This window comes from Ranitomeya variabilis, chromosome 4, assembly GCF_051348905.1.
Source record: "Ranitomeya variabilis isolate aRanVar5 chromosome 4, aRanVar5.hap1, whole genome shotgun sequence".
NCBI lineage: Eukaryota > Metazoa > Chordata > Amphibia > Anura > Dendrobatidae > Ranitomeya > Ranitomeya variabilis.
Genome location: NC_135235.1, coordinates 764553039 through 764625127, shown reverse-complemented (window position 1 = coordinate 764625127; position 72089 = coordinate 764553039). Strand labels below are relative to the sequence as shown.

At 45.9% G+C, this 72089-nt stretch overlaps 1 protein-coding gene across 1 annotated transcript; it reads right to left on the bottom strand.

Moving 5' to 3' along the window:
* Positions 1-20440: 20440 nt before the first annotated feature.
* Positions 20441-67297, bottom strand: LOC143768287 (uncharacterized). Its single transcript, XM_077256981.1, has 5 exons — positions 67079-67297; positions 66873-66996; positions 66692-66789; positions 66403-66493; positions 20441-22024 (listed from the first exon to the last, which is right to left on the bottom strand). The coding sequence occupies exons 1-5, from the start codon at positions 67295-67297 to the stop codon at positions 21087-21089; spliced, it is 1470 nt and encodes a 489-aa protein (XP_077113096.1). The 3' UTR covers positions 20441-21086.
* Between the last annotated feature and the right edge of the window lie 4792 nt (positions 67298-72089).

The following is a 72089-nucleotide window of genomic DNA, read 5'->3' as shown; positions in this document are numbered from 1 at the left end:
TGTGGATTCAGACAGTAAAATGTATTCCATTCTATCGAAACTTCTGTCCATAGATGTAATAAGTGAGGTCACGAGCTCTGTTGCCTGTGATGTGGCTACAGTTCCATCTGTCTGATGTTGGGCAGTGACTCTCTGAAGACCCCTGCACAAAATGATCATTTTAAAGGAGGTCACGTACCTTAGGCCAGTCTCACACGTCCAGATAATTCCGGTACCGGAAAAATCGGTACCGGAATTATCTGTGTCCGTGTGCCCATGCGTTTCTGTGGCACATCAGTGTGGCACACGTGCGGCACGCGTGTGCCGCCCGTGTGCCGACTGGGTACCACACACCGTGCAGGAGAAAGCGCTAGAGATAAGCGCTGTCCCCCCCACATGGCGCTGAAGCCGCCATTCATATCTTCTCTGCAGCAGCGTTTGCTGTAGAGAAGATATGAATAATCCTTTTTTTTTTGTTTCTCGTCTTTAACATAAAGATCCCTGTCCCCACCCCCTGTGCGCCCGCCCGCTGTTATTAAAATACTCACCCGGCTCCCTCGCTGGCGCTGCTTCCTGTCCTGGCCTTCTACTGTATGAGCGGTCACGTGGGGCCGCCGATTACAGTCATGAATATGCGGCTCCACCTCCAATAGGGGTGGAGCCGCATATTCATTTCTGTAATAGGCGGCCCCACGTGACTGCATACAGTAGAAGCTGCGGCCAGGACAGGACACTGCGAGGGAGGCGGGTGAGTATTTTAATAACAGCGGGCGGGCGCACAGGGGGTGGGAGGGGGGTGGGGACATGGATCTTTATGTTAAAGATGAGAAACAAGGAAAAAAAAAAGGATTATTCATATCTTCTCTACAGCAAACGCTGATGCAGAGAAGATATGAATGGCGGCTTCAGCACCATGTGGGGGGGACAGCGCTTACTGTAGCGCTGTCTCCTGCACAGCACACGGACAACATCCGTGTGCGGTACGTGTTTTACACGGACCCATTGACTTTAATGGGTCCGTGTAATCCGTGCGCTCCCACGAACACTGACATGTCTCTGTGTTTGGCACACGGAGACACGGTCCGCAAAAAATCAATGACATCTGCACAGATGCATTGATTTCAATGTGTCTACGTGTGTCAGTGGCTCCGGTACGTGAGGAAACTGTTACCTCACGTACCGGAGCCACTGACGTGTGAAACCGGCCTTAGAAAGAGAAAACAGTAATTTTTTAATACAACAAACAGGAGAATAACCAAAAAAGCCAAACCAACGTCACCATACTAATCAGGTAAGGACTGGGGCTGAAATTCTGCCCTGGCATTTGAAATCACACAGGCCCATGCTGTCCCCGTCCCCATGAACCAGATGGGATGTATTACTAATATTACCCTGGATGGAGGAAAGGAAGATTTTCTACAAGACCAATATTTCTAATGATACCCATGGCCTGCTGGGGTCAGTGACGGAGTCAACGACTTTGTGCTTCGTCACAACTCTTAACAGTATGGGTAGCAGACAAGGCAGCCCATGACCAGACAGGCCCTTCTGGCATTTGCAATAACATCAGAAATGTGCCCTAAGCCTGGGCAAGCCCTTTAACCTTTAGCTTTAATAAGTTAGTAAATGTCTATTGTACCTTTCTGCACTGATCTCCACAGTGACCTGTTCAAATGGCTCCAACACAGTGCATGCCTCTCTCACTACTTCCCATTCTTCTTGGTTTAGTCAGGGGCGGAACTACCGCGGTTGCAGGGGTCGCAGCTGCGACTGGGCCCGGAGTGCTTAGGGCACGCCCAGTCCAGCAAAGACTGGGCGGGCCCCTAAGCACTGAGCTACAAAATGGTCCGCCGACCCTTTAAATCAGTGGATGGCTTTAAATGCGGCCGGGAAGTCCGCAATTCTCCGGGGGCAGCCTGCCATATTGTTCCGGCTGCCGACCCTTTAATCCCCGAGTGCAGAGTAAGCAGCGTTCATTACAGAACGCTGCCTCTCCTGCACAGTAGCACAGGAATGAAGTCATCGGGGTGGGCGGGGCTACCGGGTGGACGGAGCTGCCGCCCAATGCTCTCCTGTCCTGTCCCGACTCCGGAAATAGGAGCTGCTGCCTGACAGAGTCCGGACTCCAGAGCCATCTCTGTGCTGCCAGCTCTGTGCCTCTCTGCAGGTGATCTGTGCCCCTCAGCTCTGTGCCACCCCCCACTGTTTGCCCCCATATGATCTGTGCCCCCCACTGTGTGCCCCAATATGATCTGTGTCCCCCCGCTGTGTGCCCCAATATGATCTCTGTGCCCCCCGCTGTGTGCCTTAATATGATCTCTGTGCCCCCCGCTGTGTGCACCAATATGATCACTGTGCCTCCCGCTGTGTGCACCAATATCTCTGTGCCCCCCGCTGTGTGCACCAATATGATCTCTGTGCCCCGCTGTATGCACCAATATGATCTGTGCCCCCCACTGTATGCACCAATATGATCTGTGTCCTCCAATATGATCTCTGTGCCCCCCGCTGTATGCACCAATATGATCTGTGCCCCCGCTGTATGCACCAATATGATCTGTGACCCTCGCTGTGTGCACCAATATGATCTCTGTGCCCCCCGCTGTATGCACCAATATGATCTCTGTGCCCCCCGCTGTATGCACCAATATGATCTCTGTGCCCCCCGCTGTATGCACCAATATGATCTCTGTGCCCCCCGCTGTATGCACCAATATGATCTCTGTGCCCCGCTGTATGCACCAATATGATCCCTGTGCCCCCCGTTGTATGCACCAATATGATCTGTGCCCCCCCGTATGCACCAATATGATCTCTGTGCCCCGCTGTATGCACCAATAGCCAACAACTCCCTGTTGCCGATATCGTAGTTACGTTCAGCGGACGACAGTTTTTTTGAGAAATAGGCGCACGGACGCAAACCACTCAAGGATGAGCCTTGAGATAGTACCGCCCCCACACCAACCTCAGACGCATCGACTTCCACGACAAAGGGTTTAGATACGTCTGGCTGCACAAGAATGGGGGCTGAAACAAAACTGTTCTTGAGAAATTCAAATGCGCGAACAGCAGCCTCGGGCCAAACGGAGAAATTGGTACCCTTTTTAGTCATGTCCGTTAGCGGTTTAGCAATGATAGAAAAATTCTTGATAAATTTCCTATAGTAGTTAGAAAACCCAAGGAACCGCTGAAGTGCTTTCAGGTTATCAGGACGTTCCCAATGCAGCACCGCTTGCACCTTAGCGGCGTCCATTTTAAAACCAGAAGCAGACACAATATAACCCAAGAACGGCAACTCTTGAACAAAAAACACACATTTCTCAAGTTTAGCATACAGCTTATTCTCTCTGAGAAGCTGTAACACCTGCCTGACATGATCTAAATGAGCATCACGGTCGCAAGAATATATGAGAATGTCATCTAGGTACACGATAACGAATTTCCCCAAAACATGCGAGAACACATCATTGATGAAATGTTGGAACACCGCAGGTGCGTTAGTCAACCCAAATGGCATCACCAAATGTTCAAAATGACCCTCAGGGGTATTAAAAGCCGTCTTCCACTCATCACCTTGACGGACTCTTATGAGGTTGTACGCCCCCCTGAGGTCAAGCTTGGTAAACCACTTAGCACCTGCCACCTGGTTGAACAAGTCAGGTATCAGTGGCATAGGGTATGGATCACGAACCGTAATCTGGTTCAACTCCCTGAAATCCAAACACGGGCGTAATCCGCCATCTTTCTTCTTCACGAAGAAGAACCCTGCTGCCACCGGCGAGGATGACGGCCTGATGTGCCCTTTGCTCAAACTTTCAGAAATGTAATCCTTGAGCGCATGTCTCTCCGGACCGGAGATGTTGAACATCCTTGCTTTAGGCAACTTGGCCCCTGGTTTAAACCTGATAGAACAGTCATAGGAGCGGTGTGGCGGCAACTCTGAACAACCCTTCTCAGAGAACACATCCGCATAATCCTGAAGTGACTCAGGAACGCTTGAAGTCACAGCGGACACACATGTGGTCAGGCAATTCTCCTGACAGAAATCACTCCACTGGATTATGTCCTGAGTTTTCCAGTCAATCACAGGGTTGTGTGTAGACAACCATGGAAAACCCAGAACCAATTGTGCCGGAACACTCTTGAGCACCTTACATGTGACCTGCTCGAAATGAACCCCAATGTGGAGTTTAACCTCAGCCACGAACTCAGTAATCTCCCCCTGTGGAAGAGGAGCAGAATTGATGGTGACCACACGGACAGGATGAGGCAGTTTTTCAATCTTAAAACCAGCAGTGCGCGCAAACTCCTCATCAATGAGATTTGTGGCGGAACCACTATCCACAAAAATAGTGATTGGTATCTCTCTGCCAGCGACAACAACTTTGGCAGGGAGCATGCACTGAGAAATCATTATGGAGGATATACATAAGCTCAGATTGGACTCCTCCACACCCTCTGAGCTCAGAAGTTTTCCGCCGTTGCGTTTTTCTTTAACAGCAGAGGACAGATATTAATAAAATTACCAGTTTTACCGCAGAAAAAACAGGCTCCCTGCTTCCTGAGTACAGGGGTACGATTTTTAACATGTGACACCCCTGCGATTTGCATAAATTCCGTGGGCTCACCTGCAGCAACCTCACGTGAACCTAAACCTTCACCCACAGGCGGCGTCTCATGATTCCCCTGACGCAAACGGTGATCAATGCGGACAACAAGACTCATAGCGGAATCTAGTGAAGCAGGAGTCTCGTACATCAGGAGGGCTTTTTTAACCCTATTAGAAACTCCATGAATAAAGTGACTCCGCAATGCTGGCTCATTCCACTGAGTGTCAACTGCCCAGCGGCGAAATTCAGAACAGTAATCCTCTGCAACACGCTCCCCATGGCAAATAGTGCGTAACTTAGATTCTGCTAGAGCCATTCTGTCTGGATCGTCGTAAATGTGTCCTAGAGCAGAAAAGAAACTCACCACCGAGTTAAATGCAGCAGAATCAGATGGCAACGAAAATGCCCATGCTTGGGGATCCCCGCTTAATAATGACAACACCAGGCCCACACGTTGAGCCTCATTACCAGAGGAGATCGGGCGCATACGGAAATACAGTTTGCAAGCCTCACGAAAAGAAACAAATTTACTGCGTTCCCCAGCAAATTTTTCAGGCAAAGGAAACTTGGGCTCATTAACTCCTCCTGTCGCTCCAGCTTGTATAATAGATACTGCTAGTCCCTGTTGCTGCACTGCTCCCCTCAACTCAGTGACCTATAGGGACAGCGCCTCCAACTGGCGGGTTATGGAAGTCATGGGATCTGTTGTGAATTGACTTTTTGGCTCCCTCTTGTGGTCACTAGTGGTATGACTCTGGGATTGTCTTTCTTCAGTTTGGAACTCACCTGGGTCGTTAGTCCAGGGGTGTCGCTGTATTAACTTCCTGGATCCTTAAGGTACCTTCACACGAAACGACATCGCTAGCGATCCATGACGTTGCAGCGTCCTCGCTAGCGATATCGTTTCGTTTGACACGCAGCAGCGATCAGGATCCTGTTGTGATGTCGCTGGTCGCTGAATAAAGTCCAGAACTTTATTTGGTCGTCCGATCGCTGTGTATCGTTGTGTTTGAAAGCAAAAGCAACGATACCAGCGATGTTTTACACTGGTAACCAGGGTAAACATCGGGTTACCAAGCGCAGGGCCGCGCTTAGTAACCCGATGTTTACCCTGGTTACCAGCGAAAAAGTAAAAAAAAACAAACAGTACATGTTCACCTGCGCGTCCCCCAGCGTCTGCTTCCTGACACTTACTGAGCGCCGGCCCTAAAGTGAAAGTGAAAGCACAGCGGTGACGTCACCGCTGTGCTGTTAGGGCCGGAGCTCAGTCAGTGTCAGGAAGCGGACGCTGGGGGACGCGCAGGTGAGCATGTACTGTTTGTTTTTTTTACTTTTACGCTGGTAACCAGGGTAAACATCGGGTTACTAAGCGCGGCCCTGCGCTTAGCAACCCGATGTTTACCCTGGTTACCCGGGGGCCTCGGCATCGTTGGTCGCTGGAGAGCTGACTGTGTGACAGCTCCCCAGCGATCAAACAGCGACGCTGCAGCGATCGGCATCGTTGTCGCTATCGCTGCAGCGTCGCTTCGTGTGAAGGTACCTTTAGTCCAGTGCCTGGCATCGTTGTAATCAGATCCTTCTGTTGCTCCTGTCTGCTGGTCCTGGCTCTTGCAAATTTAAGCTAAGTCCTGCTTCTTTGTTTTTTGAGTTATTTGCTTTGCTCCTATTTTTGTCCAGCTTGTACTAAATGTGATTTCTGACCTTGCTGGAAGCTCTAGGGGGCTGGTGTTCTCCCCCCGGCCGTTAGTCGGTTCGGGGGTTCTTGAATATCCAGCGTGGATATTTTAATAGGGTTTTTGCTTACCATATAAGTCATCTTATTATATTCTGCTATTAGCTAGTGGGCCTCTCTTTGCTAAATACCTAGCTCATGCTTATGTTTGTCTTTTCCTCTTACCTCACCGTTATTATTTGTTGGGGGCTTGTATCCAACTTTTGGGGTCTTTTCTCTGGAGGCAAGAAAGGTCTTTCTTTCCCCTTCTAGGGTTAGTTAGTTCTCCGGCTGGCGCGAGACGTCTAGAACCAACGTAGGCACGTTCCCCGGCTGCTTCTATTTGTGGTGCTAGGATTAGATATATGGTGAGCCCAGTTACCACTGCCCTATGAGCTGGTTTTTTGTGTTTGCAGACTTGGTATTATTTCCTGAGACCCTCTGCCATTGGGGTCATAACAGTATGCCAGGCCAAGATTGAATGTTTAATGCATTGCAGAAGTGGGATTATAAGAAAGGAAATTCTGAGTTTTTTTTTTTTTTCCCTCTCTTCCTCCCCTTTACCTCTGAGTGGCTTGAGCTTGCTGCAGACATGAATATCCAGACCTTGATTACAAGTGTGGACCAGCTTGCTGCTCGTGTGCAAGGCATACAAGATTTTGTTACCAGTAGTCCTATGTCTGAACCTAAAATACCTATTCCTGAACTGTTTTCTGGAGACCGATTTAAGTTTAGGAATTTCAGGGATAATTGTAAATTGTTTCTATCTCTGAGACCCCGTTCATCTGGAGACTCAGCTCAGCAAGTTAAAATTGTTATCTCTTTTTTACGGGGCGACCCTCAGGACTGGGCTTTCTCGCTAGCACCAGGAGATCCGGCATTGGCAAATATTGATGCGTTTTTTCTGGCGCTCGGATTGCTTTACGAGGAACCCAATCTTGAGGTTCAGGCAGAAAAAGCCTTGCTGGCTATTTCTCAGGACCAGGATGAAGCTGAAGTGTATTGCCAAAAATTTCGGAAATGGTCCGTGCTTACTCAGTGGAATGAGTGTGCTCTGGCCGCAAACTTCAGAAATGGCCTTTCTGAAGCCATTAAGAATGTGATGGTGGGTTTCTCCATTCCTACAAGTCTGAATGATTCCATGGCGCTGGCTATTCAAATTGACCGGCGTTTGCGGGAGCGCAAAACAGCTAATCCTCTGGTGGTGTTGTCTAAACAAACACCTGATTTGATGCAATGTGATAGAATTCAGACCAGAAATGAGCGGAAAAATCATAGACGTCAGAATGGGTTGTGTTTTTACTGTGGTGATTCTACACGTTATATCAGCATGCTCTAAACGCCTAACAAGGGTTGTTAGTCCTGTCGCCATTGGTAATTTGCAACCTAAATTTATTTTGTCTGTAACTTTAATTTGCTCATTGTCCTCTTACCCTGTTATGGCGTTTGTGGATTCAGGTGCTGCCCTGAGTCTTATGGATCTGTCATTTGCCAAGCGCTGTGGTTTTGTTCTCGAGCCGTTGGTTAATCCTATCCCTCTGAGGGGTATTGATGCTACGCCATTGGCGGAAAATAAACCGCAGTTTTGGACACAGGTAACCATGTGCATGACTCCTGAACATCGGGAGGTGATTCGTTTTCTTGTTCTGCATAAAATGCATGATTTGGTCGTTTTGGGTTTGCCATGGTTACAGACTCATAATCCAGTCTTGGATTGGAAGGCAATGTCTATGTCAAGTTGGGGCTGTCAGGGTATTCATGGTGATTCCCCGCCGGTGTCTATTGCTTCCTCTACTCCTTCGGAAGTTCCTGAGTATTTGTCTGATTATCAGGATGTGTTCAGCGAGTCCAGGTCCAGTGTTCTGCCTCCTCATAGGGACTGTGACTGTGCCATAGATTTGATCCCAGGTAGCAAATTTCCTAAGGGAAGACTATTTAATCTGTCTGTACCTGAGCATACCGCAATGCGTTCGTATATCAAGGAATCTCTGGAGAAGGGGCATATCCGTCCTTCCTCTTCCCCTCTTGATGCGGGATTCTTTTTTGTGGCCAAGAAGGACGGATCTTTGAGACCTTGTATTGACTATCGGCTTTTGAATAAAATCACTGTTAAATTTCAGTATCCTTTGCCTCTGTTGTCAGACTTGTTTGCCCGATTTAAAGGTGCCAAGTGGTTCACCAAGATAGATCTTCGTGGTGCGTACAACCTTGTGCGCATTAAGCGAGGAGATGAATGGAAAACCGCGTTTAATACGCCCGAAGGTCATTTTGAGTACTTGGTGATGCCTTTTGGGCTCTCTAATGCTCCTTCAGTGTTTCAGTCCTTTATGCATGATATTTTCCGGAAGTATCTGGATAAATTTATGATCGTTTATCTGGATGATATTCTGGTTTTTTTCTGATGACTGGGACTCGCATGTAGAGCAGGTCAGGATGGTGTTTCAGGTTTTGCGTGAGAATGCTTTATTTGTTAAGGGCTCAAAGTGTCTCTTTGGAGTACAGAAGGTTCCCTTTTTGGGGTTTATTTTTTCCCCTTCTGCGGTGGAGATGGACCCAGTCAAGGTCCGTGCTATTCATGATTGGACTCAACCCACTTCAGTTAAGAGTCTTCAGAAGTTCTTGGGTTTTGCTAACTTCTACCGTCGTTTTATTGCTAATTTTTCTAGCATTGCTAAACCTTTGACGGATATGACCAAGAAAGGTTCTGATGTTGCTAACTGGGCTCCTGCAGCCGTGGAGGCTTTCCAGGAGTTGAAGCGCCGGTTTACTTCGGCGCCTGTTTTGTGCCAGCCTGATGTCTCACTTCCCTTTCAGGTTGAAGTGGATGCTTCTGAGATTGGGGCAGGGGCCGTTTTGTCGCAGAGAGGCCCTGGTTGCTCTGTGATGAGACCTTGTGCCTTTTTCTCGAGGAAGTTTTCGCCTGCTGAGCGGAATTATGATGTGGGCAATCGGGAGTTGTTGGCCATGAAGTGGGCATTTGAGGAGTGGCGTCATTGGCTCGAGGGTGCTAAGCATCATGTGGTGGTCTTGACTGATCACAAAAATTTGATGTATCTCGAGTCTGCTAAACGCCTGAATCTTAGACAGGTCCGCTGGTCATTGTTTTTCTCCCGTTTTGACTTTGTGGTCTCGTATTTACCAGGTTCAAAGAATGTGAAGGCTGATGCTCTTTCAAGGAGCTTTGTGCCTGACTCTCCGGGAGTCGCAGAACCAGTTGGTATTCTTAAAGAGGGAGTTATCTTGTCAGCCATTTCTCCAGATTTGCGACTTGTGTTGCAGAGATTTCAGGCTGGTAGACCTGACTCTTGTCCACCTGACAGACTGTTTGTTCCTGATAAGTGGACCAGCAGAGTCATTTCCGAGGTTCATTCCTCGGTGTTGGCAAGGCATCCGGGAATTTTTGGCACCAGAGATCTGGTGGCTAGGTCCTTTTGGTGGCCTTCCTTGTCACGGGATGTGCGGTCGTTTGTGCAGTCCTGTGGGACTTGTGCTCGAGCTAAGCCTTGCTGTTCGCGTGCCAGCGGGTTGCTCTTGCCCTTGCCTGTCCCGAAGAGGCCTTGGACACACATTTCCATGGATTTCATTTCAGATCTCCCGGTGTCTCAGGGCATGTCTGTCATCTGGGTGGTATGTGATCGCTTTTCTAAGATGGTCCATTTGGTACCTTTGCCTACGCTGCCTTCCTCTTCCGATCTGGTTCCTGTGTTCTTTCAGAATGTGGTTCGTTTACACGGCATTCCTGAGAATATTGTGTCTGACAGAGGATCCCAATTTGTTTCCAGGTTCTGGCGATCCTTTTGTGCTAGGATGGGCATTGAGTTGTCGTTTTCGTCTGCCTTTCATCCTCAGACTAATGGACAAACGGAGCGAACTAATCAGACTCTGGAGGCTTATTTGAGGTGTTTTGTTTCTGCGGATCAGGATGATTGGGTGACCTTCTTGCCATTGGCTGAGTTTGCCCTTAATAATCGGGCTAGTTCCGCTACATTGGTTTCGCCATTTTTCTGCAACTCTGGTTTCCATCCTCGTTTTTCCTCGGGACATGTGGAGCCTTCTGACTGTCCTGGGGTAGATTCTGTGGTGGATAGGTTGCAGCAGATCTGGAATCATGTGGTGGACAACTTAAAGTTGTCACAAGAGAAGGGTCAGTGTTTTGCCAACCGCCGCCGCGGTGTGGGTCCCCGACTTCGTGTTGGGGATTTGGTATGGCTGTCTTCTCGATTTGTTCCTATGAAGGTCTCCTCTCCTAAATTTAAGCCTCGCTTCATCGGTCCTTACTGGATATTGGAAATCCTTAATCCTGTGTCCTTTCGCTTGGATCTTCCGGTATCGTTTGCTATTCACAACGTGTTCCATAGGTCTTTGTTGCGGCGGTACGTTGTACCTGTGGTTCCTTCTGTTGAGCCTCCTGCTCCGGTGTTGGTTGAGGGCGAGTTGGAGTACGTGGTGGAGAAGATCTTGGATTCTCGTCTCTCCAGGCGGAGGCTTCAGTATCTGGTCAAGTGGAAGGGCTATGGTCAGGAGGATAATTCCTGGGTGGTTGCCTCTGATGTGCATGCGGCCGATTTAGTTCGTGCCTTTCACGCTGCTCATCCTGATGGTCTTGGTGAGGGTTCGGTGACCCCTCCTTAAGGGGGGGTACTGTTGTGAATTGACTTTTTGGCTCCCTCTTGTGGTCACTAGTGGTATGACTCTGGGATTGTCTTTCTTCAGTTTGGAACTCACCTGGGTCGTTAGTCCAGGGGTGTCGCTATATTAACTTCCTGGATCCTTAGTCCAGTGCCTGGCATCGTTGTAATCAGATCCTTCTGTTGCTCCTGTCTGCTGGTCCTGGCCCTTGCAAATTTAAGCTAAGTCCTGCTTCTTTGTTTTTTGAGTTATTTGCTTTGCTCCTATTTTTGTCCAGCTTGTACTAAATGTGATTTCTGACCTTGCTGGAAGCTCTAGGGGGCTGGTGTTCTCCCCCCGGCCGTTAGTCGGTTCGGGGGTTCTTGAATATCCAGCGTGGATATTTTAATAGGGTTTTTGCTGACCATATAAGTCATCTTATTATATTCTGCTATTAGCTAGTGGGCCTCTCTTTGCTAAATACCTAGCTCATGCTTATGTTTGTCTTTTCCTCTTACCTCACCGTTATTATTTGTTGGGGGCTTGTATCCAACTTTTGGGGTCTTTTCTCTGGAGGCAAGAAAGGTCTTTCTTTCCCCTTCTAGGGTTAGTTAATTCTCCGGCTGGCGCGAGACATCTAGAACCAACGTAGGCACGTTCCCCGGCTGCTTCTATTTGTGGTGCTAGGATTAGATATATGGTCAGCCCAGTTACCACTGCCCTATGAGCTGGTTTTTTGTGTTTGCAGACTTGGTATTATTTCCTGAGACCCTCTGCCATTGGGGTCATAACAGGGATCCATGACAAAACACAGGGAAGAGAGAAAAAAAAAGGAACCCCCTTTTTTTTTTTGTTAGGCCGATTATAATGTCACGGGGAGACAAGGAGGGCGAGAGCTCATAACCCGGGCCCCTGCAATTTCCCTCAGACTAGGGAAACCCTGTCTGACCCTCTACCTGAAGTTTACACTGAAGGTGTGCATGTCCAGGCCTCCACCCTCACCCTGACTCCTGATTCAGCCCTAGACTGAACACCACCACCCACCACCCAGTGAATGCAATAGACCAATACCCACAATTATAACAAACAAGGATAAAGGAAAATATACACCTCGCCGCAGTCAATCAGGAATACACTATAAATGTGCAGGGCAAAATAAATACAAATATAGCAAGGAGTAAATAAGAAAAAGGAAAATACACCACCAGCAACGATTCTCCCACAACCAGCTCTCCACTCCGAACAGAGATAACTACGGAAAAGACAGAAGCTATAATCGGCGACGCCCAAAGATCAGGAGAACCATTTAAAGGAAATGGGTATGGCCCAGCTTCCAATCCGAGGATCAGATAAATTAACCCCGGAGCAACCAGACGAAAACTAGCCAACGCCAATGAGCAAACAGTGGTCAAACGCAGAATTACCGCTGTCTGTCAGACGACCTGGTCTGAACAGTCTCCGACATGACAATATTAAACACCAAAACAGGGGAGCCATATGCCATTGGACCCCCCAACCCAATTTCAACCAACTCCAAGGACTCCCCCCAGCCACCTAGGCCGCAATGACCCAACATTACCAAAACTACATACAGACTAAGACTACCCACTCCCCACTAATCATGGCACCCCAAATAAATATTAAGGGCAGGAGGGAGGGACGCTTCAGCAGAGGTGAGCGGGAAACTGCCAGCCCCCACCCCCTGCCCTCCACACTACCCCCCTTGAGGCTAGCCACCTGTTGTGAACTGTGTTTCTGGGCTCCCTCTGGTGGTCACTAACGGTATTGTGTTAGGTATGTCTTGTTGCAGGCCTGAGCTCCAGCTGTGTCGTTAAGCAGCGGGTGTTTCCTATTTGAGTCTCCTCTGGACTCAGTCTCTTGCCTGGCATCGTTGTATCCAGACCTATTTGGTCTCCTCCGGATTCCTTTCAGTCTGCCTCATGCAAGAAAAGCTAAGTCTGTTTTGTACAATTTGGATCGTTTGCATTATTCAGTGTTTTTGTCCAGCTTGCTTTACATTTGATTTTTGACTCGCTGGAAGCTCTAGGGGGCTGATATTCTCCCTCCACACCGTCAGTCGGTGTGGGGGTTCTTGAATGTTCAGCGTGGATGTTTTGTAGGGTTTTCTGCTAACCGCATAGTCCACTATCTATTTTCTGCTATCTAGACTATTGGGCCTCACTTTGCTGAATCTAGTTCATCTCTACGTTTGTGTTTTCCTCTTGCCTCACCGTTATTATTTGTTGGGGGCTTTCTATATCTTTGGGGTTCAATTTCTCTGGAGGCAAGCGAGGTCTTATTTTTTCCCTCTAGGGGTAGTCAGTTCTCCGGCTGGCTCGAGACGTCTAGAACCAACGTAGGCACGTTCACCGGCTACTTTTAGTTGTTTGTGTCAGGATCAGGTATGCGGTTAGCCCAGTTTCCACCTCCCTAGAGCAGTATTTATATTTTTGCTATCTTGCCGGAATATCAGAGATCCTCTGCCATTGGGATCATAACAGCCACCCCCCTGATAATTTCCCTAAAAACGCCCACCTCCTCCTCTCCTAACCCATGTCATGATGGCCTTCACTTAGGCCGCGGGGGGGAGGGGGCGGCTCGCTCCGGCCTGTCCTGGCGCTTACTGCTCACATCACAGTACTTCCCAAACCTGGCAAAGACCTTTCTACATGCAACAACTATCACCTGATATCTTTGATAAATATAGATATTAAAATATATGCGAAGATGTTAGCAAATAGATTATGTCCCCTCATGCCAAAACTGATAAATCAGGACCAAGTTGGCTTTGTCCCAGGTCGGGAGGCAAGAGACAACACAATTAGAACTGTTTCCCTAATTGATAGAGAGAGTAAAGAAGGCGATCCCCTATGTATTATGTCAATCGATGCTGAAAAAGCTTTTGATCGGGTACATTGGGAATTAATTTTCCAGACTCTAGAGGGAATCGGCCTAAAAGAAAACATGTTGCGTAGGATAACCGCCCTGTATACTGTACATCTCCCAGTGCCCAAGTCAAGGTCAATGGTGCACTCTCAAGTGTGTTTCCGGTCGGGAATGGTACAAGACAGGGGTGCCAGCTTTCCCCCTTTCTGTACATACTAACAATGGAGCATCTGGCAATAGCAATACGAAACAACCCCTAAAAGGAATAAAATTACTGTCAGATGAACATAAACTAGCACTCTTTGCAGATGACATCCTTTTATATATCTCATCTCCGTCTACGAGTTTGCAGAACATTATCTCGGAACTACATAAATTTGGCCTTTTAAACAACTTTAAGATGAATTCCCACAAATCGGAAATTTTAAACATATCAATACAACTCCCGTTAATTGATCAATTGAGGATAGCCTTCCCATTCAAATGTCGTTTTGACTCCCTCACTTATTTAGGAGTCAAAATCACAGTTAAAACAACTCAACTTTTCGAAGCAAACTTTATAATAGCCCTACAGAAAGCTGAATTGGATTTGGAGAGATGGCATGGGCTCCCTCTGTCTTGGCTGTGAAGGATCAACGTAATTAAAATAGACCTCCTGCCACATCTCTTATACTATTTTCAAACAATACCCATACACTTGCCAGAGTCCTTCTCTCGCCTCAAACAAATGATCACCCGATTAATCTGGGCCCACAGTCAGGCACGTACCTCGTATAAGCTACTGAGTAGATCCAAAAAGACAGGTGGCCTGGGTCTCCCAGACCTCGCGACTTATAGCTATGCTTCAATAGGAACATGTATCTTAGATCTCTACCATAGCAGAAATAGCAAAAAATGGGTCAACCTAGAAAATGATCTCAATGGCTGTGATTCCCAGATGGTCCTTTGGTCCTTGGGTGGGAGAGGGGGGGGCAGTTGTCCCCCTGCCTTTTCTCACCAGAGACATGCTATCTTTTATCAAAAGCAGAAGTAAGGGCCTTCGGATCACAACATTCCCGGGCCCACTGATTCCAATTTATGATAATCCTGCCTTTCCCGCGGGGCTAAACAGAGAGATGTACCTAAACAGGAGGAGACATACCAAACCCATTATTCATGATTATCTAAAACAAACAGTGATAAAATCCCTCCAAGAAATATTCCTGGATGAGGAACCACCTTCAGGCGCATGGTTCTTTGAATTAAAGAGCTTCATCCATACATTAGCAAACAAACTAATATCAGTAGACCACTAACTCCTTTTGAGACGCTCTGTATATCAACAAACCCTCCGGACCATACTGTGTCATTGCTATACAAAATCTTCCAGGAGGGAGTGACCTCACCACAAGGTTATCCAAAGTTCTTCTCAAAATGGGAAATCGATCTGGGGAGATCACTGTCACCTGAGGATAGAGCAAAAATCCTTCTTTTCACGTTCAGGTCGTTGTTGAGTACTGTGTCACAGGAGAAGAGCTACAAGGTCCTGACGAGGTGGTATAGGTGTCCTTCCATGGTACACACTGTGTTCCCCACGACCCCTGATACTTGTTGGAGGTGCTTAAAAGAGACAGGCTCCTACATACACATTTGGTGGGATTGCCCTCCCATAAATGATTTGTGGCTGGCTGTTTTTGAACTCCATAATAAATTGTCAATTCCACAGATTCGACCCTCAGCAAGTTTAGCTCTGTTGTCCCTATGTGACTTATCGATAGCTAGGTTCAAGAAGGGCCTACTCAGACACTTTTTTACTGCTGTTAGGAACTTAATCCCTTGATTCTGGAAGCAAGAGAAATTTCCTTCAAGTGCCGAATTTGTGGCAGAAAAAAAAACACAATTTGAGCGGGCAACATCCGCTAGTAGTAAATAAGGAGATCTAATGCATATCAAATTTCAGTACAGTCATAAGGGAAAGATATATGCATAAAAGATGGGATCACCACACAAATATTCCAAAAACAAAAGTGTCAATTTTTATTGGAAACACCACACAAAAATATTAAAAACAATTAAAAAACCCAACAACATGGGTAGAGGTTTTAGGGTCCACATAAATATCAGGTAAATACCAAAAGAACACTTTACAGCCTATTATCATAAATCACATCTCCATAAATGCAAATCATGATAGCCAGATAGTGTATAATATATGTATGCTGTTACTACCAAGTAATAGCGCTCCCCATAAGCACTTTACCAGATTGTGAAAACCTATCCCAAACCAGCCTTCATGGTTGAAGAGGGAACAGCAACTGTATCTTGCTCACACAGGGATCAAATATCCCCCAATAAGACAGTAAATAGGGTTTGTATCCAAAATCCAATTTTCCTTATTTATGATTTACGATAATAGTCTGTAAAGTGTTCTTTTGGTATTTATCTGATATTTATGTGGACCCTAAAACCTCTACCCATGTTGTTGGGTTTTTTAATTGCTTTTAATATTTTTGTGTGGTGTTTCCAATAAAAATTGTCACTTTTGTTGTTTTTGGAATTTGTGGCAGAACTCAATGATATTTACAGGATGGAACAAATGATAAGTCAGACCTCAGGAAATACCGATAAAACATACAACACATGTGCCCCCTGGATCGTATATAGGGAGACACCTGAATTAGATCAGAACGCACCCGGTTCGCTTTGTCAATTTGTCGCTCAGACGTTGGAGAGATGAGACGGCCACGTTCCCCTCCATACATATCCTACCTCCCCTCCTAATTTTCATCCCCTCCTCTTCCTTTCTTTTTCTATACTTTCTTTGTTTGTCCTCTTTCTTATCTAGATTCAATTTTCTTTATCTTTTTCGAATAATTATCACGATACCAACAGAAGGTGTTATTAAATACCTTTATTGTTCTTTTATTATTAATATTTTACAGTTATCATAACCAGCAACATTATTTGACAGCAAACAAACTTACGCAGACCTGGGAGATGCTGTATTGTAATACTCGACAGGTTTGTAACATTACTTGGTAACTTGCTGACTTATCTGATTGTACTCCTGTACGTTATATTTCAATAAACTTGATTTATATAAAACAACAAATATCCACATATTTGGTATCGCCGAGTTCAAAATTGCTTGATAAAATAAAAAAAGAATTAACCCAAATGCGTAGCGAGAAAAAAAAGTCAAAACGCCACAATTACCTTTTTTTGGTCACCGCAACATGTCATTAAAATGCAATAACGGGCGATCCAAAGAATTTATCTCCACCAAAATGGTATCATTAACAACGCCAGCTCGGCACACAAAAAATAAGCCTTCACTCAACCCCAGATAACGAAAACTGGAGATGCGACGGGTATCGGAAAATGGCGCAATTCTTTACCTAATAAAGAGGAGTTATTTTTACTGATAAATGTTTGTTTTGGGTCATTTATTTTCTGTTGGTATTTGGTTTATCTTTTAAAACTTCCATATAATATTCCATCCTTGAGTGCACGACGAGCATCATGTTTTTGTACAATTTGTCAATAATATATATAGGTTCTCCCCGTCCGAGTTATTTTTGAAGGTTAACAAAATACGATTTTCCTGTAATTCATTTCTCACCCTCTAGGTATAATAATGGCTTTTCCCTGTGTGGGATTTTTGCTGTTTATAAAGGTTGACAACTAGTTGGACAAGCCCTTCTCATTCCTCATGTTTGAGCCTGTTAAAATAGAAATCCTCATACAAACCTCCCATGGTGGCAGTGATGTTGGCGATTGTGTTCTTGAGGCTCTTTTGAGGTTTTTACGTCATGTGAGCCCTGTGCCCAATCAGCGCTGACGTCACTGTCTCCACCTTCGGACAAATCAAGCATCATGAGGCAGAGAGCAGCCGCGGCCCTGGCTTCCTGTTCATGTTCAATACCTTCGAAGGAAGGAGCAGTGAAGCTGCCGCTGATCGGGTGCAGGGCTCGTGTGATGTAACAACCTCACATAACCCCGGGACAGTGAGTCTCAACACCGCTGAAGTGGAGCCGGCACGCCAGCTGAAAGTGAGTGTTTTTATTTTAATGAGGCCAAACATGAGGAATGAGTTCACTGAGAATAAAAAAAAAGATACATATAGCGTATTTTTTGGACTATAAGATGCACATAGGTTTTAAAGGAGGAAATTAGGCAAAAAAAAAGCAAAAATGTGGTCCATTCTGTACTTATTATCCCCTATCTTGGTATATATGGCCCCCTCATCTGAACCCTGATACACATAGCTCCCTCATCCCTATCCTAGTATGGGTATGCATAGCCCCATCCTAATAATGGTATGCAGGGCTCCACCCTATTCTGGTACGATTGGCCCCATCCCGGTCCTGGCATGCAGTGCCCCCATCTCATCGTAGTATGCAGGGCCCCATCCCTATTCTGGTATGATTGGCCCCCATCCTGGTATGCATGGCCCCATCAAAAAACATAAAAAAATAAAATAAAATAAAAACAACCATTACACTTACCTACCCTGAGCGGAGTCTAGGACAATTTGTCTGCACTACTAATTAACAGCTGTTACAATACCAAAACTATAGGAGAAAAAACACAAGAATTATACTGTATTGTCACATACTATCTATTCCTGACACTGGAGTGGCTTATAGACTTAAGAAGCATATAGTTTGAGGTCTGGGATCTGCCAATATGTGGCTAGTTTTCTGATTTTTAGCTTTTTGTCTAGTCTCGCTTGAATATAGGTCAATATTAAATAGTCTCCTTTGGTGAGGACGATGAAACCCGTAGAAATGAGGTTCTTGGAGAGTGAGTGTGCATACGTCACATCACCCTATATACTGAACTGTAGGGTACAGTCATGGCCAAAAGTATTCACACCCCTGCAATTCTGTCAGATAATTCTCAATTTCTTCCTGAAAATGATTGCAAACACAAATTCTTTGTTATTATTATCTTCATTTAATTTGTCTTAAATGAAAAAACACAAAAAGAATTGTCCTAAAGCCAAATTGGATATAATTCCACACCAAACATAAAAAAGGGGTGGACAAAAGTATTGGCACTGTTCGAAAAATCATGTGATGCTTCTCTAATTAGTGTAATTAACAGCACCTGTAACTTACCTGTGGCACCTAACAGGTGTTGGCAATAACTAAATCACACTTGCAGCCAGTTGACATGGATTAAAGTTGACTCAACCTCTGTCCTGTGTCCTTGTGTGTAACACATTGAGCATGGAGAAAAGAAAGAAGACCAAAGAACTGTCTGAGGACTTGAGAAACCAAATTGTGAGGAAGCATGAGCAATCTCAAGGCTACAAGTCCATCTCCAAAGACCTGAATGTTCCTGTGTCTACCGTGCGCAGTGTCATCAAGAAGTGTAAAGCCCATGGCACTGTGGCTAACCCCCCTAGATGTGGACGGAAAAGAAAAATTGACAAGAGATTTCAACGCAAGATTGTGCGGATGTTGGATAAAGAACCTCGACTAACATCCAAACAAGTTCAAGCTGCCCTGCAGTCCGAGGGTACAACAGTGTCAACCTATACTATCCGTCGGCATCTGAATGAAAAGGGACTGTATGGTAGGAGACTCAGGAAGACCCCACTTCTTACCCCGAGACATAAAAAAGCCAGGCTGGAGTTTGCCAAAACTTACGTGAAAAAGCCTAAAACGTTTTGGAAGAATGTTCTCTGGTCAGATGAGACAAAAGTAGAGCTTTTTGGGCAAAGGCATCAACATTGAGTTTACAGGAGAAAAAAAGAGGCATTCAAAGAAAAGAACACGGTCCCTACAGTCAAACATGGCGGAGGTTCCCTGATGTTTTGGGGTTGCTTTGCTGCCTCTGGCACTGGACTGCTTGACCGTGTGCATGTCAATATGAAGTCTGAAGACTACCAACAAATTTTGCAGCATAATGTAGGGCCCAGTGTGAGAAAGTTGTTTCTCCCTCAGAGGTCATGGGTCTTCCAGCAGGACAATGACCCAAAACACACTTCAAAAAACACTAGAAAATGGTTTGAGAGAAAGCACTGGAGACTTCTAAGGTGGCTAGCAATGAGTTCAGACCTGAATCCCATAGAACACCTGTGGAGAGATCTAAAAATGGCAGTTTGGAGAAGGCACCCTTCAAATATCAGGGACCTGGAGCAGTTTGCCAAAGAAGAATGGTCTAAAATTCCAGCAGAGCATTGTAAGAAACTCATTGATTGTTACCGGAAGCGGTTGGTCACAGTTATTTTGTGCAACCAAGTATTAAAATGGCTGAGGGTGCCAATACTTTTGTCTGGCCCATTTTTGGAGTTTTGTGTGAAATGATCAATGTTTTGCTTTTTGCTTCATTCTCTTTTGTGTTTTTTCATTTAAGACAAATTAAATGAAGTTAATCATACCAAAGAATTTGTGTTTGCAATCATTTTCAGGAAGAAACTGAGTATTATCTGACAGAATTGCAGGGGTGTGAATACTTTTGGCCATGACTGTACATGTTTTTTCCTATTAATCACCTACTGACTAACCTTCAGGGGGTAAATTATGGGTATAGTTTTACATTTGGAATTCATAAAGTTTAGTTTTATCCTATTTTCATAAGAGACAACCCATTTAAAAAGATTCAATTTTGGTAAAAACTATTCCATATTATGAACATAAAAAAGGCTTCTCCCCTATGTGACGTCTCTGATGTTTATTAACAGTTGATTTCCAAGTAAAATATTTCCCACATTAAGAAAATGAAAAAGGCTTCTCCTTTGTGTGAGTTCTTTGGTGTTCATCACGATTCCCTTTCCGGTTAAAACATTTCCCACATTCTGAACAGGAAAAGGGCTTCTCCCCTCTGTGGGTTCTTTGGTGTTCATCACGATTCCCTTTCCGGTTAAAACATTTCCCACATTCTGAACAGGAAAAAGGCTTTTCCCCTGTGTGAGTTCTCTGGTGACTAACAAGAATCACTTTCCATTTAAAACATTTCCCACATTCTGAACAGGAAAAAGTCTTCTCCCCTGTATGGGTTCTTTGGTGCTCATCACGATTCCCTTTCCGGTTAAAACATTTCCCACATTCTCAACAGGAAAAAGGCTTTTCCCCTGTGTGAGTTCTATGGTGACTAACAAGAAGCACTTTCCCTTTAAAACATTTCCCACATTCTGAACAGGAAAAAGGCTTCTCCCCTGTGTGAGTTCTATGGTGATGAATGAAATCTGATTTCCGGTTAAAACATTTCTCACATTCTGAACATGAAAAAGGCTTCTCTCCTGTGTGAGCTCTTTGGTGTTCATCACGATTCCCTTTCCGGGTAAAACATTTCCCACATTCTCAACAGGAAAAAGGCTTCTCCCCTGTGTGAGTTCTCTGGTGACTAACAAAAAGCACTTTCCTTTTAAAACATTTCCCACATTCTGAACAGGAAAAAGGCTTCTCCCCTGTGTGAGATCTATGATGTCTGATAAGAACATTTTTATCTGTAAAACATTTCCCACATTCTGAACAAGAAAAAGGCTTCTCTCCTGTGTGAGTTCTATGGTGATGAACCAAATATGATTTCCATTTAAAACATTTCCCACATTCTGAACATGAAAAAGGCTTCTCCCCTGTGTGAGTTCTATGGTGATGAACCAAATATGATTTCCATTTAAAACATTTCCCACATTCTGAACATGAAAAAGGCTTCTCCCCTGTGTGAGTTCTATGGTGATGAACCAAATCTGATTTCCATTTAAAACATTTCCCACATTCTGAACATGAAAAAGGCTTCTCCCCTGTGTGAGTTCTATGGTGCTGAACCAAACATGATTTCCGTTTAAAACATTTCCCACATTCTGAACATGAAAAAGGCTTCTCCCCTGTGTGAGTTCTATGGTGCTGAACCAAACATGATTTCTGTTTAAAACATTTCCCACATTCTGAACATGAAAAAGGCTTCTCCCCTGTGTGAGTTCTTTGGTGTGTAACAAAATGTGATTTGCTGTTATAACATTTCCCACATGCTGAACATGAAAATGACTTCTTTGCTTTAGGAGCAGTTTGTTTTTTAATGCCTCTTTTGTGACTTTGACTTTCCTTAGTAGTCAGTAATGAATCAGAAGATGGGATCTGTTTCATAGGATCAGATGACAGATCTTTGCTGTGAATGGATGATGATATAACTGGAGTAACAGCAATCACTTCAGTTCTATCTTGTAGGATCTCAAGATCATCAGATTTAAAAATTGAAGAGGTCAGCTGTCCCTCTGATCTCCTGGTACAGTCATCTGCTAAGATAAACAATTTTTTTAATAAGATATCCTCGAGTTTTACATTTTTGAGCATTTCTACTTAAACTGTACATAAAATGGCAGTCTATGTAAAAAAAACTTTAATTATTTACCATGACAATGACAGTTCACAATTAATAGAAAACCTTGTTGGATAAGCCAGTAGTGTGTGGTGTTCAACTGTTTGGTTTCTTTTTATTCGATATTTGGAAGGCAGAATGAACAATCAATGCTATGTAGGCGAAAATACCAATTCTCATCTCAGAAAAAACAAGCCCACACTCAGGTCCATCATCTGTCAATGGAAAAACAGAGGTTCCCACACTATTATTGGCTCAAAGGCTGTTGAAAAGTAACAGTTTCTATAAACCAATCCAGCAAAATCCGCTCTCACATCTGAGTCTTGCAGTGTGCTCAACCAACATTTAGGATCCCTGTATTTAGCAATATTATAGTGAGAAGAATCCAGTTAATCTGTGGTGTGTGTCTCCTGGAGCACAATCTGGGCATTATGTGCTGGGTAATAAAATGGAAAATGTGTAATTTTCACTCTCCAACATCCACTTCGTGCTAATTTTCAGAAAGTGGCTGTGGAGTCAATATATTCATTCCACCTACAAATGTGGTCAAAATTGTTGGTACCACTCGTTTAATGACAGAAAAACCCACAATGGTCACAGAAATAACTTGAATCTGACAAAAGTAATAAGAAATAAAAGATCTATGAAAATGAACAAATGAAAATCAGACATTGCTTTTCTACCATGCTTCCACAGAATGAAAAAAAAACAAAACTCATGAAATAGGCCTGGACTGAAATGATTGTACCCTTAATTCAAGTGCTTCCTGACCACCAACAGTAGATAAACGTCAACGCTAGCAGGGCTTTGTGCAGCGCCGACGTTTGTCTATGGTCGGCGGTTTTGTGCTCATCGGGAACCCCACATACCTTATAACAAGGAGATTCCGGCGCCCAACACTTCCTGTGACCCCTGACCTCATAGAGACCTGATTGGTTCAGGTCCTGATGATCTCAGCATTACACCAGCCAATGAGACAAATCACTAGGAAAGTTTGTGGTAGCAACAAACTTTCCCGGGCGACCTGCCTCATAAAAATGCTGTTTCTCCTCAGATCTCCTGTCAGTGTCAGATCAACGATCCTATCATGCTAGGTCAAATTTACAGACACCAACTAATGTCCTAGAAATGAAAAAAAAATTAAGACTTACATTTGCTATGGGGCTTGTTAACAAAAATTCGGTCCTATTGGTCCAACTGCCCTGTTCAAGCCACCCCTATGTTTTCTGCTATTCTTCCTAGGACCTGTTATGAAATGCTCATGAGATTTTGGCATTTTAACAACAACAGTCGATGCCTGCCCAGAAATGCCCCAGAACATGACAGACTATTCAAAATCAGACCTATCATTGAAGAGTTGACAGAAAAGTTCTTAAAGCTTTACACCCTAACAGAAAACATTTCCATTGATGAGTCCCTTGTAAAATTCAAAGGAAGACTGCACCTCAAGCAATTTATTCCTTCTAAAAGGGCAAGGTTCGGAATAAAGCTCTATAAAATGTGCGAGATTTCAACTGGATACACATCAGCTTTTCACATTTGTGAGGGGAAAGATAGCCAACTAAACCCACCAGGATGCCCTACTTATCTGGGGACTTCTGGAAAAATTGTTTGGGAGCTGATAACTCCATTTTTACAAAAAGGCTACAATCTGTATGTTGACAAGTACTACACCAGCATACCCCCATTTAAAAGTCTGGTTGAACATAACATGGGGGCTTGTGGGACCATTCGCAAAAACCGTCAGGGGTTTCCACAAGCATTGGTCAATGAAACGTACCGAAAGGGGCAGTCAGGGGCTTTACGCAATGGATAGATGCTTGCCCCTAAGTATAAGGATAAATAAGATATTTTTATCCTGAGCTCGATCCACACAGATGCCACAAGGGCCACTGCAGACCAACAGGGATCCACTACTCCAAAACCTGTGTCTGTCATTGACTAAAACAAATGTATGGGGGGTGTGGACCTTGCAGACCAGGTTCTGGAACCATACCAGTTTTCAAGAAAATCATATACCTGGCATAAAAAGTTAGTCATTTATTTGTTTCAGGTGGCCTCATATAATTCTTTTGTGTCACACAAAAAAGGCAGAAATGCAGATACTTTCCTTGATCATTGAAAATCTTGTTTTTGAAAATGTTGTCCCCGCCAATCCTTTAAAATCTGAAGATGTCAGAACTCAGAGTGACATTTTATTGCACTCTTTGCAGCAACTGAAAGAACCCCCAGAGAAGATGTCGTGTATGTTCCAAGAGAGGAATGAGGCGTGATACCCGCTATTATTGCCCACAATGCCCATCATTGCCAGCCTATTGCCTCCATGACTGATTTACAATCTTCCACAGAGAACCACATTTTTAAACTGTTTTGACATTCAACCACTTGGTTTATTTAGTGACAGACATATTTCAGTAGAGCTGACCTAACAATTTCCCAGGGTAGGTGGGGGGATGTCTCCAGAGATACAAGCTGGGCACAATATATTGGGCACTACAATGACATTTTTGCTCTAAAACTTCCACGTGTTTCTGGAAATCATCAGTGTAGTGAAAATGGTCACTATATTCATAGTGCACTTAGCAGCTCTCCAAAGAGCCATAACAGCAGAATCCCCCCTGAAGTGACCCCATTTTAGAAATGACACCCCTCTGGGAAATGGAAATGACACCCCTGTGCGAATTCATCTATGGGTGTAGTGACCATTTACCTATCTACCTATTTTCCAATGTAAAATTTGGGTTTAAAACAACATTTTAGTGGTTAAAATGTAATTATTTTTTCTTCACTGTCCAATGGTGTAATTTTCTATGGAACAGCTGTGGTGTCAGTATGGTCACTGCACCACTAGAAGAATTCATTCAGGGAAGTATTTTGTAAAATGCAGTCACTTTTGTGGGCTTGTGCTGTTTTGGCACCACAGGGGCTCTTACAATGTGACCTGTCACCCACAAACAATTCCAGCAAAATATGCTCTCCAATATGGCGCTCCTTCCCTTCTGAGCTCTGCCATGCGCCCACACAGTGGTTTACCCCCACATAAAGATGTCAGCATACTCAGGACAAAATGCACAACAACTTTTGGGGTTGAATTTCTCCTGTTACCCTTTTTTTAAAAAAATTGAGGGCGAAAAGTTCATTTGTTGTGGAAAAAATATGATTTTTTATTTTCATGGCTCTACGTTTGTCACGATATGGTATGAAATATCATATAAGTAGTTCTGTTGCTAGCAAGCTGTGGGCTAAAAAAAACCCCTTCCCTTTCACTCAGCCAAGAGCTGCCTTGTCAATGTACATGGGGGAAGAGAGTTTTATTGACGAAAGGTATTTACGACCGGCATTTCCTGTAGTGGAAAGTGCCCAGCTTTAACTGGATTAGAAACGTCCAGAATATGAAAGTCTTTTGTTCTGTTTTTGTAAGATATTATGCAAACCGTTTAAGTTATGGACACGAAAATATATATTCTTATTTTCCCTCGATGGATCTACCCATCACTCTAAACACGAGCGTCTAACTCCATCTGGTGAAGAGGTAGGGATTTCTCTGTAAATATGTATCCCAGATAGGACATATTTGATCTCATTGGAATGCCCACGATAATCCGAGATGAATGCCGGGTGTGATAGGACGATGACATGTTGTATAGCGAAGTTATAGAAAGTAGATAAATTTAAGGTTGAAGTACTCAGAAGGTAGAGAGAGGAGGGGTTGGAAAAGCCAGCCCTTTCTGTGAGGTCACAGACTGCAGGTTTTAAGTTGCTGGCAGACTTTCAGGAGGCAGATTTGAGTTTTCCTGGACAGCCCTGAGCACGTCCAATGAGCTGGGACGTATGGTTGCCTGCTGTTGTGAACTGTGTTTCTGGGCTCCCTCTGGTGGTCACTAACGGTATTGTGTTAGGTATGTCTTGTTGCAGGCCTGAGCTCCAGCTGTGTCGTTAAGCAGCGGGTGTTTCCTATTTGAGTCTCCTCTGGACTCAGTCTCTTGCCTGGCATCGTTGTATCCAGACCTATTTGGTCTCCTCCGGATTCCTTTCAGTCTGCCTCATGCAAGAAAAGCTAAGTCTGTTTTGTACAATTTGGATCGTTTGCATTATTCAGTGTTTTTGTCCAGCTTGCTTTACATTTGATTTTTGACTCGCTGGAAGCTCTAGGGGGCTGATATTCTCCCTCCACACCGTCAGTCGGTGTGGGGGTTCTTGAATGTTCAGCGTGGATGTTTTGTAGGGTTTTCTGCTAACCGCATAGTCCACTATCTATTTTCTGCTATCTAGACTATTGGGCCTCACTTTGCTGAATCTAGTTCATCTCTACGTTTGTGTTTTCCTCTTGCCTCACCGTTATTATTTGTTGGGGGCTTTCTATATCTTTGGGGTTCAATTTCTCTGGAGGCAAGCGAGGTCTTATTTTTTCCCTCTAGGGGTAGTCAGTTCTCCGGCTGGCTCGAGACGTCTAGTACCAACGTAGGCACGTTCACCGGCTACTTTTAGTTGTTAGTGTCAGGATCAGGTATGCGGTTAGCCCAGTTTCCACCTCCCTAGAGCAGTATTTACATTTTTGCTATCTTGCCGGAATATCAGAGATCCTCTGCCATTGGGATCATAACAGCCTGCAATGCAATGAACTGAGAATATGTGAGTGTTATCTTTTCTTCATTTAATCCTTTTATTTTCATAATTACCTTGTACATATTTGCAATTGTCTCATTTGTAACATCTTTGTAAAATATTTTTATAAAGCACTGCCTAACCTTTCTGGAGTATAATATTTAATACTAGTTCGTTCTTTATGCTCTAAAAATGTACCATGTCTCTTGAAGGGAAATTACGCTACTGTTTTGGGTTAGCTTCGGACGCGTTTATTCGGAGCTGGTGGCAGCGACCGTGTGCAGGCTTTTGGGTGTTGTTTCAGCGACTGCGGCTTGATAATTATTGTTCCTGCCTGAGTGGGAGTAGTTATCGCGTCGCTGCAGCGCGCCCAATAGCCAGTACATAGCAGGCAGCCTTTCTGGTGACTAATTACCCTAGGTGCAGTACCTAATCTGACCTGAGAGTAAGGGGGGCGCCAGAGAGCTGCAAGTGTTAAGTGAAACTGTAAGCGGGATATACACAAATCCCTGCAGTTCATGGTATATTGAAGAGCAGTGGGATACCTAAAATAAGCCCCTGCTGTAAACTAAGAGGTCAATAGCCTCGTGTGTGTTTTTTCATCACATTGTGGCAGTGGAGGGATAACTAGGATAAGTGTTGTGAACTCTGTTCTTGGGCTCCTTCTTGTGGTCACAAGTGGTACTGTGTGAGTGCTATCTTTGGGCTCCCTCTGGTGGCTCTTTTTGTCATTCTGCTGGTCTGTGGCTGGGATCAGCTGTCTCGTTATCTGCTAGTTGGTTTCCTATTTAGCTCACCTGGACCTTCAGTTGTTGCCTGCTGTCGATGTATTCAGTGCTATTCTGATCTCTCCTGACTACATTCGTTATCAGTCTCTCCAAGAGAAGCTAAGTTTCTGTTTGTTCATTTTTTGCTCATCAATGTTCAATATGTTTCTTTGTTTATGATGAGTTCTGTCCAGCTTGCTAACATGTGATTTCCTCGCTTGCTGGTAGCTCTAGGGGGCTGAGTTTCTCCCCTCACACCGTTAGTTGGTGTGGGGGTTCTTGAACTCTCAGCGTGGATATTTTGTATAGGGTTTTTTACTGACCGCACAGCTTCCTATCTATCTTCTGCTATCTAGTGATTAGTGGGCCTCATTTGCTAAATCTGTTTCATTTCTACGTTTGTATTTTCCCCTTACCTCACCGTTATTATTTGTGGGGGGCTTTCTATATCTTTGGGGTTATTTCTCTGAGGCAAGTGAGGTCTTTGCGTTCTCTCTAGGGGTAGCTAGTTTCTCAGGCTGTGTCGAGACATCTAGGAATTCTAGGCACGTTCACCGGCTACCTTTAGTGTGTGCGGTTAGGATCAGGATTGCGGTCAGTCCAGTTACCACCTCCCTAGAGCTCGTCCTATGTTCAGTTACTTAGCTGGTCAGATCTGTGATCCTCAGCCACTAAGGATCATAACAGTACAGTAGGCCAAAAAGTGTTTAATGCATTGCAGAAGAGGGATAGGAGAAGTCCTGAGTGCATATTTCTCTCTTCCCCTTAATCTCTGGGTTGTTCTGAGTTCAGCTGCAGACACGGATATTCAGAGTCTGACTTCTAGTATGGATCATCTTGCTGCAAGGGTGCAAAGCATTCAGGATATTGTTGTTCACAGTCCTATGTCAGAGCCAAAAAGTCCTATTCCTGAGTTGTTTTCTGGAGATAGATCTAGGTTTCTGAATTTTAAGAATAATTGTAAATTATTTCTTTCTTTGAGACCTCGTTCCTCTGGGGATTCCGCTCAGCAAGTTAAAATTATTATCTCCTTATTACGTGGTGACCCTCAAGATTGGGCATTCTCCCTGGCGCCAGGAGACCCTGCATTGCTGAATGTGGATGCGTTTTTTCTGGCGCTTGGATTGCTTTATGAGGAACCTAATCTTGAGAACCAGGCAGAAAAGGCTTTGCTGGCCCTCTCTCAGGGTCAGGATGAAGCAGAGGTGTATTGTCAAAAATTTAGGAAATGGTCGGTGCTTACTCAATGGAATGAGTGTGCTCTGGCTGCAAATTTCAGAAAAGGTCTTTCTGAAGCCATTAAGAATGTCATGGTGGGATTCCCCATGCCTGCAAGTCTGAATGAGTCAATGGCTTTGGCCATTCAGATTGATCGGCGTTTGCGGGAGCGCAAACCTGCGCACCATCTGGCGGTGTTTTCTGAACAGTCCTCCTCCCCTCTTGGTGCTGGATTCTTTTTTGTGGCCAAGAAGGATGGTTCTCTGAGACCTTGTATAGATTATCGCCTTCTAAATAAAATCACGGTCAAATTTCAGTATCCTTTGCCATTATTGTCTGATCTGTTTGCTCAGATTAAGGGGTCCAGTTGGTTCACCAAGATAGATCTTCGTGGTGCGTATAAACTTGTGCGTATCAAGCAGGGTGATGAATGGAAAACAGCATTTAATACGACCGAAGGCCATTTTGAGTACTTGGTGATGCCTTTTGGACTTTCTAATGCTCCTTCTGTGTTTCAGTCCTTCATGCATGACATCTTCCGAGAATATCTGGATAAATTTATGATTGTGTATCTGGATGACATTTTGGTCTTTTCTGATGATTGGGAGTCCCATGTGAAGCAGGTCAGGATGGTATTTCAGGTCCTGCGTGCCAATGCCTTATTTGTGAAGGGCTCAAAATGTCTCTTCGGAGTCCAGAAGGTTTCCTTTTTGGGTTTTATTTTTTCTCCTTCTGCTATTGAGATGGACCCAGTCAAGGTCCAGGCTATTCATGACTGGACTCAGCCTACATCTGTTAAGAGTCTTCAGAAGTTCTTGGGTTTTGCTAATTTTTACTGTCGCTTCATCGCTAATTTTTCTGGCGTGGTTAAGCCCTTGACGGATTTGACCAAGAAGGGTTCTGATGTGACTAATTGGTCTCCTGTGGCCGTGGAGGCCTTTCGGGAGCTGAAGCGCCGGTTTTCTTCGGCTCCAGTCTTATGTCAGCCAGATATCTCTCTTCCTTTTCAGGTCGAGGTTGATGCTTCTGAGATTGGAGCAGGGGCTGTTTTGTCGCAGAGAAGCTCTGATGGCTCTGTGATGAAGCCTTGCGCTTTCTTTTCAAGAAAGTTTTCGCCTGCCGAGCGGAATTATGATGTTGGTAATCAGGAGTTGTTGGCAATGAAGTGGGCATTTGAGGAGTGGCGACATTGGCTCGAGGGAGCTAAGCATCGTGTGGTGGTCTTGACTGATCACAAAAATCTGATTTACCTCGAGTCTGCCAAGCGGCTGAATCCTAGACAGGCTCGTTGGTCGTTGTTTTTCTCCCGTTTCGATTTCGTGGTCTCGTACCTGCCTGGTTCGAAGAACGTGAAGGCTGATGCTCTTTCTAGGAGTTTTGTGCCTGACTCTCCTGGAGTTTCAGAGTCGGCTGGTATCCTCAGAGAGGGAGTGATTTTGTCTGCCATTTCCCCAGATTTGCGACGAGTGCTGCAGGAATTTCAGGCGGATAGACCTGACCGTTGTCCACCAGAGAGACTGTTTGTCCCAGATAGATGGACCAGCAGAGTTATTTCCGAGGTTCATTCTTCGGTGTTGGCAGGTCATCCTGGGATTTTTGGTACCAGAGATTTGGTGGCTAGGTCCTTCTGGTGGCCTTCCTTGTCGTGGGATGTGCGTTCCTTTGTGCAGTCCTGTGGGATTTGTGCTCGGGCTAAGCCTTGCTGTTCTCGTGCCAGTGGATTGCTTTTGCCTTTGCCTGTCCCGAAGAGGCCTTGGACGCACATTTCCATGGATTTTATTTCGGATCTTCCAGTCTCTCAGAGAATGTCTGTCATCTGGGTGGTGTGTGATCATTTTTCTAAAATGGTCCATTTGGTGCCCTTGCCTAAGTTGCCTTCTTCCTCCGATTTGGTTCCTCTGTTTTTTCAGAATGTGGTTCGTTTGCACGGCATCCCTGAAAACATTGTGTCTGACAGAGGATCCCAGTTTGTGTCCAGATTTTGGCGGACCTTTTGTGCTAAGATGGGCATTGATTTGTCTTTTTCGTCGGCCTTCCATCCTCAGACGAATGGCCAAACTGAGCGAACTAATCAGACCTTGGAAACTTATTTAAGATGTTTTGTTTCTGCTGATCAGGATGATTGGGTTACTTTTTTACCATTGGCCGAGTTTGCCCTTAATAATCGGGCTAGTTCTGCTACTTTGGTTTCGCCTTTTTTTTGTAATTCTGGTTTTCATCCTCGTTTTTCCTCGGGTCAGGTGGAGCCTTCTGACTGTCCTGGGGTGGATTCTGTGGTGGATAGGTTGCAGCAGATTTGGAACCATGTGGTGGACAATTTGAAGTTGTCACAGGAGAAGGCTCAGCGCTTTGCCAACCGCCGTCGCTGTGTGGGTCCCCGACTTCGTGTTGGGGATTTGGTATGGCTGTCTTCTCGTTATGTTCCTATGAAGGTCTCCTCTCCTAAGTTCAAGCCTCGCTTCATCGGTCCTTATAAATTTTGGAAATCCTTAACCCTGTGTCATTTCGTTTGGACCTCCCAGCATCGTTTGCCATTCATAATGTGTTCCATAGGTCTTTGTTGCGGAGGTATATGGTGCCTGTGGTTCCTTCTCTTGAGCCTCCTGCTCCGGTACTGGTTGAGGGAGAATTGGAGTAAGAAGTGGAGAAGATCTTGGATTCTCATATTTCTAGACGGAGGCTTCAGTATATGGTTAAGTGGAAGGGCTATGGTCAGGAGGATAATTCCTGGGTTGTCGCCTCTGATGTTCATGCGGCCGATTTGGTTCATGCCTTTCATGTGGCTCATCCTGATCGCCCTGGGGGTTTTGATGAGGGTTCGGTGACCCCTCCTCAAGGGGGGGGTACTGTTGTGAACTCTGTTCTTGGGCTCCCTCTTGTGGTCACAAGTGGTACTGTGTGAGTGCTATCTTTGGGCTCCCTCTGGTGGCTCTTTTTGTCATTCTGCTGGTCTATGGCTGGGATCAGCTGTCTCGTTATCTGCTAGTTGGTTTCCTATTTAGCTCACCTGGACCTTCAGTTGTTGCCTGCTGTCGATGTATTCAGTGCTATTCTGATCTCACCTGACTACATTCGTTATCAGTCTCTCCAAGAGAAGCTAAGTTTCCGTTTGTTCATTTTTTGCTCATCAGTGTTCAATGTTTCTTTGTTTATGATGAGTTCTGTCCAGCTTGCTAACATGTGATTTCCTCGCTTGCTGGTAGCTCTAGGGGGCTGAGTTTCTCCCCTCACACCGTTAGTTGGTGTGGGGGTTCTTGAACTCTCAGCGTGGATATTTTGTATAGGGTTTTTTACTGACCGCACAGCTTCCTATCTATCTTCTGCTATCTAGTGATTAGCGGGCCTCATTTGCTAAATCTGTTTCATTTCTACGTTTGTATTTTCCCCTTACCTCACCGTTATTATTTGTGGGGGGCTTTTTATATCTTTGGGGTTATTTCTCTGAGGCAAGTGAGGTCTTTGCATTCTCTCTAGGGGTAGCTAGCTTCTCAGGCTGTGTCGAGACGTCTAGGAATTCTAGGCACGTTCACCGGCTACCTTTAGTGTGTGCGGTTAGGATCAGGATTGCGGTCAGTCCAGTTACCACCTCCCTAGAGCTCGTCCTATGTTCAGTTACTTAGCTGGTCAGATCTGTGATCCTCAGCCACTAAGGATCATAACAGATAAGCCCCCTGCACATGTCATAGCCATCTGTTGGTCTAAAGTCACCCCAATCCGTGACATATTGGTGGCAGTGGTCAGGAATCCCTGGAGATTTTGGTGACAAACTGCTGGCCGCGGCTAAGGGATCGTGACAATTGGTGACAGTCACGGTGTGAATCGTGACAATTGGTGGCAAGGCGGTGGGATATTAAAGCATTAGTGATTTGGTTTGAGCAATCATTCCTCTCACTAAAAACTTGCAGAAAGTTCTTGCGAGAACTCTGCGCAAATAAGTTTGGGAGAACGAACTCAGTGCTTATTAGTTGTGAGACAATTGTGTACTGGTAATTATCCCCTCCCTTTCTATTCATTTTTCTATCCTATCTTTTATTTGGCAACCATGGCTGCGAAAGGAGAAGCCTGGTACGCCCAGCAGAAGAGGGACGCTCTTGCTGGGATATGCACGTATCATGGCCTGAACCCCCACAGCAAGACCAAGACTCAAATGGTCGCTGAACTGGTGCAATTTGAAGCAGACCAAGCCAGGCCACAGAGCCCAGAGGCCGCAGAAGCCGGCACAAGCGAACATGGTGCTGCAGCAGAGGTCCAACTACTGAATATGGGCCCTACTGGCAACCAAGGGGGCGCAGACCTCTTCCTGCAGCTGGCTCTGCAACAATGCCCCGCAGATGACCTAGAGAGACATCTCCAGCAATACCAGGAGCGAGCCGAGCGAGAGGCCCGAGCAGAGCGAGAGGCCCAGCGAGCCAAGCGAGAGGCCCAAGCGCAGCAGGAGTACCAGCTGCAGATGGCCCAACTGCAAATGTAGAGGTCGTCCCAGAGCCGTGAGCCCAGCAGCGCTCAGACACCAAAGCCCCGGCCCGACCACCTTCCGGTTATGGAAAAGGATGGGGACTTGGACACTTTTCTGCGGGCCTTTGAGAAAGCCTGCAGACAGTACCAGCTGCCTACACAAGAATGGGCACGATACCTGACACCAGGGCTGAGAGGCAAAGCTCTGGAGGCGTTTGCTGCACTCCCTCAAGAACAAGATGGTGACTATGAGGCTATCAAGCAGGCCCTCATAGCCAAGTACCAACTTACACCCGAGGTGTACCGTAAGAAGTTCCGGACCCTCCAACGTGGCCCACACGACAGTTACAGTGATGTGGTGCATGGACTGGGGACCCACTTTGACCAGTGGACCCAAGGTGTTGTGAACTCTATTTTTGGGCTCCCTCTAGTGGTCACAAGCGGTACTGTGTAGTGTTGTCTTTCTGCAGGTTGGCAGCATCAGCTGGTTCGTTATCCTTGGTTGGTTTCCTATTTAGCTCACCTGGATACTCAGTTCCTTGCCTGCTATCAATGTATTCAGTGCTCTTCAGATTCCTTGTGTCTACCTTGCTCCCAGTCTCTCCAAGACAAGCTAAGTTTTTGTTTGATCATTTTTTGATTATCAGTGTTCATTATGTTTTTAGTCCAGCTCGCTAAAATGTGATTTCCTCGCTTGCTGGTTGCTCTAGGGGACTGAGTTTCTCCCCCCACACCGTTAGTTGGTGTGGGGGTTCTTGAAATCTCAGAGTGGATATTTTGTAAGGGTTTTTTACTGACCGCATAGATTCCCTTTTCTATTTTCTGCTATCTAGTATTAGTGGGCCTCATTTGCTGAATCTGCTTTCACCCCTGTGTATATGCCTTCCTCTTACCTCACCGTTATTATTTGTTGGGGGCTTCTATATCTTTGGGGATTATTTCTCTGGAGGCAAGAGAGGTCTTTCTTTCTCTCTAGGGGTAGATAGTTCCTCAGGCTGGCTCGAGACGTCTAGGATTTTTAGGCACGTTCACCGGCTACTTCTAGTGTGTTTGGATAGGTTCAGATTTGCGGTCAGTCCAGTTTGCCACCTTCCTAGAGCTTGTCCTATGTTTGTTACTTAGCTGGAGTAATTTGTGATCCTCAACCACTAAGGATCATAACAGTATAGCAGGCCCAAAAGTGTTTAATGCATCGCAGAAGTGGGATAAAAAGAAGACCTGAGTACATTTTTTTTTTTCCTCCCGCTTTTCCTTTGCTGCAGTCTGTTTAGCTTCTTTCATCCCCTTGAACTCTGGGTGGTTTTGAGCTCAGCTGCAGACATGAATGTTCAGACTCTGACTTCTAGTGTGGATCATCTTACTGCACGGGTACAAAGTATTCAGGATTTTGTTATTCATAGCCCTATGTCAGAACCAAAGATACCCATTCCTGAGTTGTTTTCTGGAGATAGATCTAGGTTTCTAAATTTTAAGAATAATTGTAAGTTATTTCTATCTCTGAGACCTCGTTCCTCTGGTGATTCCGCTCAGCAAGTTAAAATTGTTATCTCCTTGTTGCATGGCGACCCTCAAGATTGGACTTTCTCTCTGGCGCCAGGAGATCCTGCATTGCTTAATGTAGATGCATTTTTTCTGGCTCTTGGACTGCTTTATGAGGAGCCTAATCTTGAGAATCAGGCACAAAAAGCGTTGCTGGCCATCTCTCAAGGTCAGGATGAAGCAGAGGTGTATTGTCAAAAATTTCGGAAATGGTCGGTGCTTACTCAATGGAATGAGTGTGCCCTGGCTGCAAATTTCAGAGAAGGTCTTTCTGAGGCCGTTAAGAATGTTATGGTGGGGTTTCCCACCCCTACAAGTCTGAGTGATTCTATGGCTTTAGCCATTCAGGTTGATCGGCATTTGCGGGAGCGCAAATCTGCTCATCCTTTGGCGGTATTTTCTGAACAGAGACCTGAGTCTATGCAATGTGACCGAACTCTGACCAGAATTGAGCGACAAAGTCATAGGCGTCAAAATGGGTTGTGCTTTTACTGTGGTGATTCTACTCATGTTATCTCAGCATGCTCTAAACGCTTAAAAAAAAAATCGCTAAACCTGTCACCATTGGTACTATACAGCCTAAATTTATTTTGTCTGTTACTTTCATTTGTTCTTTGTCGTCCTACCCGGTTATGGCTTTTGTGGATTCGGGTGCTGCCCTGAATCTGATGGATTTGTCGTTTGCCAGGCGCTGTGGTTTTGTCCTGGAGCCTTTGGAATTTCCTATTCCTCTGAGGGGAATTGATGCTACGCCATTGGCTGAGAATAAGCCTCAGTATTGGACACAAATGACCATGTGCATGACTCCCGTACATCAGGAGGTGATTCGCTTTCTTTTTCTGCATAATTTGCATGATGTTGTCGTTTTGGGTCTGCCATGGCTGCAAGCTCATAATCCAGTTTTAGATTGGAAAGCTATGTCTGTGTCAAGTTGGGGTTGTCAGGGAATTCATGGCAATACTCCGTTGGTGTCTATTGCTTCTTCCACTCCTTCTGAGGTCCCTGAGTTTTTGTCTGACTACCAGGATGTATTTGATGAGCCCAGGTCCAGTGCCCTGCCCCCTCATAGGGATTGTGACTGTGCTATAAATTTAATTCCTGGTAGTAAATTCCCTAAGGGACGACTTTTTAATTTGTCTATACCAGAGCATGCCGCGATGCGGAGTTATATAAAGGAGTCTTTGGAGAAGGGACATATTCGCCCATCCTCTTCCCCTCTTGGTGCAGGATTTTTTTTTGTGGCCAAGAAGGACGGTTCTTTGAGACCTTGTATAGATTATCGTCTTCTGAATAAAATCACAGTCAAATTTCAGTATCCTTTGCCACTATTGTCTGATTTGTTTGCTCGGATTAAGGGTGCCAGTTGGTTCACCAAGATAGATCTCCGTGGTGCGTATAACCTTGTGCGCATGAAGCAGGGAGATGAATGGAAAACAGCATTTAATACGCCCGAAGGCCATTTTGAGTACTTAGTAATGCCTTTTGGACTCTCTAATGCTCCTTCTGTGTTTCAGTCCTTCATGCATGACATCTTCCGAGAATATCTGGATAAATTTATGATTGTTTATCTGGATGACATTTTGGTCTTTTCTGATGATTGGGAGTCCCATGTGAAGCAGGTCAGGATGGTGTTTCAGGTCCTGCGTTCTAATGCTTTATTTGTGAAGGGCTCAAAATGCCTCTTCGGAGTACAGAAGGTCTCCTTTTTGGGTTTTATTTTTTCTCCTTCTACTGTGAAGATGGACCCAGTCAAGGTCCAGGCTATTCATGACTGGACTCAGCCCACGTCTGTTAAGAGTCTTCAGAAGTTCTTGGGTTTTGCTAATTTTTACCGTCGTTTCATCGCTAATTTTTCTAGCGTGGTTAAACCTTTGACGGATTTGACCAAAAAGGGTTCTGATGTGACTAATTAGTCTCCTGCGGCCGTGGAGTCCTTTCGGGAGCTGAAGCACCAGTTTTCTTCAGCTCCAGTCTTATGTCAGCCAGATGTCTCTCTCCCCTTCCAGGTCGAGGTTGATGCTTCTGAGATTGGAGCAGGGGCTGTTTTGTCGCAGAGAAGCTCTGATGGTTCTGTGATGAAGCCATGTGCTTTCTTTTCAAGAAAGTTTTCGCCTGCCGAGCGGAATTATGATGTTGGTAATCGGGAGTTGTTGGCTATGAAGTGGGCATTTGAGGAGTGGCGACATTGGCTCAAAGGAGCTAAACATCGTGTAGTGGTCTTGACTGATCACAAAAATCTGATTTACCTTGAATCTGCCAAGCGCCTGAATCCTAGACAGGCTCGTTGGTCGTTGTTTTTCTCCCGTTTCAACTTCGTGGTCTCATACCTGCCTGGTTCGAAGAACGTGAAAGCTGATGCACTTTCTAGGAGTTTTGTGCCTGACTCTCCGGGAGTTTCTGAGTCGGCTGGTATTTTCAGAGAGGGAGTGATTTTGTCTGCCATTTCCCCAGATTTGCGACGAGTGCTGCAGAAATTTCAGGCGGATAGACCTGACCGTTGTCCACCAGAGAGACTGTTTGTCCCGGATAGATGGACCAGCAGAGTTATTTCCGAGGTTCATTCTTCGGTGTTGGCGGGTCATCCTGGGATTTTTGGTACCAGAGATTTGGTGGCTAGGTCCTTCTGGTGGCCTTCCTTGTCGCGGGATGTGCGTTCCTTTGTGCAGTCTTGTGGGATTTGTGCTCGGGCTAAGCCTTGCTGTTCTCGTGCCAGCGGTTTGCTTTTGCCTTTGCCTGTTCCGAAAAGGCCTTGGACGCACATTTCCATGGATTTTATTTCGGATCTTCCAGTATCTCAGAAAATGTCTGTCATCTGGGTGGTGTGTGATCGTTTTTCCAAGATGGTCCATTTGGTGCCCTTGCCTAAGTTGCCTTCCTCCTCCGATTTGGTTCCTCTATTTTTTCAGAATGTGGTTCGCTTGCACGGCATTCCTGAAAATATTGTGTCTGATAGAGGATCCCAGTTTGTGTCCAGGCTTTGGCGGACTTTTTGTGCTAAGATGGGCATTGATTTGTCTTTTTCGTCGGCCTTCCATCCTCAGACTAATGGCCAAACCGAGCGAACTAATCAGACGTTGGAAACTTATTTGACATGTTTTGTTTCTGCTGATCAGGATGATTGGGTGACTTTTTTGCCATTGGCCGAGTTTGCCCTTAATAATCGGGCTAGTTCTGCTACTTTGGTTTCGCCTTTTTTCTGCAATTCTGGTTTCCATCCTCGTTTTTCCTCGGGTCAGGTTGAGCCTTCTGACTGTCCTGGGGTGGATTCTGTGGTGGATAGGTTGCAGCAGATTTGGAACCATGTGGTGGACAATTTGAGGTTGTCACAGGAGAAGGCTCAGCGCTTTGCCAACCGCCGCGGCGGTGTGGGTCCCCGACTTCGTGTTGGGGATTTGGTGTGGCTGTCTTCTCGGTATGTTCCTATGAAGGTCTCCTCTCCTAAATTCAAGCCTCGCTTCATCGGTCCTTATAAGATCTTGGAAATCCTTAACCCGGTGTCTTTTCGTTTGGATCTCCCAGCATCGTTTGCCATTCATAATGTGTTCCATAGGTCTTTGTTGCGGAGGTATGTGGTACCTGTGGTTCCTTCTGTTGAGCCTCCTGCTCCGGTGCTGGTCGAGGGCGAATTGGAGTACGTGGTGGAGAAGATTTTGGATTCTCGTATCTCTAGACGGAGGCTTCAGTATTTGGTTAAGTGGAAGGGCTATGGTCAGGAGTATAATTCCTGGGTTGTCGCCTCTGATGTTCATGCGGCCGATTTGGTTCGTGCCTTCCATCCTGATCGCCCTGGGGGTCTTGATGACGGTTCGGTGACCCCTCCTCAAGGGGGGGGTACTGTTGTGAACTCTATTTTTGGGCTCCCTCTAGTGGTCACAAGCGGTACTGTGTTGTCTTTCTGCAGGTTGGCAGCATCAGCTGGTTCGTTATCCTTGGTTGGTTTCCTATTTAGCTCACCTGGATACTCAGTTCCTTGCCTGCTATCAATGTATTCAGTGCTCTTCAGATTCCTTGTGTCTACCTTGCTCCCAGTCTCTCCAAGACAAGCTAAGTTTTTGTTTGATCATTTTTTGATTATCAGTGTTCATTATGTTTTTAGTCCAGCTCGCTAAAATGTGATTTCCTCGCTTGCTGGTTGCTCTAGGGGACTGAGTTTCTCCCCCCACACCATTAGTTGGTGTGGGGGTTCTTGAAATCTCAGAGTGGATATTTTGTAAGGGTTTTTTACTGACCGCATAGATTCCCTTTTCTATTTTCTGCTATCTAGTATTAGTGGGCCTCATTTGCTGAATCTGCTTTCACCCCTGTGTATGTGCCTTCCTCTTACCTCACCGTTATTATTTGTTGGGGGCTTCTATATCTTTGGGGATTATTTGTCTGGAGGCAAGAGAGGTCTTTCTTTCTCTCTAGGGGTAGTTAGTTCCTCAGGCTGGCTCAAGACGTCTAGGATTTTTAGGCACGTTCACTGGCTACTTCTAGTGTGTTTGGATAGGTTCAGATTTGCGGTCAGTCCAGTTTGCCACCTCCCTAGAGCTTGTCCTATGTTTGTTACTTAGCTGGAGTAATTTGTGATCCTCAACCACTAAGGATCATAACACCAAGGACTGTCAGTGACCACCTTTGCACAGCTGCGAGACCTGATGATCAAAGACCAGTTCTTCCATCTTTGCCCAGCTGAGGTGCGACAGTTCGTGATGGACAGAGAACCCAAAGACGTGACGAAAGCAGCGCAGATTGCCGATGCCTATGAGGCCAACCGTAGATCGGAAGTGCGGAAGCCAGTCACCAGCAGCTGGAGAGGGGGTAAGCCGGCAAGCAACGCCAGTACCCCTGCCAGCCAACACACCAGAGGTCCTGTCCCCGTGGCCAACAGCACCAGACCTACCACCGAACTTCGCCAGTGTTACCACTGCAGGCAGCCTGGTTATATCAGTACCTTCTGTCCAACCAAGCAGAAGAACCCCCCAGCCAAGGCCCCAGGGCCGAATGCAGCAGTTCTTTTGGTGGGTGGTGTGGTTGGGAGGGTGTGTGACAACGTACAGCCCGTCACTGTGGGAGGTCGTGTTGCTACAGGCCTCAAGGACACCGGGGCTGAACGAACCCTCATCCGACCCGAACTGGCGGCCCCTGAAGAAATCATTCCGGGGAAAACCCTAACTGTCACTGGGATTGGGGGCATCAGCTGTCCCTTACCGATGGCCCGGGTTTATATTGATTGGGGTTCCGGGAGCGGGGTGAAGGAAGTGGGGCTGTCTGATAATTTGCCCACTGATGTTTTGTTGGGGACTGATTTGGGGAGGTTGGTGGCACACTTCGTCATTGACACCCCTCCCCAATCTACTAATGAGGGTAACGTTAACCCTGATGATGATGATGATGGGAAATCGCATGTGTTACCTGACCATGCTTTATCTTGTAATGATGCATCTGTTAACCATTTTTTCCCTAGGATTGATGGTGAAAATGTTGTACCTGTGCCAACTGAATCTGATAATGATGTTTCTGTGAAAGTTGATGTGTCCATAGGTACAGGAGTGCTCAGCCACGTCGCTCTGCGGAGTGAGACGGCTAAGGAACCCCTAGCAGGGGCAAGTGTCTGTGCTACAAGGAATGGGGAGATACATGGGAACAGTGAGGAAGGTGATGCCATGTAACTGACCAGTGCCAACGAGGAAGGTAACTGGCCCATAAGTAGCAATGCTCCTGAGGTAATGGGGGTGGATGGGGAGGTAGAGCCCATAGCAGCGTCGGCTGATGGGTCTGTAGAAACCCCCGGGGAGACAGCCTACGTAGCTGATGTCACCCGCAGTCAGAGTGCCCGGAACGCAGATAACTGTCTGCCTCCCGGACCCTCCTCAGTCATCATTATGACTGAACCAGAGGTGGACCCAGTGCAGGTCCCAGAGGGCTCCCGTGGGGAAGGGACCCTGACGTCGCTTCTGGCTTCCCCTAGCCAGGAGTTTCAGGCTGCTCTGCACACAGATGCGAGCCTAGAGAGTTTGAGACAACTCGCCGGGACGCGCTTCTCAGAGACTGATAAGGAGGTGTTCTGGGAAGGAGGAAGGTTGTACCGGGAGACAGTTCCCGGAGAATCACAAAAGGAGTGGTTGAGGGAAAGACAGCTGGTCGTCCCGCAGCAATTCCGGGGTGAGTTGTTGCGGATTGCCCATGAGATCCCGCTAGCTGGACACTTGGGGATTAGCAAAACTAAGGCCCGGCTGTCTCAACACTTCTATTGGCCTAAGATGGGGACAGATGTGTCAAACTACTGCCGCTCCTGTGTCACCTGTCAAAGAGTGGGGAAGGCGGGGCCTGCTCTTAAGGCTCCCCTGATCCCTTTGCCAGTGATAGAGGAGCCTTTCCAGAGGATCGCGGTGGACATTGTGGGCCGTCCCCAGCAGCTCTGGAAAGCAATATATCCTTACTGTGGTAGACTACGCTACCTGGTACCCAGAGGCAGTAGCTCTGTCGTCAACTAGGGCAGATAAGGTGGCGGATGCCCCGTTGGCCATCTTTTCACGGGTAGGATTTCCCAGGGAAATGCTTACGGATCAAGGGACCCAATTTATGTCTCACCTAATGGAGGCTCTCTGTAAGAAAATGCAGGTGAAGCACCTGGTATCGAGTGCATATCACCCACAGACCAATGGCTTGTGTGAACGCTTCAATGGTACCCTCAAACAGATGCTACGCATGCTGGTTGAGACACAAGGGCGCGACTGGGAGCGGTACCTCCCAGACCTGCTATTCGCTTACAGAGAGGTTCCGCAGGCCTCGACGGGGTTCTCCCCCTTCGAGCTCCTGTACAGCAGGCGAGTCCGGGGACCCCTTGGGTTGGTAAGAGAATCCTGGGAAGAGGAGCCGAACCCTTCTGAAGTGTCCATAGTGGAGTATGTCATGACAAGATGCAGACCTTGACGCAGTTGGTGCATGACAACATGACGCAGGCTCAGGCTGATCAGAAGCACTGGTACGACCAGAACGCCCGGGAGCGGACCTAACACGTGGGTCAAAAGGTGTGGGTGCTGGTCCCCGTACCAACGGATAAGCTTCAGGCAGCCTGGGAGGGCCCATACGTCGTCCACCAACAGCTCAACCCGGTCACCTACGTGGTCACACTTGACCACGCTCGGGGTAGGCGAAAGGCCTTTCACGTCAACATGATGAAGGCTCATCACGAACGTGAACCTTTCGTCCTACCGGTCTGCAGCGCACCCGAAGAAGGGGAGGAAGACACCCTCCTGGACATGCTGGCCCAAGCAAAGGCCCGTGGGTCCATTGAGGACGTGGAGGTAAGCGCTTCGCTAGATGAACCACAGTGGTTGCAGTTGCAAACCACACTGGAACCCTTCCGGGTCGTGTTCTCCAACCGGCCGGGAAGGACTGAGTTAGCCGTCCACGAGGTGGACACCGGGAATCACACCCCACTACGGCGAACACAGTATCGAATCTCTGACCAGGTGCAGCAGATTATGCGCCAGGAGATCGATGAGATGTTACAGCTGGGGGTGATTCGACGGTCAAAGAGCGCGTGGGCCTCACCTGTAGTTCTCGTGCCAAAAAAGGACCGGACCACCCGGTTCTGCGTGGACTACAGGGGGCTCAATGCCATTACAGCCTCTGACGCGCACCCAATGCCGCGCATCGAAGAGCTGCTTGAGAAGTTAGCGGGCGCAAAATACCTGACAATAATGGATCTGAGTCGCAGATACTGGCAGATTCCCCTGAGCCCCGAGGCGCAGGAGAAGTCCGCCTTTATCACACCCTTTGGACTGTACGAGTCCACGGTCATGCCCTTTGGCATGAAGAATGCCCCTGCCACTTTCCAGCGGATGGTCAATCTCCTGCTTCAGGGACTGGAGAAGTACGCCGTGGCGTACTTGGATGACATTGCCATCTTCAGTCCCTCCTGGGGGGGAACACCTGCAGCATCTCGAGGAGGTGCTCAGGCGAATTCACCGAGCAGGACTGACTATCAAGCCGGGAAAGTGCCAGATGGGCATGAGGGAGGTCCACTACCTGGGGCACCGGGTAGGCGGAGGCACCCTGAAACCGGAGCCTGACAAAGTGGGCGTGATCGTGAACTGGCCCACTCCCAGGACCAAGAAACAGGTGATGTCCTTCCTGGGCACTGCAGGGTACTATAGGCGCTTCGTGCAGCACTATAGTAGCCTGGCAAAACCTTTGACGGACCTCACCAGGAAGAAGCTACCCCACATCGTCAACTGGACAGATGGCTGTGAGGGGGCCTTCCAGGCGTTGAAAATCGCACTGTGCAACGCCCCTGTGTTGAAAGCAGACGACAGCAGTCGACCGTCTTGGTACAGACTGATGCCAGCGAGTTTGGCCTCGGTGCTGGGCTCAGCCAGGTTGACTCGGAGGACCAAGAGCACCCCGTGTTGTACCTGAGCCGGAAACTTTTGCTGAGGCAAGTGGCCTACTCCACCATCGAGAAGGAGTGCCTGGCCATAGTCTGGGCCCTGCAGCGCTTGCAGCCCTACTTGTACGGTCGCACCTTCACTGTGGTGACTGACCACGACCCTCTGCACTGGCTAAGCACCATGTGTGGAACCAATGGCAGGTTGCTACACTGGAGCCTTGCCCTTCAGCAATTTGACTTCACCATTAAACACAAAGCGGGCAAAGAGCATGGGAATGCAGATGGACTCTCCCGCCAGGGTGAACCCACGGAGGTGCGCATGGAGGCATACCGAGAGGTTCTGCCGCTGTAGCGCACGCCAAAAGGGGGAGGTGTCACGATATTATATAAAATATCATATAAGTAGTTCTGTTGCTAGCAAGCTGTGGGCTAAAAAAAAACCCTTCCCTTTCACTCAGCCAAGAGCTGCCTTGTCAACGTACATGGGGGAAGAGAGTTTTATTGACGAAAGGTATTTACGACCGGCATTTCCTGTAGTGGAAAGTGCCCAGCTTTAACTGGATTAGAAACATCCAGAATATGAAAGTCTTTTGTTCTGTTTTTGTAAGATATTATGCAAACGGTTTAAGTTATGGATTTTCCCTCGATGGATCTACCCATCACTCTAAACACGGGCATCTAACTCCATCTGGTGAAGAGGTAGGGATTTCTCTGTAAATATGTATCCCAGATAGGACATATTTGATCTCATTGGAATGCCCACGATAATCCGAGATGAATGCCGGGTGTGATATGATGATGACATGTTGTATAGCGAAGTTATAGAAAGTAGATACATTTAAGGTTCAAGTACTCAGAAGGTAGAGAGAGGAGGGGTTGGAAAAGCCAGCCCTTTCTGTGAGGTCACAGACTGCAGGTTTTAAGTTGCTGGCAGACTTTCAGGAGGCAGATTTGAGTTTTCCTGGACAGCCCCGAGCACGTCCAATGAGCTGGGATGTATGGTTGCCTGCAATGCAATGAACTGAGAATATGTGAGTGTTATCTTTTCTTCATTTAAACCTTTTATTTTCATAATTACCTTGTACATATTTGCAATTGTCTCATTTGTAACATATTTGTAAAATATTTTTATAAAGCACTGCCTAACCTTTCTGGAGTATAATATTTAATAGTTCGTTCTTTATGCTCTAAAAACGTACCATGTCTCTTGAAGGGAAATTACGCTACTGTTTTGGGTTAGCTTCGGACCCGTTTAATCGGAGCTGGTGGCAGCGACCGTGTGCAGGCTTTTGGGTGTTGTTTCAGCGACTGCGGCTTGATAATTATTGTTCCTGCCTGAGTGGGAGTAGTTATCGCGTCGCTGCAGCGCGCCCAATAGCCAGTACATAGCAGGCAGCCTTTCTGGCGACTAATTACCCTAGGTGCAGTACCTAATCTGACCTGAGAGTAAGGGGGGCGCCAGAGAGCTGCAAGTGTTAAGTGAAACTGTAAGCGGGATATACACAAATCCCTGCAGTTCATGGTATATTGAAGAGCAGTGGGATACCTAAAATAAGCCCCTGCTGTAAACTAAGAGGTCAATAGCCTCGTGTGTGTTTTTTCATCACATTGTGGCAGTGGAGGGATAACTAGGATAAGCCCCCTGCACATGTGATAGCCATCTGCTGGTCTAAAGTCACCCCAATCCGTGACATATTGGTGGCAGTGGTCAGGAATCCCTGGAGATTTTGGTGACAAACTGCTGGCCGTGGCTAAGGGATCGTGACAATTGGGGACAGTCACGGTGTGAATCGTGACCACGTTATAAACTTCTGTGAAGCACCTGTGCGTTAATGGTGCTCAATACACATCCAGATAAGTTCCCTAAGGGGTATAGTTTCCATAATAGTGTCACTTGTGGGGGGTTTCCACTGTTTAGGCACATCAGAGGCTCTCCAAACGTGACATGGCAACCTCTAATTTTTCCAGCATATTTTACATTCAACAAGTCAAATAGCGCACCTTCTATTCCGAGCCCTGCCGTGCACCCAAACAGTAGATTTCCCCATATATGGGGTATCGATATACTCAGGAGAAATTGCAAAACAAAATGTATAGTCAATTTTCTCCTGTTACCCTTGCGAAAGTAACAAAAATTAGGTTTAAAGGAACATTTTTGTGAAAGAAAAGTACCGTATATACTCGAGTATAAGCCGAGATTTTCAGCCCACTTTTTTGGGCTGAAATTGCCCCTCTCGGCTTATACTCGAGTCATACCCGGGGGTCGGCAGGGGAGGGGGAGCGGGGGCTGTCTAAAAATACTCACCTAGTCCAGGCGCGGTCCCTGCAGGTCCCTGTCTTCCCCGGCGCCGGCAGCAGCAGCTTCAGCTTCTTCCTGTACTCAGCGGTCACATGGTCCCGCTGATTACAGTAAATGAATATGCAGCTCCATATGGAGCCGCATATTCATTACTGTAATCAGCGGTACCATGTGACCGCTGAGTACAGGATGAAGCGCTGCGGCATCGGGGAAGCAGGATCTACACAGCGGCAGGACCAGGTGAGTATATGGGGAGGGGAGCGCTGCGCGATAGTCACCTGCTCCTCGTTCCGGGCGCCGATCTGTCTCCAGCAGTGACGCTGAGGTCAGAGGGCACGGTGACGTGGTCAGTGCGCGCCCTCTGATGAACGTCTGTGCTGGAGACAGATCGGCGCCCGGAACGAGGAGCAGGTGACTATTGAAAGTGCGGGGGCCTGAGCGACGGAGAGGTGAGTATGTGATTTTTTTTTTTTATCGCAGCAAATGGGGCAAGTGTCTGTATGGAGCATCTATGGGGCCATAACGTTTGTGCAGCACTATATGGGGCCATAACATTCCTGCGGCACTATATGGGGCCATAACATTCCTGCAGCACTATATGGGGCCATAACATTCCTGCGGCACTATATGGGGCCATAACATTCCTGCAGCACTATATGGGGCCATAACATTCCTGCGGCACTATATGGGGCCATAACATTCCTGCAGCACTATATGGGGCCATAATGATTCTGCAGCACTATATGGGGCCATAACGTTTCTGCAGCACTATATGGGGCCATAACGTTTCTTCAGCACTATATAGGGGCATAATGTTTGTGCAGCACTATATGGGGCAAGTGTCTGTATGGGGCCATAAATAACGTTTGTAGGGAACTACGGCATATGGGGCAAGTGTCTGTATGGAGCATCTTATAGGGCCATAACGTTTGTGCAGCACTATAAGGGGCAAATATCTTTATAGAGCATCTTATGGGGCCATAATCAGCATTTGTGCAGCATTATATTGGGCAAATGTGTCTATGGAGCATCTTATGGGGCCTTTATTAACCTTTATGCAGGATTATATGGGGCATATTTTAATATGGAACATCTTATGGGGCCATAATGAACAGTATGGAGCATTATATGGGGCTCCTGATTCAATATGGATATTCAAAGACACAACCTACTGATGTCTCAATTAATTTTACTTTTATTGGTATCTATTATTACTTTTGACATTTACCGGTAGCTGCTGCATTTTCCCCCCTAGGCTTATACTCGAGTTAATAAGTTTTCCCAGTTTTTTGTGGCAAAATTAGGGGGGTCGGCTTATACTTGGGTCGGCTTATACTCGAGTATATACGGTAAATGTTTATTTTTTCCTTTCACATTCCATTCATTGCTGTGAAGCACCTGAAGTGTTAATAAACTTCTTGAATGTGGTTTTGAGCACTTTGAGGGGTGCAGATTTTAGAATGATGTCACTTTTATGCATGCCATACCTTGCTGAGATTACTGCAGGGAGATAGTAATTGTAGGACAGTCCCTTTTTTTTTTTTTTTTTTTTAATCTCCCTGAAAAAAAAAAAATAGTGAGAGATTAAGATTGGCATTTGTGCTTGAGTGCCGGTCCTGTGTGTGCCATCTGTCTCAAATTATTGGGGCACATAAAACCTAGTGTGTCATACTGGGAATTTTTTTTTTTTTTTAATTCTCCCTGAAAAAAAAAAAACATAGTGGGAGATTAAGATTGGCATTTGCGCTTGAGTGCCGGTCCTGTGTGTGCCATCTGTCTCAAATTATTGGGGCACATAAAACCTAGTGTGTCATACTGGGAAATTTTTTTTTTTTTTTAAATTCTCCTTGAAAAAAAAAACATAGTGGGAGATTAAGATTGGCATTTCTGCTTGAGTGCCGTTCCTGTGTGTGCCATCTGTCTCAAATTATTGGGGCACAGAAAACCTAGTGTGTAACATTGGGCCTGATTTTCCTTTCATTGTCAGCCACCTATAAAGGTATATATAAATCCTACAGAAGTTTGAGTTCACCTTATAAGTTGTTTTACAGTAACAGATACCGTTACTTTGGTTACGTTTTGCAAACAATGAGGAAGACTGGTGGAAGAGGTCGTGGCCGTGGGCGGTCATTGTCAGCTGGTAATGATGGTAGTGGTGGTGGAGCATCAGGTGGTCATGGTAAAAGCAATACAGCACCTAAGTCTCGAGTTGTTGAGCCAGGTTCGTCGTCTGGCTACACAAGGCCTCGAACGCTCCCTTTTCTGGGAGTAGGAAAACCGCTTTTAAAGCCGGAGCAGCAAGAACAAGTTTTGGCTTTCCTTGCTGACTCAGCCTCTAGCTCTTTTGCCTCCTCTTCTGAAAGTGCTAAATGTAAAAGCAGCGCGTCGTTAGTGGATGTTCACGGTCAGGGACAAGTCGCTTCCTTGTCTTCTTCACCCAGAACAAGAGAGAAGGATGCGTCAGGCGACACAGCGGGTTACTCCATGGAGCTCTTTACACATACCGTTCCTGGGTTAGACAGTGAAACAGTTAACAGGCCATGCCCATTAGAAGTTGAATCGGACATGGAGTGCACAGCCACAGCCAGATTACTATGCTGTTCCTTTGACTCAGACCAGAACATTGCCCTCGCAGTTTACTGAGCCAGAATCAAACCCAGCTGAGACTATGGTGCCCCGTCACGAACGCTATACCACCGGCTTACACGGTGACACAGACGAAGTTGCACACGAGATAGAAGAGGAGGTCATAGATGACCCAGTTGTTGACCCCGATTGGCAGCCATTGGGGGAACAGGGTGCAGGCGGCAGTAGTTCTGAAGTGGAGGAGGAGGAGCCGCAGCAGGAATCAACATCACAACAGGTTCCATCTGCCGGGCCCGTATCTGGCCAAAAACGCGTGGCAAAACCAAAAGCAGTTGGAGGACAGCGTGGCCATCCGGTTAAAGAAGCTCAGTATGCAATGCCTGAAAAGGTATCCGATAGTAGAAAGAGTGCAGTCTGGCATTTTTTTAAACAACATCAAAATGATCAGCGCAAAGTCATCTGTCAAAAATGTTCAACTACCTTAAGCAGAGGTCAGAATCTTAAAAGTCTAAATACAAGTTGCATGCATAGACATTTAACCACCATGCATTTGCAAGCCTGGACTAACTACCAAACGTCCCTAAAGGTTGCAGCACCCTCGGCCAATGAAGCTAGTCAGCAAAGCTACATCCCTTCCCTCACTGTAAGCCCACCATTTCCCGCACCACCTGCAGTATCTGTGCAGCTTTCGTCGCCAGGCCAAAGCAGTCAGGGAATCACCAGGTTCGTAGTAGGAAACACTGCATGTAGGGCACCGGCAAGAATACCATCTCCAACCCTCTCTGTCTGCCATGTCCACCGGCACCACCGCTAGTTCCACGATCTCCAGCTCTCCAGTCCAGCTCACCCTACATGAGACTCTTGTTAGGAAAAGGAAGTACTCATCCTCGCATCCGCGTACACAGGGTTTGAACGTCCACATTGCTAGACTAATCTCATTAGAGATGATGCCCAACCGGTTAGTTGAAAGCGAAGCTTTCAAAGCGCTGATGGACTACGCTGTACCACGCTACGAGCTACCCAGTCGACACTTCTTTTCTAGAAAAGCCATCCCAGCCCTCCAACAGCATGTTAAAGACCGCATCGTCCATGCACTCAGGCAATCTGAGTACAAAGGTGCACCTGACAACAGATGCATGGACCAGTAGGCATGGCCAGGGACGTTACGTGTCCATCACGGCACACTGGGTTAATGTGGTGGATGCAGGGTCCACAGGGGACAGCAATATTGGGACACTTCTGCCTAGCCCATGGTCTAGGAAACAGTTGGCTGTTGGCGTTCGCCCCCCCTCCTCATCCTCCTCTTCATCCTCCTGCAGAAGCGATAGCTCGTCCACAGACCGCAGTCGCACAATCAGTCCATCCGCATCTGCCCCTGTTGCACACCAGGTGTCCCATTATGGGACAGCTAGTGGCAAGCGTCAGCAGGCTGTATTGGCAATGAAGTGTTTGGGCGACAACAGACACACCGCGGAAGTTCTGTCCGAGTTCTTGCAGAAAAAAACTCAGTCATGGCTGGGCACTGTACATCTTGAAGCAGGCAAGGTAGTGAGTGATAACGGAAGGAATTTCATGGCTGCCATAGCCCTTTCCCAACTGAAACACATTCCTTGCCTGGCTCACACCTTAAACCTGGTGGTGCAGTGCTTCCTGAAAAGTTATCCGGGGTTACCCGACCTGCTCCTCAAAGTGCGCAGACTTTGCTCGCATATCCACCGGTCGCCCGTACACTCCAGCCGTATGCAGAACTATCAGCGGTCTTTGAACCTTCCCCAGCATCGCCTAATCATCGACGTTGCAACAAGGTGGAACTCCACACTGCACATGCTTCAGAGACTGTGCGAACAGAGGCGTGCTGTTATGTATTTGTGGGAGGATACACATACACGGGCAGGCAGTTGGATGGCAGACATGGAGTTGTCAGGTGTGCAGTGGTCGAAGCTACAAGACATGTGTCAAGTCCTTCAGTGTTTTGAGGAATGCACACGGCTGGTTAGTGCAGACAACGCCATAATAAGCATGAGCATCCCCCTAATGCGTCTGCTGATGCAAAGTTTGACGCACATAAAGGAGCAGGTGTCTGCAGCCGAGGAAGAGGAAAGCCTTGATGACAGTCAGCCATTGTCTGGTCAGGGCCGTGTAGAGGACGCGGTAGCGGGCGAAGAGGAGGAGGAGGACGAGGAGGATGATGGGGATGAGTACTTTTTTAATGAGGAAGCTTCTCCTGGGCCAACAGAAATTAGTGGCGTTGCAAGGCCGGGTTCTGTTTTTTTGAGGAAGACAAGTGACGTAGATTTGCCTGTAACTGCCCCTCAACCCAGCACAACCGCAGATTTGACAACTGGAACTTTGGCCCACATGGCGGATTATGCCTTACGTATCCTCAAAAGGGACCCACGCATTATTAAAATGATGACCGATGACGATTACTGGTTGGCCTGCATCCTTGACCCTCACTATAAAGGCAAATTGCAAAATATTATGCCACATGAGAACCTCGAACAAATATTAGCAACCAAACAAGCAACTCTTGTAGACCGTTTGATTCAGGCATTCCCAGCACACAGCGCCGGTGATGGTTCTAACATGAGCTGCAGGGGGCTACAGGGCAGAGGTGTTAGAGGTGCACAAATCAGAAGTGGCGTTGGACAGAGGGGTTTTCTGACCAGGTTGTGTAGTGATTTCGCAATGACCGCAGACAGGACAGGTACTGCAGCATCTATTCAAAGTGACAGGAGACAACATTTGTCCAGTATGGTTACTAACTATTTTTCATCCCTTATCGATGTTCTCCCTCAACCGTCATTCCCATTTGATTACTGGGCATCCAAATTAGACACCTGGCCTGAATTGGCAGAATATGCATTGCAGGAGCTTGCTTGCCCAGCACTAGTGTGCTATCAGAAAGAGTATTCAGTGCTGCTGGTTCAATATTAACCGAAAAAAGGACTCGTCTGGCTACCCAGAATGTTGATGATCTAACCCTCATTAAAATGAACCACTCCTGGATTTCAAAATATTTTGCCCCACCTTTCCCGGCTGACACCTAGCTTTCCTATAAAAAGGTCTTGCTTGTGGACTGGTCTTACTGAGTGTTCCAATCTCTTAATTTGCAGCAGCTGTTTGTCCAGCATACGACATGTTTACACCTCCCTAAATGGGAAAACTCCCCCCACGGGGCCGTGGTCTTGCCACTTGGCGCAAGCACCCGTTAGAGTGCCGTTTGTCTGAAGAGGTGGGTGTGCCCGCTTTTGGTCGACGGCACTGCCACTGGGTCCCTCATAGTACAATAAAGTGTCTCTGGCGATGGTGGCACGCACCCAACGTCAGACACACCGTTGTAACATGAGGGGCCCTGGGACGGTACCGCCGGCCACAAGAGAGTTCACCCCCCCCCCCCCAGCTCAAACTGTGCTCTACCACGTGCAAAATTATCTCTCACAGCTCCACCAATGTTTAGTCTATGCGCTGACATCCTTCAATGCCTGGCACTGACAATACCAATTTGTTGACATCTATGATGCTAGTTAAAATAGTCAGGGTCAGTGTCCTATATTGACACCAGTAAATACGTAGTGCCAAATTACTATGTCTGAAACTCAGCAGAGGAGCCCAACCCTGTACCTAAGTATGCCACACTTTTGTTTTTTTGTTTTGTTGGTTTGCGAGACATTAACATCTATTTATTTTTTGGGAGTACTAACTGTGTCAGACACCCCTTGCAATCCTCCTCCGCTGACCACACCAATGCTGCCTGTGTACCCCTGCGAGATAACTCTAAGTGCCTTGAGCCTATTTTTATTTATTTTAGGCCTAGTAAGCCTGTCTGCGGTCCCTCCTTGCAATCCTCCTCCGCTGACCTCACCAATGCTGCCTGTGTACCCCTGCGAGATAACTCTAAGTGCCTTGAGCCTATTTTTATTTATTTTAGGCCCAGTAAGCCTGTCTGCGGTCCCTCCTTGCAATCGTCCTCCACTGACCAAACCAATGCTGCCTGTGTACCCATGTAACCTATTTAAAACTGCATAGCGCCTGCTTTTTTATTTTAGGCCTAGTAAGTCTGTCTGCTGTCCCTCCTTGCAATCGTCCTCCGCTGACCACACCAATGCTGCCCGTGTACCCCTGGAACCTATTTTAAAGTGCATATAGCCACTTTTTTTAATTGTAAACGTACTAAGTCTGTCTGCGGTCCCTCCTTCCAATAGTCCTCCACTGACCACACCAATGCTGCCCGTGTACCCCTGGAACCTATTTAAAAGTTCATAGAGCCTATTTGTTTATTTTATTTAATATTAATAAAGCTATGATGGACTACGCTGTACCACGCTACGAGCTACCCAGTCGACACTTCTTTTGCGAGAAAAGCCATCCCAGCCCTCCACCAGCATGTAAAAGACCGCATTGTCCATGCACTCTGCCAATCTGTGAGTACAAAGGTGCACCTGACAACAGACGCATGGACCTGTAGGCATGGCCAAGGAAGGTTACGTGTCCATTACGGCGCAATGGGTTAATGTGGTGGATGCATGGTCCACAGGGGACAGCCTACTAAGTCTGTCTGCAGTCCCTAATTTAAATTGTCCTCCACTGACCACACCAATGCTGCCCGTGTACCCCTGGAACCTATTTTAAAGTGCATAAAGCCTCCTTTTTTTATTTTAGGCCTACTAAGTCTGTCTGCAGTCCCCAATTCAAATTGTCCTCCGCTGACCACACAAATGCTGCCTGTGTACCCCTGTAACCTTTTTTAAACTGCATTGAGCCAACTTTTTTGTTTAAGGCCTACTACCTGTGTCTGTCTGCGCCACTCAATAAAGCTGTCCTCCACTGTATAAAGCTGAGCTTCAACCTTCAGGCTCTCATTAAGTAGTTGTTTTTAAAAATTGGGGGTTGGGGCCTACTAACGGTGTGTGCCGCTCCCTGGTGTTGTCCTCCACTGTATAAAGCCGAGCTTCAACCTTCAGGCTCTCATTAAGTAGTTGTTTTTAAAAATTGGGGGTTGGGGCCTACTAACGGTGTGTGACCCCCTCCCTGGTGTTGTCCTCCACTGTATAAAGCTGAGCTTCAACCTTCAGGCTCTCATTAAGTAGTTGTTTTTAAAAATTGGTGGTTGGGGCCTACTAACGGTGTGTGCCGCTCCCTGGTGTTGTCCTCCACTGTATAAAGCGGAGCTTCAACCTTCAGGCTCTCATTAAGTTGTTGTTTTTAAAAATTGGTGGTTGGGGCCTTCTAATGGTGTGTGCCGCTCCATGGTGTTGTCCTCCACTGTATAAAGCTCAGCTTCAATCTTAAGGCTCTCGTTAAGTAGTTGTTTTTAAAATGTGTGGTTGGGCCCTTAAAACGGTGTCTGACGCTACTGGGTTTTCTCCTGTTTTGTTGTCCCGACCTTCAATGTTCAGGCTTTCGGCTTACATTTTAAATAATTAAACTGCAGTTGGCCTACTACTTTGGTTGGGCCTAGTAACTGTGTGTGCCACACCTTGGTGTTGTCCTGTGTTACTTTCCTGACCTTTAATCTTCAGGCTTTCGGCCTTCATTTGTAATATTAAACTGCATAGGGCCTACTAGTGTGGTTCGGCCCTACTAACGGTGTCTGCCACTCCTGGGTTTTCTACTCCACTGAACTAAGCAATGCCACCTGGTTAGTCCTGTTACCAATTTTGAACTGCATTTTACCCACTTTATTATTTGGGCCTATATCAGTGTTTCCTCCTCATCCTGCCCATTGCCCAGCTGGTGCTAGATGAGTCTTGTGGTACTTTGACCCAGACCACTACATTCCCCTTGCACGCTACACAGCCACAATCTGACCCTGCTGAAAGTCAGGTTCCCCTTCCCGCATACTATACCACCTTACACAGGGACAAACAGGAAGGTGCAGATGAAAGTGCAGGTTTCTTCAACACGTAGGGGGGCATACTCGTTGGCCACGTCACAGGCACAGGGCCCCTCAGAGTACGCAAAAGTGTTGCTGCCGGTGGGAGGCGCCCCCGCTGTGCAAACACACCGTCGTACTTTGAGGGGACCTGTGCCAGTGCCAATGCGAACGAGTGGGCCTCCTTGCTTGCTCAGGATCACAGCACTTGCAAAGTTGAAATAATTACCTCTCACTGCTCCACCGCCGTGACGTAGTCCACGTTTCCTGGGCCCACTAAAACCTTGAACCAGCCCTACCCCCCACAACTTTTGCCAAATGACCCCCAATTTCCAATGCCTAACTATTATTATAAAGTTAATTAAGATTGACAAGCTTCAGAAACAAGAATGGATGTTTTTGGCATTAAAATGGGCACTGTAGGCGTTTTCCTGGCCTCCACTGACTGCCGACTATGCTTCCCCATTGACTTGCATTGGGTTTCATGTTTCGGTCGATCCCCGACTTTTCGCGATAATCGGCCGACTTCACTCAACTCGACCTTGGACAAAGTCGGGTTTCACAAAACCCGACTCGATCTTAAAAAAATGAAAAGTCGCTCAACCCTAATATGTGCAACTGTAGTCACAGGAACATCAAACAGCTTGGAGATGTCTTATAACTTTTACCTTTAACATGTTTGTCTATAATTTTCTTTCTAATCTCCTCAGGCAACTCTTTCCTTTGCTTCCTCTGGTCCATGTTGACTGTGATAACATGTCACCAAACAGCACAGTGAGTATGAGTATCTGTAGCCCTATATACCGGCCACTCACTGATTCCATGATTGTAGACACCTGTGATGCTATTTAGTGGACACACCGTGATTTAACGTGTCCCTTTGTCACATTATTTTCAGGGGTACCATCATTTCTGTTCAGGCCTATTTCATGAGTTTTATTTTTGTTTAAATTCTGTGGAAGCATGGTTGAAAAGCAATGCCTGAATTTCATTTGTTCATTTTCATAGATCTTTTATTTCTTATTACTTTTGTCAGATTCAAGTTATTTCTGTGACCATTGTGGGTTTTTCTGTCATTAAATGAGGGGTACCAACAATTTTGACCACATATGTATAGATTATAACCCTCAGTGAACTAATTTATGAAATGGAATCACTTTATGGGGTATCGACTATTCTTGATTTTTGGCATTTAGTCATATTAGGGCTTCTGCATATGGTGTGTCCAATCTCATCTGGGATCTGTTCCTGTTGTCCTGCTGGAGTAATCTGCTCCCTACTTTAGACAATTGGAGAGTACCACACCCTTACTAAAGCTCAAAGCACATGCCCGGAATCTGCCAGAAACAGCGTTGTTCTCCTCTGGTTCAGTCCTCTGTGCTCAGCTTGCGGCTTGTGTATTTGTTTACTGTTGTGACCGTGGCTCGATTACTGACTACTCTTGTGTCTTCTGATCCTGTATTCTGTCTCTCTGGTTCTGACCCAGCTACCTGACTATTCATCTTGCCATCTAATAAAAAAGAATATAAACTATTAGAACGGAGCCACATATAAGTCCTGGAGCGGACAGTAAGAACTCCAACACAATACATATATAAACTGAAAAAGGAGTTTACAGTACGGTCATATTAGACTAACATCGTGAATGACTGGACCTCACCCATTTTAGTCGTGGTGTATATGTGGTGCTGCCACATATACACCACGACTAAAATGGGTGAGGTCCAGTCCTTTACATAACTATAGACTTACCGCTGGTAGAGGGTCCGCAGTGGGACTAGCATTGTTTACATGTTCATAACATACTCTGTTGAACCTGTGACCTCCAGTCGTTTACCCTTGGTGTGTTATTTGGTGCCTGTTACCCGTATCCGTCATTCACAATGTTACTCTAATATGACTGTACTGTGACTAATTATGTTGTATTTCATTTGTATTCTATGATGTTAACTAAATAAATGCCAATATCTTTTATATCTTAAATGGCAGTTTTGTAAACTCCTTTTTCAGATTATATATATTAATAAAAAAGAATAGTAGGTAACTGTTATGATCTGGTGACCTTGGAGCCGCATGGACTTTCTCTGGAGTAGGTGGAACCTATACTAACCGCAATCCCTAAACTGACACCGCAACTAGAAGTAGCCGTGGGGTGTACCTAACACATCCTAGAAACCTCGACACAGCCGGAGGACTAAATACCCCTATAGATGGAAATGGGAATTCTATCTTGCCTCAGAGCAGTACCCCAAAGGATAGACAGCCCCCCACAAATATTGACTGTGAGTATAAGAGGAACGACACACACAGGCAGAAGAACAGGATTTAGCAAAAGAGGCCACTCTAGCTAAATAGAAAAGGATAGGACCGAATACTAAGCGGTCAGTATTAAAATCCTAAAAATAGCCACAGCAGATAATACAAAAATTCCACCATCTAACTAAAGACATGGAATGTATATCTGCATCTCCAGAGAATCCAACTTGACTGAATAAATCCAAACACAGTCAAAGCTGGACTAAGAAAAACAATAAATAGCACTGAATTGTAAGCACACTGCGTGTGTACTGCAGAAACAAACAAACACTTATCTTTTCTGAATTTTGGCAGCAGGGCAGGAGGAACCAGACAGAGAAGCAAAACCTCCAAGAACAATGGACAACTGGCAATGACTACTGAATCCTGCAGACCTAAATAGCCCAGTCAGAGCTGCAATCAGCAGAGACACCTGCCCAGGATTGCAACTCAGGGACAACTGCATTACCACCAACAACCACCGGAGGGAACCCAAAAGCAGAATTCACAACAGTACCCCCCCTTGAGGAGGGGGCACCGAACCCTCACCAGAGCCCCCAGGTCGATCAGGCCGCGCCAGATGAAAGGCATGGACCAAATCAACAGCATGGACATCAGAGGCAAAAACCCAAGAATTATCCTCCTGGCCATAACCCTTCCATTTGACAAGGTACTGAAGCCTCCTCCTCGAAAAGCGAGAATCCAAAATCTTCTCAACCACATACTCCAACTCCCCATCAACCAACACAGGGGCCGGAGGATCAACAGAGAGAACAACGGGCACAACATATTTCCGCAATAAAGATCTATGGAAGACATTATGGATAGCAAACAAGGCCGGAAGGGCCAATCGAAAAGACACCGGATTAATAATCTCAGAAATCTTATAAGGACCAATAAACCGGGGCTTAAACTTAGGGGAAGAAACCTTCATAGGAACATGACGGGAAGATAGCCAGATCAGATCCCCAACCCGAAGCCGGGAACCAACACACCGACGACGGTTAGCAAAACATTGAGCCTCCTCCTGAGACAACACCAAATTGTCCACCACATGAGCCCAAATCTGCTGCAACCTGTCAACCACAGAATCCACACCAGGACAGTCAGAAGGCTCAACCTGCCCTGAAGAAAAACGAGGATGAAAACCAAAATTACAAAAGAAGGGCAAAACCAAAGTAGCCGAACTAGCCCGATTATTAAGGGCAAACTCGGCCAATGGCAAAAAAGCCACCCAATCATCCTGATCAGCAGACACAAAGCATCTCAAATAAGTTTGCAAAGTCTGATTAGTTCGCTCGGTCTGGCCATTTGTCTGAGGATGAAATGCGGAAGAAAAAGACAAATCAATGCCCAGCCTAGCACAAAAGGCCCGCCAAAACCTAGAAACAAACTGGGAACCTCTATTCGGACACAATATTCTCCGGAATAGCATGCAAACAAACCACATGCTGAAAAAAAAAAATGGAACCAAATCAGAAGAGGAAGACAATTTAGGCAAAGGCACCAAATGAACCATCTTAGAGAACCGGTCACAAACAACCCAGATAACCGACATCCTCTGAGAAACCGGAAGATCAGAAATAAAATCCATAGAAATATGCATCCAGGGCCTCTCAGGGACCGGCAAAGGCAAAAGCAACCCACTAGCACGAGAACAACAAGGCTTGGCCCGCACACAAGTCCCACAAGACTGCACAAAAGAAGGCACATCACGTGACAAGGAAGGCCACCAAAAGGACCTACTAACCAAATCTCTGGTACCAAAAATACCAGGATGGCCAGCCAACACAGAACAATAAACCTCAGAAATCACTCTACTAGTCCATCTATCAGGAACAAACAATTTCCTCACTGGACAGCGGTCAGGTTTGTCAGCCTGAAATTCCTGAAGAACCCGTCGTAAATCAAAAGAAATGGCAGAAAGGACCACCCCCTCCTTCAGAATACCGACCGGTTCAAGAACCTCAGGAGAATCAGGCAAAAAACTCCTAGAGAGGGCATCAGCCTTGATATTCTTAGAACCCGAAGATATGAAACCACTAAATCAAAACGGGAAAAAAACAAGGACCATCGAGCCTGTCTAGGATTCAGCCGTTGGGCAGACTCGAGGTAAATCAGATTTTTATGATCGGTCAAGACCACAATACGGTGCTTAGCTCCCTCAAGCCAATGTCGCCACTCCTCAAATGCCCACTTCATAGCCAACAACTCCCGATTGCCGACATCATAATTGCGTTCAGCAGGCGAAAACTTACGGGAAAAGAAGGCACACGGTTTCATCAAGGAACCAACAGGATCCCCCTGAGACAAAACGGCCCCTGCCCCAATCTCAGAAGCGTCAACCTCAACCTGAAACAGAAGAGAAACATTCAGTTGACGCAACACCGGGGCAGAAGTAAATCGACATTTAAGCTCCTCAAAGGCAGAGACAGCCGTGGAGGACCAATTCGTCACATCAGCGCCTTTCTTCGTCAAATCGGTCAAGGGTTTAACCACACTGGAGAAGTTAGCAATGAAACGGCGATAAAAATTAGCAAAGCCCAAAAATTTCTGAAGGCTCTTCACGGATGTGGGTTGAATCCAATCATGAATGGCCTGAACCTTAACCGGATCCATCTCCATAGATGAGGGAGAAAAAATGAAGCCCAAAAAAGAAACCTTTTGCACTCCAAAGAGACACTTAGACCCCTACACGAACAAAGCATTATCACAAAGGATCTGAAACACCAGCCTGACCTGTTCCACATGAGACTCCCAATCATCGATAAATTCATGATTGTATATTTGGATGACATTTTGATTTTTTCCAAGATAAGTCCAAAAGATATCATGCATGAAGGACTGAAAAACAGATGGAGCATTAGAGAGCCCGAATGGCATCACAAGGTATTCAAAATGGCCCTCGGGCGTATTAAACGCAGTTTTCCATTCATCACCCTGTTTAATACGAACAAGATTATATGCCCCCCGAAGGTCAATCTTCGTAAACCAACTAGCCCCCTTAATCCTAGCAAACAAATCGGAAAGTAGAGGTAAAGGGTATTTAAATTTGACCGTGATCTTATTCAAGAGGCGATAATCAATACAGGGTCTCAAGGAGCCATCCTTCTTAGCAACAAAAAAAAATCCCGCTCCCAACGGTGAAGAAGATGGCCGAATATGCCCTTTCTCCAAAGACTCCTTAACATAACTCCGCATGGCGGTATGTTCAGGCAACGACAGGTTGAAAAGTCGGCCCTTAGGAAACTTACAGCCAGGAATCAAGTCAATCGCACAATCACAGTCCCTATGCGGTGGAAGGGAACTGGACTTGGGCTCATCAAATACATCCTGAAAATCAGACAAAAACTCTGGAATTTCAGAAGAGGAAGAAGAGGAGATTGACATCAAAGGAACATCATTATGAACCCCCTGGCAACCCCAACTAGTCACAGACATAGACTTCCAATCCAACACAGGATTATGTACATGCAACCATGGAAAACCCAGCACGATAGCATCATGCAAATTATGCAACACCAGAAAACGACAATCTTCCTGATGGGCTGGCGCCATGCACATGGTCACCTGTGCCCAAAACTGAGGCTTATTTTTAGCCAAAGGTGTAGCATCAATGCCCTTTAAAGGAATAGGGTTCTGCAAGGGCTGCAAGGGAAAACCACAACGCCTGGCAAACTCAAAGTCCATTAAGTTCAAAGCGGCGCCTGAATCCACAAACGCCATGACAGAAAACGATGACAATGAGCAGATCAAGGACACAGATAACAAAAATTTAGGTTGTACAGTACTGATGGTAAATGACCCAGCGATCCATGTTCATGGTGGAGATCTTTTGAGCTGCCTGTTGACCATGAAGAGTGCTCCCAATACATTGTGTCTGAAAAAGATTCCAGCTAGATCTGCATTCAAACAGCTAAATGGCAGTCCTTCCCTTCTGAACACTGCCATGTGCCCAGAGAGTAGGGGTACCCCTTGTCTACATTTGGATAAGATATACTTCTCCAGCATCTTTTCTATTTCAATATGAAGCCGTATACTTATATATATATGTATATTATAGGTACGCCCATCTTATTACTTGTGACCTCCCCACCAGGCTACATATACTAGGTGAGCTATATACAATACTATTTACACTTACCCAAGCATACGGTAGACTAATTTTATTGTATTTTATAGATACGCTTTAGGGTGCATCCCTCATATCTCCTCTGTGACTCTTACGCTAAGTCATCTACGTTAGGTAAGACACCATATACCCTATTATCTCGGCACACTATATACATTATATGTGATAGGGTCTTTATTGGTCTATATATACTATTGCAGCCTTTTCTTCTATGAACAAGCTGAAGCTCTAAACTAAATGTCTTTCTAGACATATGGTTGCATCTGGTCAGTATATTAGCTTCACTGTTACGTCTTTATATGTCTTTTACCCTTGTACCTATCACATACACGTATCCTTATCCTTTAGGGAGATTACTCTCCCATGAGCCTCTACAGAGTGAGCCCTTACATATATTTTGGCCTTTATTGAGGTGCAGTGACACCCATTAGTGACACCACAAGAGCAGTCGGGTATGTACCGTATTTTCCGGCGTATAAGACGACTTTTTAACCCCTGAAAATCTTCTTAAAAGTCGGGGGTCGTCTTATACGCCGGGTATAGTCTTGTACGCCAGGTGTATATGGTGGGTGGGGGGGCAGTGGTCCTGATGACGACGAGGGGGCGTCTCACAGGAAAGTACGTGGACTATCCCCCATTACCTCATCGTAGCGCTGCAGCGTGGGGTCTCTGTGCTGGGAGCGGCGGCTGCTTCTCCTCCTTGTTCCGCGTGGGTGCTGTGCTGTGGGGCGGCGGCTCCTCTTCTGCAGTGTGGGGCCTCTGTGCTGTGGGGCGGCGGCGTATCCTCATGCAGTCAGTCGGGGCTCCTCCGGCATCTCCTTAAAGCCTGGAGGCCCCGCCGGCAGCTCTCCATTGTTGCGATGCGGTGGCCTCCGGGAAAATGGTCGCTGCTCAGATTCAGATGTCGTCTCCCGAGATCTCGGGACGAGATCTGAATCTGAGCATGCGCCGCCCCCAGTAGCCATTTTCCCGGAGGCCACCGCATTACAGCAATGGAGCTGCCACCGGGAAAATGGCCGCTGCTCAGATTCAGATCTCGTCTCCCGAGATCTCGGGACGAGATCTGAATCTGAGCATGCGCCGCCCCCAGCGGCCATTTTCCCGGAGGCCACCGCATCGCAACAATGGAGGTGCCGGCGGGGCCTCCGGGCTTTAAGAAGATGCCGGAGGAGCCCCGACTGACTGCTTGAAGATCCGCCGCCGCCGCCCCACAGCACAGAGGCCCCACACTGCAGAGGAGCCGCCGCCCCACAGCACAGCACCCACGCGGCACAAAGAGGAGCCGCCGCCTCTCCCAGCAGAGACCCCACGCTTCAGCACTACGATGAGGTAATGGGGGATAGTCCACTCACACTTTCCTGTGAGACGCCCCCTCATCGTCATCGGGACCACTCCAGACACATTAGTCACCGGCCCTATAAGACGACATACGGCGTATAAGAAGACCCCCGACTTTTAAGAAGATTTTATATTTTAACTGGAAAAGTTGGGGGGTCGTCTTATACGCCCAGTCGTCTTATACGCCGGAAAATATGGTAGTTACTTCCTTCTCTCCCTTCCTTATTTGTTCCCTATCCTCACTTCCATCACCATGCACCCATTTGGAATGATATTATTTTGAGATTTACTTTGTTTTGTTATTTGTACCTTTCCTATATACATTTTGATGTATCCTTTTGGATTTTTTTTCTTGTGCAATGTTTGATGCAGTTTACTGAGGAAGGTCTTGTTCAGACCGAAACGTTTATTTATTTGGACTGCAATAAAAATACTACTTTCTAAGCAACAGACGCAAATAAGTTGAGTGCCAATTTATAATATTATGTATTCACTGGTTGGGGAAACCTATTTTGTGCACCAACACAACTGTGCCATGATATACTTCACTAGATTTTAAAAATGGGGCCTGATTAAGAACACAAAACTGGCTGCGTGAAAAGGTTAAATCAGAGTATTTTGGAGACTACTGTAATCAAAAAATGTGACTATAGACAATAACATCTACTGAAATGCTCAAACTGAACAGTCTCCATCATGACCTTAATGACCTGGTCATTTTTTGCAGTTCTGATCAGTGTCCCTTTAAGAGGTAATAACTCAGGAACGCTTCAATGGATCCTAGCGATTCTGAGACTGTTTTTTCGTGACATATTGGGCTTCATGTTATTGGTAAATTTAGGTCAATAATTTTTGCGTTTATTTGTGAAGAAATTGGAAATTTGGCGAAAATTTCACAATTTTCACATTTTGAATTTTTATTCTGTTAAACCATTTTTTTTTAGGGCCAACCTCACATTTGAAGTCAGTTTGAGGGGTCTGTATGGCAGAAAATACCCAAAAGTGACACCATTCTAAAAACTGCACCCCTCAAGCTGATCAAAACCACATTCAAGAAGTTTATTAACCCTTCAGGTGTTTCACAGCAGCAGAAGCAACATGGAAGGAAAAAATGAACATTTAACTTTTTAGTCACAAAAATTATCTTTTAGCAACAATTTTTTTATTTTCCTAAGGGTAAAAGGAGAAACTGGACCACGAACGTTGTTGTCCAATTTGTCCTGAGTACGCTGATACCTCATATGTGGGGGTAAACCACTGTTTGGGCGCACGGCAGGGCTCGGAAGGGAAGGAGCGCCATTTGACTTTTTGAATGGAAAATTAGCTCCAATCGATACCGAACATCATGTCGCGTATGGACAGTCCCCGATGTGCCTAAACATTGGAGTTCCCCCACAAGTGACCTTATTCTGGACACTAGACCCCCCAAGGAACCTATGTAGATGCATAGTGAGCACTTTGACCCTCCAGGTGCTTCACAAATTGATCCATAAAAATGAAAAAGTACTTTTTTTCACAAAAATTTTCTTTTAGCCTCAATTTTTTCACATGGGCAGCAGGATAAAATGGATCCTAAAATTTGTTGGGCAATTTCACCTGAGTACAATGATACCTCATATGTGCGGGTAAACCACTGTTTGGGCGCACGGCAAGGCTCGGAAGGGAAGGAGTGCTATTTGACTTTTTGAATGGAAAATTAGCTCCAATCGTTAGCGGACACTATAACAGGTTTGGAGAGCCCCTGTGTGCCTAAACATTGGAGCTCCCCCACAAGTGACCCCATTTTGGAAACTAGACCCCCAGGGAACTTATTTAGATGTGTGGTGAGCACTTTGAACCCTCAAGTGCTTCTCAGAAGTTTAGAACGCAGAGCTGTAAAAATAAAAAATAATTTTTCTTTCCTCAAAAAATGTTTTTTTAGCCCGCAATTTTATTTTCACAAGGGTAACAGGAGAAATTGGACCCCAAAAGTTGTTGTCCAGTTTGTCCTGAGTACGCTGATACCCCATATGTGGGGGGGGGGGACCACTGTTTGGGCACACGTCGGCGCTCAGAAGGGAAGTAGTGATGTTTTGGAATGCAGACTTTGATGGAATGGTCTGCAGGCATCATGTTACGTTTGACGAGCCCCTGATGTGCCAAAGCAGTAGAATTCCACCACAAGTGACCCCATTTTGGAAACCAGACCCCCCAAGGAACTTATATAGATGTGTGGTGAGCACTTTGAACCCACAAGTGCTTCACAGAATTTTATAACGCAGAGCTGTAAAAATAAAAATCTTTTTTTTTTCCACAAAATAATTTTTTAGCCCCCAATTTTGTTATTTTCCCAAGGGTAACAGGAGAAATTAGACCCCCAAAGTTGTGCAATTTTTCCTGAGTACGCTGATGCCCCATATATTGGGGTAAACCACTGTTTGAATGCATGTCGGGGCTCGGAAAGGAGGGAGCACCGTTTGACTTTTTGAACGCAAGATTGGCTGGAATCAATGGTGGCGCCATGTCGCGTTTGGAGAGTCCCTGATGTGCCTAAACAGTGGAAACCTCTCAATTCTAATTTCAACACTAACCCCAACACACCCCTAACCCTAATTCCAACCCCAACCCTAATTCCAACCCCAACCCTAATTCTAACCCTAGCCCTAATTCCAACCCTAACTCTAACCCTAACACTAATTCAGACCGTAACCCTAATTCTAACCCTAACTCCAACCCTAACGCTAGCCCTATTTCCAACCCTAACTCTAACCCTAACCCTAACCCCAACCCTAACTCTAACCCTAACCTCAATTCTAACCCTAACCCTAGTGGAAAAATAAAAATAAATATATTTTCTTTATTTCATTATTTTCCCTACCTATGGGGGCGATAAAAGAGGTGGGTTTATTTACTATTTTTTTATTTTGATCATTGTGATAGAACCTATCACAGTGATCAAAATGTACCTGGAATGAATGAATAAATCTGCTGGCCGGCATTTTGGAAGATGGCGGCGCCCATGGCAGAAGACGGATGGACATCGAGAGGGACACCGGGACTTGTGAGGTACGGGGGGGTGGAATTGGACTGCGGGGGGAGCGGAGAACAGGATGGAGAGGAGAGGAGAGCAGTGGAGGGCCGAACAGAGGGGATGAAAGACTGACGACAGCGGCAAATAGCCGCCGTCAGTCAGGGGCTGGGGGCAGATCACGGTCTCCAGCCGTGGCCGATGATATTGCAGCATCGGCCATGGCTGGATTGTAATATTTCACCAAGTTTCATACTGATTACAATGATAACTGGTGATGAAATCCGTCTTGTGGCTGTTATTTAATCTGTATTTGTAGTTTTCAGTTAATGAGATTCTCGTGCTCTGAGGCGGGGCTTTGTGGTGCTCTGGGGCGGGGCTGTGGGCGGGGCTTTATGTGGTGCTCTGATTACATATTCATCTGTATTGGCTTATGACAGGTCGCTGATCCCTCACTGACCTGCCCCCATTTTTACCTAATACATATAATAGTGTTGATATTATTGTTGATAATGCCTATAATATTGTGGCTAAAATGTCACCGGTGATGGTGGAGCCTGTGCAGTAGCATCTATAAGAGATAGATGCTACTGGACAGGCGCCGCTTGTGTCATTTTGCTGGATGTAATTTTTTTTTCGAATCCTCACAATAGCCCCAATATTATAGGCATTATCAAAAATAATTATCAATGCTATTATATGCATTATGTAAAAATGGGGGCAGGTCAGTGAGGGATCAGCAACCTGTCATAAGCCAATACAGATGAATATGTAATCAGAGCACCACATAAAGCCCCGCCCACAGCCTCGCCCCAGAGCACCACATAAAGCCCCACCCACAGCCCCACCCACAGCCACGCCCCAGAGCACGAGAATCTCATTAACTGATAACTACAAATACAGATTACACAACAGTAAACCAGAGTTGCATTCATTTATGGTGGACCATTGGAACTACTATGAATCCTGACCAGAAGATTAGAGAAAATAATATTGCTCCCCATTTCAGGAGAGATTGTGCAGTAATCTGAATTTCTTAGGATAAAACAATGTAATTTATGAGGTGGAGTGAATCCATGAAACCAGGGCTGGAGCCAACACATCTCCTGCAGGCGGGAATAAATGTATATTACAGCCATCAGCCACGCACAGCTCAGAGATAGATCATGGCACCGGTGTGATGGGTTTATGTAGATTATCACAATCCTCCTGGAAGTTAGTCGGTTTTAATATAAATTGAAAAGTCAGGATAAAGGGAAACTCTGTTATTGTCCAGAAATTCACACTTGGCCTCACTGCACATTTAATGTTGTCGATCATAAAAGTGAAGTTTGGCCAGAAAGACTGGACCTGGTCTTGTAGGGACCATATGATCACATTCAGCATCACAGAAGGGAGAGAAGGGAGATTCCTCCGATAAGATCTCAGGGGTCTAGGAAGCCAACAGCATCATTACCCTCCGCTTTCTCTTACAGGCCCATCATAATATTTTTCTTCAAGTGATTTTCTATTTTGTCAGCACATTCTACGTACGCTGTCATTTGGCTTTGTAGTTCACAGATCTGGGCAGGTAACAGTGTCTCCTAAACCCAGGGGGTAGGTGGATCTACCGGGTTGTAAGTTCTATAGAAAAGGGCTTACAATGACCAAAGTCATTTGAACAGTTTTGAGTGGAGGAGAATGTTGTGGTCTAGAGGCAAAATGGTGATCATGGTAATACGGCCGGACTACACCACCGATAAAGCAGCCACAGCCGGTGATGAGAAGAATCTGTGACTTCTCTGCATTTAGTGGTCGCTACTCACCTGGGTAGTCATATGTGGGAATCTCCTCTTTACACCGCTCATCCCCCCTCACATATGTCTCTGTAGTATTAATATGGGTCAGATCTTCACCCTGAAACAAATATTATAAAAGTCACCGACAGATGGAGAAGTCCCATCTATGATCAGCTCTAATCCTGCCATCTCCACCGTTCTCATTACACAAGTATAAAACATATAATACTGGTGGATAAAACAAGACTGAGCACAAGACCTTCACCGGCGTCTACACATCATAGGGGAGATCTCCTGACACCTTCTCTCCATCTACCTGATGGTCCTGAGGAGCATTGGGATCTTCTTGGTTACAGTCCTGTGGAAGAAGAGGACGGGGACATCTCTCTGGTGTTGTCCTCTTACTGGATAGATCTGGAGGACACACATACAGGGAGTGAATTCATTCTTTACATACAGATAATTATAGGCCGTGTGTATTTAGTCCTGTCTATTACCTGGAGATGTGAGGGGCTGGGGAACCTCCATTATGACATTCTTGTACAGATCTCTGTGTCCTTCTAAATACTCCCACTCCTCCATGGAGAAATAGACAGCGACATCCTGACACCTTATAGGAACCTGACACATACAATGATACCGTCATCCCCCGATCCCTTCATAGTGTTACTGTATAATGTCCCAGCATTCCCAGCAGTGTCACCTCTCCAGTCAGCAGCTCAATCATCTTGTAGGTGAGTTCTAGGATCTTCTGGTCATTGATGTCCTCATGGATCAGGGGATGAGGTGGAGGCCCCGTGATTGGGCTCAGGGGTCTTCCCCATCCCTCAGACACAGGGTCCTGACAGCGATCACTAGAGGTCTTCACCACAGTGTAATCCTGGTAATGGAGAGACACATTAATAAATCTCACTACAGACATTTCCAGAGTCCTCACCTCTCCAGTTCTGTCCATCTGTTATTCCCATAGATAAGAATGATGTAATGTGACGTCATCAGAATCTCTCACCTCTCCAGTAAGCCGGAAGAGGATCTCTAGGGTGAGGTGTAATATCCTCTCCGCCATCTTGTCTCTGTCCATATCCATCTGTGATGGGTAAATCGGGAAATGTTCTTTTGTAGAAGATCTTCACTGAGAGGATCCGATATTGTAGAGACCTGAATGAGAAGATGAGCCGATGTAACATCATAAGAATCCTGTGTAATAATACAATTACTGGAGATAATAAGGGAAACATATGAGGAGATTTATTATTTTACAGTATTTAGTTTACTTCTTTACATCTACTAATAAATCCTATATATTTAGGCCACAGACAACAAGCAGTTTCCTCCTCGGAGTCGGCAGCTGAATACGTTTCTCATAGACTCATCTTCCATAACGCTAATTCTCGTCTCATTTACTGACCCTGGAATCGGCATTAGCAATACTGCAGGAGATATTCATTACACGCGACATGAGAAATAACTACTTCATGATGAGGACGACATCTTCATCTTCTACTACGGCCCTAGAGACATATGTGGCCAGAGTCGGTCACTGACTCCATCACCACCGGCCGTCTATATGAAGGTTTCCCGTCTTCCCCGCACTGTAATCTTCTGTCACGTTAGATCTCAGCTCTGATTCACACACACAAGTTTGAGGATTTTAGAAAAGATTTTTTGTTTCCACAATCAACGCGGACAGAAATGATCTGATCCCAAAGTCTCCATGTACAGTGATTTATGGGGTTTATTTCTGGCCTTAGGCTTTCCTGTATTACAGGAAAAACACCAGAAAAAAAAACATATTAAAATGTTTCTAAAGAAAATTTTCTCCAACAACTATTGTAAAAACAAAAAAAACATGGAAAAAGCAGAAGACATTTTATTCTTTCACACAAAAAACTATTGTTTAAAAAAAAAATAATTACCATATTTTCCGGCGTATAAGACGACTTTTTAACCCCTAAAAATTGTCCCAAAAGTCGGGGGTCGTCTTATACGCCGGGTACGGCGTGTGCAGGGAGCGATCCTGGAGACTCTCCTTCAGGCCCTGGGATCCATAGTCATGTAAAAAATAAAGAATAAAAAATATAGATATACTCACCCCTCAGAGAACCCTGGCTGTCACCCGAATGCAGAGCGTGAAGGACCTTCGATGACGTCGCGGTCAGGTGACCGGTCATATGAGCAGTCACGGACCAATCACAAGACCGCGACGTCATCGAAGGTCCTTCACCCTCTGCATTCTTAGGAACGGAGGCAGACGCTTGCAGTGGTGACAGCCAGGGTTCTCAGAGGGGTGAGTATATCCATATTTTTTATTTTTATTCTTTATTTTTTACATGAATATGGATCCCAGGGCCTGAAGGAGAGTCTCCTCTCCTTCAGACCCTGGGAACCACACGCCGTATAAGATGACTGGGCGTATAAGATGACCCCCGTCTTATACGGCGTGCATATCCCAAATTCCATATTTTATATGGAAAAGTTGAGGGTCCTCTTATACGCCCAGTCGTCTTATGCACCAGAAAATACGGTAACTCTGTTGGGCCCCAGAACATAGATGTACACTGCAGGGACGGCACAGATGAGGCTTCAACAAAAACCCTGGCAGTTTAACCACTTGCTGCTGTGAAAAGCAGACTTGACATCTAAGAAGGTGTGACAGAGTTTGGCTGAATCCCCCCCCCCCCCCCCCCCCCGCCTCCAAGTACTGGATAGTACGGGGCGGCCTAGTTACTAAGATATCGTATATACTCGAGTATAAGCCGACCAGAGTATAAGCCGAGACCCCTAATTTTGACACAGAAAACTGGGAAAACTTATTGACTCGAGTATAAGCCTAGGGTGAGAAATGCAGCTGCTACCGGTAAATGGCAAAAGTAAAAATAGATACCAATAAAAGTAAAATTAATCGAGACATCAGTAGGTTAAGTGTTTTTGAATATCCATATTGAATCAGGAGCCCCATATAATGCTCCATACAGTCCATGATGCACCCTATAAGATGCTCCATATTAAAATATTCCCCATATAATGCTGAAAGGTTAATAATGGCCCCATAAGATGCTCCATAAAAACATTTGCCCCATACAATGCTGTATAAAGGTTGATGGCCCCATAAGATGTTCCATATATTATGCCCCATAAAATGCTCCGTAGATTATGCCCCATAAGATGCTCCATAGATTATGCCCTATACAATGCTTTATTTAGGTTGATGGCCCCATAAGATGATCCATAGATTATGCCCCATGAAATGCTCCACTGATTATGCCCCATGAGATGCTCCACACATTATTCCCCATATGCTGTTGCTGCGATTAAAATAAAAAAAAAATCACACTCACCTCTCGTCACTCAGGCCCCCGGCACTTGCGATATTCCCCTTCCCCATTCCACCGCTGCGCGCGGCTCCGTCTTCCGGCTCTCTGACTGTTCAGGCAGAGGGCGCACACTAACTACATTTGCGCACCCTATGACCTGAACAGTCACAGGCAGAGGACGCGGAAGACGGAGCGGCACCCGGTGGTGGAACGGGGACAGGTGAATATCGGAATGCTTACCCTCCCCGTTATACTCACCTGCTCCTGGCATGGTCCCTGGCAGCTTCTCACTGTCAGATGGTCTCCGGCGCCCGCAGCTTCTTCCTATGTTCAGCGGTCACATACCACTCATTATAGTAGTGAATATGCATCCATATTCATTACTATACTGAGCGGTACCACGTGACCGCTGAACACAGGATGCGCTGCCCGGAGACCATCGGAGATGCAGGGACCGTGCCGGGAGCAGGTGAGGATGTGACAGCCGCCGCTCCCCTCCCCGCCGACAATGACTCGAGTATAAGCCGAGAGGGGCACTTTCAGCCTAAAAAAATGGGCTGAAAATCTCAGCTTATACTCGAGTATATACGGTACTTACATGCCTGATAATGTTGTCTGTGATACCTATAACATCGTGACATAGGAATAATAGAGTATGAATGTGAATATACAGTATAATTACCACAGAAACCCAATATTATATCATAGGCCACATCATATATTGTGTAAAAACCCAAACGGTCGCCTAGTTCTGTGAAGCCAGTAATAACATCATAGCTGGGGGGCTCAGAATAATCACCTAATAAACTCAGCCACTTACACCACTTACATTTGTTTAACAGGGTGCAAAGACACGGGGTCTCATTCTCCTTAATTACTGCACCGCACCAAACAGCAGTCGGGTAGGTCCTTCACTATACTGCTTCCTCTTCAGAGTAACGTGTTCTCCAGATATAAATATGGAGGATTATTCTCGGTTTATCACTCTATTATTGAGAGGTTCTGAGGGATTACCACTCTCCATGTGACTTACTACATCACACATTTTTCTTATGCTCTTTATTGGTATGTGTTATTATGTACTCAGCCTGTGGTATAATCCAACTAGTTATTTGTATAAGCGTCTAGAATTAAAACATAACCTTTACTATGATTCTTAAATGGCAAATAATATTACAAAAAGTGATCACCATAACAAAGTGCAAGGTGCATAAGACAAACAACACTAAACAATATGCGGATTGCACTTGGACTCAGTACTTGGCTCAGTATAAAAACTTAAACCCACTCTCAAACCTACTGGTCTATTGTTAAATCTATTTACATGTAGCTTGTCCAATCCTTTGGCCACATGTGACCAACACCCGATCAATATTCAGTGTGTGGTTGCTTTAATTTAGCGCAAACCACAAAGGAGATAATAAACACTCATATAATGGGCTGTACCGACCAAACTGTCATAGCTTCTCACCGATCCATATATTTAGTCAGCCCTAATGAGTGTAATTACTCTTTGTGATGGATCTTAAAATAACAAATCGGTCCATTACCACAATAGGAGTTAACCCTAGGTCAAATGTCCTATATGACCAATATGCCATCTGTTTGAGGGTAACAGTGTCCATGAATTAATCTCCAGGCAACACCTATATTTATGCGCCATATACATTCCTCGGTGCACCTTAGGAATATACCATATACATACTATTCCTCATATCAAAAGGAGATTCATCTTGCGCAAGGATGACAACGTCTGTTAGATGGCAGAGATATAAGAACCCCAACAGTATCCCCTGATGAGGTAAACGAAACACGTCGGGATCAGGAATGGGGAAAGGATCCACTGCCATCACTGGAGCAGTGATCGCATTATAAAAGGGCATCCAGGCGGGTGAGATCGTTTCACATATATACATGCCAGTCAAAGTTTTTTTGGGGGATGCATGATGGGTATATGGGCACGGGACTATGGGATAGAGTATGTGTATGATGGGTATATGGGCACGGGACTATGGGATAGAGTATGTGTATGATGGGTATATGGGCACGGGACTATGGGATAGAGTATGTGTATGACAGTTCAGCCAATTCTTATCTCATGTGTATGGGGCCGTTAGTATTACACTGACAGCAGTGATGATACACAGCACTACAGTAGTACAGGGCATCACCGGAGCCATCAGAGGCTTGTATGTTGGATGATCGCACTGATCAGAGGGGTTTAACAAAGGGTTAAAGTGAAAACCATCATAGTTTCACCAACAAGAAATATCCATCACTATATGGAAAGCAGAGTCACTGCACAATGTTAGTTAAGTCTCGTCCATAACTGCTTTATTATACTCTATTATCCTGTACACAGTGGAGGAGATAGAAACCACAGGTCCGACAGCAACAGCT

Excerpts from the sequence above, each read along its gene's own strand:
- LOC143768287 (XM_077256981.1), bottom strand. The coding sequence starts at position 67,297 with ATGTCTGTAGTGAGATTTATTAATGTGTCTCTCCATTACCAGGATTAC. Across the intron at positions 66,997-67,078 it reads TTGAGCTGCTGACTGGAGAG|GTTCCTATAAGGTGTCAGGA; the intron begins GTGACACTGCTG and ends TGTATGTGTCAG. Across the intron at positions 66,494-66,691 it reads ATGCTCCTCAGGACCATCAG|GGTGAAGATCTGACCCATAT; the intron begins GTAGATGGAGAG and ends TATTTGTTTCAG.